Source organism: Pogona vitticeps, chromosome 1 (genome assembly GCF_051106095.1).
Source record: "Pogona vitticeps strain Pit_001003342236 chromosome 1, PviZW2.1, whole genome shotgun sequence".
In the NCBI taxonomy this organism is placed as follows: Eukaryota; Metazoa; Chordata; class Lepidosauria; order Squamata; family Agamidae; genus Pogona; species Pogona vitticeps.
This window is the reverse complement of record NC_135783.1, coordinates 243,483,983-243,536,307: the sequence shown is the minus strand read 5'-3', so window position 1 is coordinate 243,536,307 and position 52,325 is coordinate 243,483,983. Positions and strand designations below refer to the sequence as shown.

The 52,325-nt window shown below is 42.0% G+C and overlaps 1 protein-coding gene across 2 annotated transcripts; it reads left to right on the top strand.

Annotated features, from left to right (window-relative positions):
* Window positions 1-1,159: 1,159 nt before the first annotated feature.
* STK11IP (serine/threonine kinase 11 interacting protein) lies at window positions 1,160-36,435 on the top strand. Of its 2 annotated transcripts, XM_020792096.3 has the most exons (26): window positions 1,186-1,293; window positions 1,748-1,810; window positions 1,912-1,975; window positions 3,377-3,579; window positions 9,573-9,647; window positions 11,101-11,196; window positions 17,138-17,245; window positions 17,522-17,593; window positions 21,564-21,693; window positions 21,813-21,916; window positions 22,410-22,499; window positions 24,072-24,113; window positions 24,420-24,590; window positions 25,409-25,490; window positions 25,581-25,910; window positions 26,423-26,613; window positions 29,375-29,485; window positions 30,078-30,249; window positions 31,144-31,581; window positions 32,766-32,878; window positions 33,028-33,125; window positions 33,891-34,069; window positions 34,631-34,715; window positions 34,886-34,971; window positions 35,062-35,291; window positions 35,608-36,435. In XM_020792096.3, the coding sequence occupies exons 1-26, from the start codon at window positions 1,246-1,248 to the stop codon at window positions 35,746-35,748; spliced, it is 3,522 nt and encodes a 1,173-aa protein (XP_020647755.3). In that variant the 5' UTR covers window positions 1,186-1,245; the 3' UTR covers window positions 35,749-36,435. The 2 variants fall into 2 exon arrangements, with proteins under 2 accessions (XP_020647756.3, XP_020647755.3); XM_020792097.3 differs by lacking the exon at window positions 1,748-1,810 and having other exon boundaries at window positions 1,160-1,293.
* Window positions 36,436-52,325: the final 15,890 nt, after the last annotated feature.

Genomic DNA, 52,325 nt, shown 5'->3' with positions numbered 1-52,325 from the left:
TACTAGCAGATGGCCAAAGCATTCAAGATATCTGGCAGTCCAAGATTTTTCACCCAGACCAATTTTCTCTCGTACTAGGAAAGCAATACTGGGGCTTAGACACTACTGGAAACAAAAGATGATTCTGGACTGCAGCAAGCTGTGGCTCCAGTTAAGACTCTGAACACAGTGATAAAAGGCCAAACCTGGATCACTATGCAAAACCTGTCTAGCATGAAACTTTCCATTGACTTCTGTACATAAAGAACTACCTTCGCCAGAACTAAATTAGCCCATTGGAAGCGTGTTTGCTTCACAGTCGAGATCTGAGATTCAATCCATGGGCATTTGCCACAGAAGGACCTCAAGTCTGACAAAATATGAAACTGTAACCAAAAGGTAAGAGTTATCAGAAGGCCAACACTAGGAACTTCTATGAAAAAGATTCTGCAGGGTTACTTTTAGGAGCTCTGCTTTTATCAAGGCCCATCCGGAAGTGCTCTTACAAGGAATTACTGTACCTAAATAAAAGGGAACTTCAGGTTTCCTGTGAAGCAGCCACTTTATCAAATGAAAGGTAACACTAATCTGTTAGTGCCGCTCTATATTTCTCTGTATGTCAACAGAAAAAAGTTTACAGGATACATATTCTTAAAATTTGGGATGCTGGAGTTTCAAGTCTGCTTATAGAGCAACTGAGGTATTTTCAGCACCTCCACAGGGTATTATTCTCGATACTTCACACATCCCTATGATGTAAAGAGAGCCTGGTTGGAATTCATCTCGAATTACTCCTTAGATTGGAGGCTTTGCTACCTCCTGTGCCTCTTATTACTGGAAGTGACAGGATGAGGGCATTGTCACTTTATGAAGGCTGGGGACTACAGGATTTTCGGGTGCCCTGTCGTGGTGGGGTGCCACTGGGAGGTTGGCATGTCTTCACGTCGCACATAACATTTATTGCAGGTTTGGCTGTTCCGCGAGTATTTCCCCACCACCGCAGGAAAAAGGAGTGGAAAGTTTGGAAATGTGAAGGTACAGACACGCTCTAGACACAAAGGCCAACGAGCCCCGTTTAAAACCTCAAAAAAAAAAAAAAAAAAAAAAGACGACGTTGCGGTAAGATAAAAAGAGGACTACCAAGGACACAAGACTGGGGGCAGCACCGCTTCTCTGCAGTCCTCTACCACAGTATCTCCCTTTCTGGTGGAGACTCTATGGTAACGCGGAAGCGAATAAAGCATTCGTGAGTTGGTGTCTGTGTCTATGGTCGGGAAGCTGTTGCTGGGAGCCGGTTTCTCTTGTTCCAGTCAGGTAAAGGGATTGTCTGGTCTCAGAGACTGAGCGAGTGTCGCCATGGTTACTCCCTTCATATCTTCCCAGCTAACGTTCCCTAGGTCTAGGTCATATGCTTGCCGTCTTTTCTTTCCTGCTTCTCTTTCTTGTAGGAAACAAAAACTGTGTGCTCCGCTAACTTTCCTGAGGCTGGTAGAGCTTCCCTCCTGTTGGGTGGAGTTCCAAGGACCCTTTGCAGGCGGGGGAAAGGGATGTTGGGGGTGGGAGTGGCCGCTCTCTTAAATAAGAGGTATTAGCCAGTCTTACTTAGTCAACATCACGTGCCTGTGTTGTAAGCGTTGTAACAGCTGTAAAGGTGCCTGCCTTGGCCCTGATGCATGGAGCAACACGGCTCCAGAATACTGGTAGTGAAAGTAAATGTCTTTACCTTTAGTAGGTTGGTTAGTATAAAATCTTTGCCCCTTGGGTCCAGGCTCTCTCTCAAACAGGAGCTGTGGTTGACCGGTCTCTGTGCTCGTTAACAAATTTCAGATTGGTGAGTGAGCTACATTTCCTTTTAAGAAATTATATTGATGTACTTAAATTGAGATCTCTAGTTCCTCAGTGATTTTCCCCGTTTGTTTTCTGTCTTTGCAGATGGCACCTGCAGCCCCCAAAGCAATAATGCTTCAGAGCTTAGCAAAATTACTTCAGGATTCAGGTGAGGCTCTGGTGATTTGAAGGACTTCAACCTGAGGTTTATTTGGGTGTGAAATGACATACTTGCTCTGCTCTAAATGGCAGCCAGTATGGCTATACATTGGGCCTGCATATTTGTATGTGCAAGTAGTTTCTCACTGTGCATTGTTCTAATGAGTTGTTACAGCAATGGCAGACCAAGGTCTTTCAGAAGTTAAATATAGGGCTGCACAGTTATGTTCTGATAAATTTTATTTATTTATTTTATATCCTGCCTATCTGGTCTTACGACCACTCTAGGCGGCTTATTTCTTCTGCTGAACAAAGTCTGTCTGTCCCTTAACATGTCTCTCTCTCTCTCTATCTAACCATCAAGAGGCACTCTTCAGAGTAGCCATATTGTTTACTCTTGTACTTGCTCATGAGATTATTGCCAAAAGAGGACAGTACTTCAGCTCAAGAAGGGAAATTACAATTTCATCTCTAGGAAGAAGTTTTTTCATTATATTGTTTCTTGTGTAGAATGATTTCTACTGGAGGATTTGCAAGCTTCTTTAGAGAAAAAAGATGTAGAATAGTTTGAGAAGCCTTCTATATAACTCCACTGAACATAACCCTCAGGACATAGGCAGCAGTTGTGATGCTGCATAGTACAGGTATGAGTGAAGGCTACAGAACTGATATTGGCCAGAATCCTATTGAGATTTTATTCCAAAATGAATGAAGGCATGTAAGTCATGGTAGCAAATAGTGGCTAGTCAATAAAATGTTAGTCATGTGCCTGGTCATATGCCTGTTATCCACCTGTCAGGTGACTGACATCTTGTTAATCAACAGCAGTTTGCTACAGTGACTTAATACAAGTTCACTTATGCTAGAATAGAACCTTAGTAGGAGTCTAGGCTCTGTGTTCTGAATAACCTCGACAGAAATTATGGTGACCTATATTCCTTTGCCTGTAAAGATGGGAATAGGATGAAAACCTATTATTGGAGCATCACAGCGAAACCTGACCAGTTTCAATCAAACAGACTCAATTGGCACAAAAAAACCCTCACAGGCTTAGCTTCCAAGTTAAACTTTTTAAAATAAAAACAATAAAAATCAGACTTTCGACAAGGAAAAAACATCCTGTCATCTTCAAGATTACAAACAGCCATTTGTAATCTTGAAGATGATAGGATGTGTTTTCCTTGTCAAAAGCTTGATTTTTATTGTTTTTGTTTTTAAAAAATTATTTGAAAGCTAAACCTGTTAAATTTTTTTGAGCCAATTCAGTCTGTTTGACTGGGATTGGTCAACTTTTTCCGTCGGAACAGGATGCCATCTTAGCAGGCTTAAACAGTACAATCAGAGCTTTCTTCACAGTGAAAAGTGCATATATTGTAGATCTGCTAATGTTTCTCCTTTTTGTTTTGTTCAGGAGATTTGATTCTAGATGGTACTAGCACCTTGACCTTGTTCACCTCCACACTACAGACTCTCACTCAAATCTTTGAGCAGCATCTGTTGCCACGAAACCAGAATCATGGTTTCATTGCACTCTCGTCACACCCTACTGAAACATCTGCTATCCTTCAAGCCCAGTTCCTTTTTGATGTTTTGCAAAAGACTCTCTCACTGAAGGTGTGTACTGGAGTACAGGGTTCTGAGCAGTGGCTCTCTGGGAAAGCAAGGGGTTTGAGAAAGATAGCTATGCCTTAGGAGTGAGGAAGCTGGGGTCGTGCTGATAAATGAATGAGATGCTGGTTTGTAATCTCTTCCTAGAAGGGTAGAATTTGCTATGTCAAAAATGAATGAGGCTACTTAAAAAAAATTATTTACATTCCTTGTTGAATTTTGAGAAATGTCATTAATTAGAAAATCTGACTAGAAGATGATATTGAGAAGTATCAATGATGCATAGTTAAAGTTGATACAACTGTACACTAAAAATCACTGACAGCTACACTCTTGCTTTGGATTGTAAAAAAACACCCAGTTATAATGTAAAGCTGTCCTTAGAACAGTGATGTCCAGCTACTTATTGCTTTCCAGAGGTTGAGCTTCAGCTGCTATTAACTTGTGGTGAATACTTAAAGGTATTAGAGGCTGCAGTCCAGCAATATATAAAGGATCACAAATTGTTCATTCGTACCGTAACCTAAATTAGACTGTGCATCCTTTTAGTCCCGCCTTAGCTGGCATCAATTCTATAAAACTTTCAGAAAAGGATGCTATGTAATATACTTGCCAGTGGAGGCACTTTGCACTAAATCTGTATTGTAATGTGTGGAAAGTATATGATTGACCACTTATCTACAGCCTCTTTCTGTAGAATCCTATTAACAGTTAATCTTTAGCATTATTACTGTAGTAGAGTTTTTTAATCACAACTTTTTTTCTGGTGGTAAAACCTAATAGACATTACCTGACATTTTTCTCTTTCTGGGTCAGACAACCCTGCAATTTCGTGCAGTAGAAGCATCTACTCTAAATATCAGCCAGTGGTGTGTGTGATGATCTGCTTAATGAATTTAGCAGCATTAAGTACAGCTCTAATCAGGAGTGTATTAGATTGTCTCCGTGGATTTATTTAATGAAAAGTATGCAGGGTACTGACAGTCCCAATGAAAAAACAAAATGTCTTAAGAGTTCTCTACTCTGTTGTGTGGAAACTAGGGTGTAGGCAACAATATATTCAGCCAGGGTTGACTGGCATAAGGCTGAGGGGGTGGTGGAAGATTGGTAAAGGCATTTGCTTCCTCTTGGCTGTAAATGTATATCCATGCCATCTGTCAAAGCAGACAAAAAACAGATTGGGAAATTTAGGATGTGCTGGAGTTGTTATTCATGAATGATCAGTAACTTGGCCGTAAAATAACTGAAGAGAAATGTGGTAGTAGAGAAAGGTAAAGTGAATAATAATTTGGCTGATACCTGAAGTTGATGCAAGAGGATAGAAATCTTGATTTGGCATTCTGCAGATCTGAACCACACATTTTACGGTGGGTGGGGTGTTGGTTTTTTTTTCTTTGTCAGTTATGGGAACTAAGTAGTTAAGTAGTTTAGATTCAGATTTATTCTGACAATTTAACTGTATATTTCCTTCTTCAGTTTGTGTTTTTTGACAGGGAGTAGTAACAGAGCAGAATGAGGGACCATCAGGGAAGGATAGGGAACTCTTCTTTATTAAATATTGGCTCTTGGTAGAGACAGGAATGGGCATTTCTGTCTCTCAATTTCTCTCATTTTGCAAGTCCCATCAAACATTGCAAATAGTCAAGAATTGTGGGAGGGGTGTTTCATATATAAGAATGATCTTAAAACTGCAGAACTGGAAGGGCTCTATAGATTATAAAGCCCTGAACCTGTCGAGGAGGCACAGTGAAGAACATACACCACTGCCACAGCCATTTACCAGTACCAGCAGTTTTTTAGAGTACCAGAATTCTACAACTGCCTTAGCATAACCCTCCTGTTTATTAGGGATTTCCTCCATAATCCCAACACTATTTCTTCTGGAGTGGTGGTAAAATTGGAGGTGTTACCATTCTACATTTTGTGAAATCTGATGATATCTTACCCTACAGTATACATGAGTCACCTGGTCTTGCCTTGGCAGGATGACAAAAGGCTGTCCGTAAGAGGTCTACAGAAATGTACGGTTATTGTGGTTTGGGGTTGTAGGATGTTAGGGGACAGAGTTTTATACTTTGTTCTAAGACGAGAATGTGTGGCATTCAGAAGGACCAAGTTTAGACAAAGACAATAAGTCTGGAAGAGCCCACCCAAAATTAAGCTGGTACCATATTCAGGGACGTGATGTTGCTGCGGTTAAACTGCAGACGCCTCTGTGCTGCAAGGTCGGAAGACCAGGCGTAAGATCAAATTCACGCGATGGAGTGAGCTCCTGTCACCTGTCCCAGCTCCTGCCAGCCTAGCAGTTCGAAAGCATGCAAGTGCGAGTAGATAAATAGGTACCGTCATGATGGGAAGGTAACAGTGTTTCGTGTCTAGTTGCGCTGTCCACGTGACTACAGATGATATCTTACCCTACAGTACAAACTGTACTTTGGACAAATGCTGGCTCTATGGCTTAGAAATGGGGATGAGCATCGCCCCCTAGAGTCGGACACAAGTGGACTAAATGTCAAGGGGAGCCTTTACCTTACCATATTCAACCCTTGAAAAATAGATGTGTGCATTGTAGCTTTCGTTATAATTGCTAAGTAGGCATACCAGGTAGCAAGGTAGATAAATGTTAACCAGCAGAATCTGAGGTGGCAAAGAAGGGCGAAGGATGTAATGGTGTCATATGTGTATTGGTGCCAAACATACTCTGTTCATTGAATGAGTTTGCTATAATTGGCATTAACGGTTGGGCTTAGCCCTTTGGCTTTTCTTTTTCATCATATCTTATCTTTCCTTAGGGACACTGTTCAGAATATTTCTGTTAGTTCTATTTACTCTGCTGGTCATGAGACATTTAGCCAGAGCAGGGATGACACACAGATATGGATTGGAGTGTACTTGCCAATTTTAGTTATCTAAGTTAAAGTAGCTGTGGGCTTTTCTGGTGTTTGCTTTTGGTAGTGCAAAAATCTCTTCACTTGGGAAGGATGTTTGTGCTGAAGTTTGCAGAGCCTCAGTCCTTAGTTAACCTTTAAATGTGGGAGATGAGGGTTTCTTGAAGCCTTTTCACAAAAGCTGCCAGTGCAATCTTATCCCCAAATCATGCTCCGTGAGGACACAGACATCTGCATATTGAACACTGCTTCAGATCTGTGACCAGGTAGATAGTATCTGCATGACATCAGCCAGGAAGGCTGGCTAGATAAGTGTGCTACGGGTGTCTGGAATGTATTTGAAGAGGCTTATTGGTGTGATTGGTTGTCCTGTCAAAACTGGAGGAAGAATGATGGTATCTGTCAGGCATGGAATTCACATTAGGGTCCAGATCTTGTGATTGGTATCTAAAGCCCTCATGCCAGTTTATCATGATGTACTTTCATTGCATGTTTTTTTCCACTTTATTAATCTAGTGTAATCTCTCAGATATTTGTAACTGGAGAACAGTCTACAGTTGAATAACACATCCTCTTCAGATTTTTTTTTTCAAGGAGGTAGCTGTGTTTGTTGTAGCAAAAACAGTAAAGAATCCTACGGCATCTTTACAACTAAGTAGTTGAATTGACCTAAGCTTTTCTGGACTGTATTCCACTTTTTGTTCTACCTCAATCATATCTAATATTTTATGTAGCTCCATAAGTATATCTAGTCATAGATTCTTTACCCTGAGACATGTATAGCCCCACAGTGCAGTCCTGTATATATCTGCTTGGAAGTAAATTTCTTATTTAATTTTTGGCTTGCTTCTCTTCCAGTACAAGGTGACTTACAAAAGAGTTAAAAAGAGGTATAGTTTTAAAAGTCCAGGAAACTATAATACGTATTAAAGTTCAATTCAGATTATCATAGTAAAATAAGATTTGAAACATATTGAAAGTATATTAAAAAACCCTTCTTCATCAGCCTAGCAGTTGCCAAAATCCTCCCTGCATCAGAAAATATTTGCCTTCATTAAATGAATTTTTCAGCAAAGGATGTCTAAGATTGCAACTTAAATTTGTTTCACATTTCAGTGGACATTTCTGTTTTTTTTAGTCTCCACCTAGCCTGCACTGTCATGTGTCAGCTTCTGAATGACTTTGTGCCCTTCTAGTTTTTTGTCTTGTGCCTACCTATACGTAGTTGGTGAGAGTATGTATTTAAACCTGCCACTATGATGTGCTCCACTAGTGCAATCACTTGGTTTGTTCTGTTATGCTTTTTAATGTGGATTTTGGCTAACAATTTGGGCACAAAGCCCACATCAACAGTTAGCTCAGTTCTTGCAATTCACAGTATGTATGGGACTAGATTGCATTCACGTTTGATATAAATTGAATATTCCTGCAGTAAAGCAAACAGTATTGGGTAACTGGTGAGAGAATAAAGAATAATGTTGCTACTCCTTGGTTAGAATCAGTTGTGTGAAGCTTTTACTAGACCAATACAATTGCATTATAAATTTATTTAATTCCATTACTCTGGAGTTCAGGGCACTCTTAGTGACGGCTAGTTCACTATGGCTATTGGACACTGCCTTACCTCAGGCTCAGTCTATACCTAATCAACCCACTTCTGCCTGTCTTATCCCAGGCAGAGGATCAGGGTTCCAACCTCTTTTCCTTCCTACTGAGTTCACAGCCTTAAACTCTGTGTGATTATGGTTGTGAGATAGGCAAAGAAGAAAAAAAAATGAAGCAGCAACAGGTAACATACAGTTTGTTGCTTCTAACTCTGTCCAGTATTGGCTTCAGTAGCTGCCACCTTCCAGGAACAAAGGACACCAACTCCCCCTGAGCATTGTGTATGGTATTTATACTTCTTCCTTTTGAAATGAGATTAGAGAAGAACCAAGTCTAGTGTAGGCATTCTTGATTTCAGCAGTCTCATTTAGAGACTCGTTTAGGTCTATATTTTATTTATTTGTTTGTTTGTTTGTTTGTTACATTTATAGCCCGCCCATCTAGTCGTGCCGACTACTCTGGGCGGGTAACAACATATCAAATCTAAATACAGTTTAAAATCATAACATATTACTAAAATCACAATGATCCAGATGGAAGAAGGCACAAAAAACAAAATCAGACGGTGGATGGAGGAAAGGCTTGCTTGAACAGCCAGGTTTTCAGTTGGCATTTGAAGATGCCCAGGGAAGGGGCCATGCAAATCTCAGGAGGGAGGCTATTCCAAAGACAAGGAGCCACTGCCGAGAAGGCCTGGTTTCTTGTTTTTTCCTTTCAGGCCTCCCTCGGCATTAGGCTATTTGCAATTTAGGCTATATGCTATTTAGGGTTTTTTGTCATTTTTTTTCAGCCATTGGTATTTGAAAACTTTTACTGATGAGCTGAAGTGCCTAGAGATCTACCAGTAAATCCTAGTGTGCCTTCTTCCACTGCTGCCTTAAAACATTGCATCTGAACCTCCTTGAATCATATAGACACATCATGTTAGACTGGGCATGTGTCCATTGTCTGGATAAAAGTAATTGGAACTACAAGGGAATATATTGGGAACAATAATTCACAAATTTGGGACCCTAGATATTCTCGAACAACAGCTGGTAGAATCTCTGGTCATTGGCCGTGCTAGGTAGGATTTCTGCTGGTTGAAGGCCAACTACGTATGTTTGGGGATACTGCACAAGAGTAGCATGTGAGCACAGAATGAGTTGCTTATCTGGGTACTACTCCAGATAGCATAACTTCCATGCAGAAGCAAAGACTTGATGAAACTAGCTTCTGGTATGTGCAACTATTACTTAGCATGAGGCATCTCATTAGTATTGGAACTCTAGAAGTTGTATGAATAGCACATGCTACTAAGTGGAGTACAGGCTTCTTTCATTTGTAGGTTTTGCAGATTGGATGGCTTATCTTGAGGAATACCGTATTTTGCAGCAAATAAAGCACATGGGATTAGCCTGGCTTCATGGATCTTTACCAAAAGATGGGGATAGCATATCAGTGATAGGATGAATTTGTAATGGTGAGTCTTATTGCTAGTGCCTGACTGTCTTCTTCATCTTTTAGCTCATTCATGTTCCTGATTATGCTCTGCCAGCAGATGTGAAGATTTCGCCCTTCAAATCTTTGCGACGTCTAGAGGCAAGTCTGAAGCATTAATGTGGGAGTCCTTAGGAATAGAACAGATAAATGATAGCTTGGTCTGTTGTTAATGATGGCTCCACAAGGAGAAACTGTACTAGTGGATCAAACTAGAGTAGAAATTTGGAAATTCTGTAACTAGGAATTTTCATGCTAATTAACCAATCCTTGCTGCCTACAATCTACTCTAAATCTAATATGCAGAAAAAAAAATCAGTTTCATTGTAGTTGATAAAGGGCAAGCAGCCAGGAACTATGGTTAAAGATCAAAAACGAATATGTTGAGAGTGCTTATAAATGTCAGTACGTGGGAATTTGGTTGAAAGAACAGCAGGAGCATAGCCATATAATAAAAGTCAGATGGCTCACACAAGTTTGCTTAAGATGAAGAATATACAGTAGTATGTTAAATAAACTTAAAATTGTTTTTTGCAAATGCTGATTGTACAATGCAATGTACTCTCTGTTCTGCTACATAGAATTTTGGATTGTAACACAGGCAGCTTGTCAAAGTGGGTTTTATTGCAAGGGTGCTAGGAACTTCTTGAATCAAGAAAGTGATAAGGAAGAAGCACTAAGGGGAATGAGTAAAGACTAAGTAATTTAAAAGGCATAAAATGCAGATGCTAGAATAATTCAGTCATTTAATGAGAAATTCAAAGTACAGAGTATTGTGGTTGATTATGCAGAGTAAAACAAGAAAGGGAAGAACCACATCACTGTTTAGAAATGCCTTATCTGAGGTCAGTATAGACATAAAAATTATGGAGAGGTTCTTATAATTAAAGGATTCCTGGTCCTATGATTTGGTGGGAACCCTTGCCCCCAGCTGGATTATGGGATCTGGAGCCTCAAACTAGGAGGCGGTAGAGCAGCCCCCACCCATGGCCATCCCATGGTGCTTCTTTGAGCCATTACGAAACAACAGAGGCAACCTCCATCAGAACTTGTTCCCCCATGCATCTTTGCTAGTTGAGGGGAATTCTTGCAACTCCCGCAAGTGTAGTGAGGCAATTTTTTAATGGTTTGGAGGAGCAGGGAGGTGAGGGGAATGCTCTACCAGCTGCAGGTTTAAGGACTCCCAATTCCAAATTCAGCCTAGGAGTCCTATTGAATAATGGGATTGGGAGTCTTTTAATTCTGAAAATCCCATCCCTAATTATATGTCCTGGGAGGAGAGTTTTAAACAAAAATGATTGTGTACAGTATAAAATCTTGGATGTGGAAGAAGTTACTGTTACAGTTTTGAGCAAATCTGAAAGATCACAGGACCAAATTTTTATCCCACTGCTGCAAGATAGTGAAGGAAGTTCAGGTAATGATAAAGAATATATGGAATAGTCTCTTGAGGGGACAGTGAGATGTTAGAAAATGTATACTGTCCTCTGGAGAAGAGCATTATCGCTGTGTGAGCATGCTTTTTCTTTTTAACATGTGTTTTTCTTTTCCTTAGCTGAAGTGTGTTCCTTTGCACTGTCTCCGGGGTCTGCGGTTTGTCTATTCCCAGTTGGAGGCTTTGACCTGTTCCAAATGTGTGAACTCCTTGAAGGTGAATTGGGAGATATATTACATTGCTTTCTCTGTTTGCTGAAAGACAGAGTGGTTTAATCTGAATTTTTTATTGTATATCTCATAAATGCAAACTAAACATGATGCTCATCAGTATGATCATTTCCCCAAAGGTTTTGCTTTCTTGCACCAAATAGTTAAGAGATGCTATAGGTGGGAGGGGGCAGAATTTCACATGTGGTGAAGAGGGTACATTTAACTTCCTTCCCCTCTGGCCTTTTTTTTTTCCTTACTAAAAGTATTCAGTTTTTGATAACAAAATGTAGTACTTGAAGAGAAGATTAAGTGATTCATATTACCTGCTCCCTCAGCCCACGTCTTCTTCATAGTGTTGTTTTTTTGGGGGGGGGCATCTGTCTGTCTTCTTGTTTTTAAACACTTTAAAGAGAAGATTCATGCAGTGAATGCCACATGAAAACACAGACTCAGTCCTGCAGGGAGACATGATGGCTTCCAGGTATTCACTGAGGGATATTGTTTTCTGAAGACAGTGGTCTGGCAATTAGAAGTGTGTGCTTTGCCTTGCAACCTGGTTGAGTGGTCAAGCCACCAAGCAGATAGAATGTCATGATTTTGCAGACTGTGTGCTTGGACATGGCAAAGGAAGGCTCCTTTAGAGGAAGAGAAGTCTGAAGAAATGTTTGATGTGAAACTTGTTCTATTTCAAGTGAAAATGCTCATGATCGATTGGTCACTGGTCCTGAGCCAAGAAAGTAATGGTTTAAGAGATACTATGCACTGGTGCTAAACTTGCATTAGTAGTAGTTAAAGCAAAAACTGAGAACTGAAATTTCATATGCAAAATATCAGAGCCATTGTCAGCTGGCTTGCTGTTGTGTCTGTGCTTGATAAGCAAGCATTACCTGTTAAAACAAACTCTGTTTTCAGATCATGGAGATAGGAAGATTGTTGTTGTTGTTTGGTTGTTAAGTTGTGTCCGACTCTTCATGACCCCATGGACCAGAGCACGCCAGGCCCTCCTGTCTTCCACTGCCTCCCAGAGTTGGGTCAAAATCATGTTGGTAGCTTTGATGACACTGTCCAACCATCTCATCCTCTGTCATCCCCTTCTCCTCCTGCCCTCACACTTTCCCAACATCTGGGTCTTTTCCAAGGAGTCTTCTCATGAGATGGCTAAAGTATTGGAGTATCCTCAGCTTCAGGATCTGTCCTTCCAGTGAGCACTCAGGATTGATTTCCTTTAGAATGGATAGGTTTGTTCTCCTTGCAGTCCAAGGGACTCTCCAGCACCACAATTCAAAAGCATCAATTCTTCGGCGGGCAGCCTTCTTTATGATCCAGCTCTCACTTCCATACATCGCTACTGGAAAAACCATAGCTTGGACTATGCGGACCTTTGTCTGCAAGGTGATGTCTCTGCTTTTTAAGATGCTGTCTAGGTTTGTCATCGCTTTCTTCCCAAGAAGCTGACGTCTTTTAATTTCATGGCTGCTGTCACCATCTGCAGTGATAATGGAGCCCAAGAAAGTAAAATCTGTCACTGCCTCCATATCTTCCCCTTCTATTTGCCAGGAGATGATGGGGCCAGTGGCCATGATTTTAGCACTTTTTTTATGTTGAGCTTTGGTCCATTTTTTGCGCTCTCCTCTTTCACCCTCATTAAGAGGTTCTTTAAATCCTCCTCACTTTCTGCCATCAGAATGGTATCATCTGTGTATCGGAGGTTGTTGATATTTTTTCCGGCAGTCTTAATTCTGGTTTGGGATTCTTCTAGTCTGGCCTTTTGCATGATGTATTCTGCGTAGAAGTTAAATAAGCCGGGAGACAATATACAGCCTTGTCGTACTCCTTTCCCAATTTTGAACCAATCAGTTCTTCCATATCCAGTTCTAACTGTTGCTTTCTGTCCCACACATAGATTTCTCAGGGCAGATAAGGTGATCAGTCACTCCCATTTCTTTAAGAACTTGCCATAGTTTGCTGTGGTCCACACAGTCAAAGCTTTTGTGTAGTCAATGAAGCAGAAGTAGATGTTTTTCTGGAACTCTCTGGCTTTCTCCATAATCCAGTGCATGTTAGCAATTTAGTCTCGAGTTCCTCTGCCCCCTCGAAATCCAGCTTGTACTTCTGGGAGTTCTCGGTCCACATACCGCTGAAGCCTACCCTGTACGATTTTGAGCATCACCTTGCTAGCGTGTGAAATGAGTGCAGTTGCATGGTAAGATAGGAAGATAGGCATTACTTAATTGCTGTGGGTCAAACTTCTCTTTTATCAGCTTCAAACTACTTCATGAGTTGGCAACTCTGAAGACAAGATGCTAAGAGGCACATTTAGGACTCCTACTTGTCCACCTTGTATTCAGTTTGATCTTATTCTTTATTGGCTGAAATCCTCTTGCTTAGTATAGTAAGTCACACTGGATCAGTGAGGATTTTGTGAGTCAACACCTCTATGAGTTCAGTTGATTCAAATGGGCCTACTCTAGTTGTGAATTACCATACTAAAGTAAGTTGCAACTAAAGTAGGCCTGTTTGAATCAGTGGAGTTTATGAAGAAGATGACTCACCAAATCTCTACTGATTTACTATTATAAGCAGCAGGATTTCAACTGTTGCCTCACCCAGCCTCATCTACTAGGTTATTCCATGGTACAGCAGGCTGGAGTGCAGAGTGGCTGCAATCTATTAAAACGCAGACTTGTTAACTGGATTCTCTATTCAGTGGTTTCTAGTTTGTATGCTGCTTGCAGCATAGTGACATTTTGTGAGCTGTTCAGGGTGATTACAGTGTTCTTTCCTAAGTGCTTGCAGACTATCTAATTATTCGTTCTGGGACCTTTCCTGGTATCAGTATGGTTGTATAGCTAAATATTTGTCTCTATGTGTCTGCTGAATGAATTCTAAGCCATGAAAACTCAGTCTGAAATAAATCTGCTCATCTTTTATGTGCCACAACTCTTCAAATTTAACAGTTCTTTACTTTGGTGTTGTTAAACATATCAAAACAGACTAATAAAAGTTACTTTTTTGAGAACTGCCATCTGAAAAGGTAGGCTGTAGCAGAAGGGACAGTTAAGAAAGCTTATGTCTCTGCTTTCATCACATGCAAGCAAAGCAGCCCAGTAGTGTTTTTCTGAATTGTGCAAGGAATCTAGCTGCTTTAACTGGGTTCACATCTCCAGGGCCAGATGAGCTGCATCCAGAAGTACTAAAGGAAGCTGTGGGTGTAGTGGCAGAACTTCTGTCCATTATCTTTGAGAACTTTTGGAGAACAGGTAAGGTCCTTGAAGACTGGAAGAGAGCAAATGTAATTTCCCCTTTTTGCGAAAGAGAAGACAGATTATTTGGCCAACTATAGAGTGATCAGTTTGACATCAATACAGTACCAGGAAATATCCTAGAACAGTTAATTAGATAGTCAGTTGAAGACATTTAGAAAAGAACATGGATGCTTAAGACCCAGCATGGTTTTACTAAAAGCAAGTTATGTGATACTAAGCTTCTCCTTTTTTTAGAGGACAAGCATAGTTGGTGAAAGGAATGCTGTAAATACAATGTATCATTATTCCAGCAAGGGTTTTGACAAAGCTTCTTCTGATATTCTTATGGCCAAGTTGGTGAAATGTGGTTTAGGTGATGCTACTGTTTGTAGCTGGTTGACAGGTCATACCTAAAGAGTGCTTTCCTGTAGATACTCATTGTCCTGAAAAGAAGTGCCAAGTGGGGTGTCTTAGGCCCTGTGGTAACATTTTCATAAGTGATTTGCATGGGCATCTGGATGAGATGCTCGTTAAATGTGCACATGATGCTAAATTGGGAGGTGTGGGTAATGTTTCAGAAGATAGAATAAATGATTCAGGAAGATTTTAACAGACTGCAGAAATGGACCAAACAAAATGATTTTCAGTAGGGAAAAAAAGTAAATTTCTGCATTTAGGTAGGAAAAATCAGATGCACAAATATAGGATGAGAAACAGTTGGCTTGAAAAGAGGGCATGTAAAAAAATCTGGGGTGTCTTAGTACTGTAGATCACAAGTAGTGTGATGCAGCAGCAGCAGCAAAGCTAATGTGAAACTCTGCTGTATTAACAGAAGTATAGTCTCCAAATCAAGAGGAGTAATAACATCACCTGCAATACTGTTTCCAGTTCTGGGTAACATAGTCTAAAAAAAGGTTACTGAGAGGTTGGAAAGTGTCTGAAGACGAGTGACCAGGATGATAAAAGTCTTGGAAACCAAGTGCTATGAGGAGCAGTTGAAAAAGTTGGACTGAAAAGTAGTATGATAGCTGTCTTCAAATATTTCAAGAGCTGTCATGTGGAAGATGGAGTGAACTTATTTTTACAGCTCCAGAGGGAAGGACCCCAAGTAATAGATTATAGAACAGAAATTTCAACTTAATATTAGGAAGAACCTCCTAACAATGAGAACTGTTTGACAATAGAATGGACTGCCTCGTAGGGCAGTCCAAACCATGGATGTGCTTAAACAGAATTTGGATGACTCCCTGTCAGGGATGCTGTAAGTAGGGATTACTTGCTTTGACAGGTGACTAGACTTGATGAACCCTGTGGCCGGTTTGATTTAAATCAAATCCACTTTGAAATTCTTCATGAAAACATTAGAGAGGTGTTCTGGAACATTCAGTTGTTCGCTATAAGCATTTTGCAATGTGTTTGTAGGCCAAGCACATTTGATTTGTTCTGATTTGGACTGCAGTATTTGAAGAAATCAAGTTGATTAAACTTTGGCAACTGCTTTTCCCCTTAGCTGACATTTTTTTCAGCTTGTAAGCCCTGAGGATGTGGGCAGGGTGTTTGGAACAGTGAGTGCTGCTCAACACCATCGCCTTTGGCATATGTTGTTCCTCAGAGCTTTGACTTATACCCTGTATTTGATATTTGTATGAAACAACTGATAGAGATCATTCAAAACTTTGGAGTGAGGTGCTACCAATAAGGTGATGATACCCAGCTCTGCTGCTCTTCATCACCTAACACCAAGGAATCAAGCAGGACCCTTGAATGCTGCTTAAGCTTGATAATGGGCTGGATCGGGTTGGGCAAGCTGAAATTAAATATGAGAAGATGAAGGTACTGCTGGTGAGTAGAAAGCTGGACTCGAGAGATTCATATTCAGCCAGTTCTAGAAGAGGTTGTACTTCTCTGACAGGTCGTATTCATAGTCTAGAAATACTCCCTGATCCTGCACTATGCCTGGATTTCCAGTGGCAATAGGAACAAGGAGTACCTTTGCACAATTCCCGCAGCACCGCAGCCGTGACCTTTATTCATTCAACCTGACTAGGCAACGGTCATCCGTGCCTTTAATTACCTTGCATGTTGACTACTGAAATGTGCTATGGATGTCCTTGAAGAGGGTCTGTGATCTTTAGTTGGTATAGTACAAAATAGCTAGACTGGTGACTGGTGTGTGGTACTGAGACCATATTTTCTTGTACTGATAGATTTACTCTGGTGGGTAGCCATTTATAGGGCACAGTACAGAGTGCTGCTTTTAAGCTTCAACACCTTAAACAGCCTTGGGTCTAGCTACGTAAAGTAGCATGAATCTTATTAGGGACCTATCTGGAGACTAGGGTCATCAGGAAAGGCCCTCTTGAGAATACCAAGTGTGCAGGAGCACACTTGACAGGCACTGGGCCTTTCTCTTGCATGGCTCCCACACTGAGGGATGCACTCCCTCCAGAGTTGTGAAAAGTGTCCATTCTTGCTCTTTTTAGGAAGGTTGTGAAGACAAATATTCTAAAGCTGGCAAATAAGAATATTTAATTTATTGGGGGTGATTTTAACTTTTTGTAGACTTTTATTTTAATTGTTTTAATGATTTCATGGCTGAGTCTGTTTTTACTGCTTTTGTTATGTTTTATGGTTGTAAGCCACCTTAGTAGTGGAAAGTCAGAGTATGAATATAATAAATATAAATAATTATTCTTGCAGGAGATCTTCTCTGCATGTGGAGGAGACCTCAGTACTGCACTTCCTTGGCTGGAATTACAGACAGTGAACTTCAGCTATAATTTCATTGCCAGCTTGGATGAATCATTGGTATGTTGGAAGAAGGGAGAGGTGTAGTAGGAAAGGAGAACAGAATTCTTCTTTCTAAAACACTAATAGAGGGTAATTGTATGTTTGTTTTTAGCAAATTGGGTTTTTTTGTGTTGGAACTTAAAGCTGTTCATTTTTGCTCTTCTAATAATTTGAATAAGGACTTGAGCTTCTGGGTTATGCCATAATTCATGAACTGCCCCCGGGGACTGTACATTTTGTGGCTTTGACCCAGTTGTCATTCCTAACCTCTTATCCTTTCTTGTTTCTTATAAGCAATTACTGAATGCCCTGAGGGCTCTGGATCTTAGTCATAATCTCATCCAGGACTGTGAGCACTACCTGACAGTAAGTATCTGGCACAAACCTTAGTGCCACTCTTTTGATTAATTATGGCCCATAAACAAACTGGCTTTTCCTCCCTTCTCCTGTCACTGACCCAGCTCACTGTGCTCAAATCATCTTGTAGACTCCTGTAGGATCCAGTTTGCACGAGAGAAGAATTTCTTTCATTTGGAAACATTTTGTTCCAGTGACGTCATAGACAGGCTGCGATGGGGATCAATGAATGCCACTTCTGATTTGAATCTGTGGCATTTTGCTCTTGCACAGGAATATATCTGCAGTTGGCATTCTAGGGAAAGACTAGCAGTTTCATTGCCAACATGGAATCAGCATTGTATCATCTTCCAGAACAAAAAGCAGAAGAAATAAGAGGTGAAGTGACAAGGATCCTACAAAAAGCAAACCCCCCAAAAAGCAACATAACAGGAAAGGAAAGAAATGCGATCAAGTGCCTAAACTCAGATCCGGACATCATCATTCTGCCAGCAGACAAAGGCAATGCCACAATAATAATGGAAACAGAAGAATACAAGGACAAAATCAGGGAACTTCTAGACCCCACCATCTACAGAAAATTGAAATGGTACCCAACCAACAAAATCGCAAAACAAACAAACGTGCTGATCAGGAGTTCCTCCCTGCGCCCCAATGTCCTTCAACAAAGCTGCAAGACAGAAGCTCTCCCACCAAGATTATATGGACTTCCCAAAATCCACAAAGACTCAATCCCACTCAGGCCCATTGTAAATGCCATCAGCTCCCCGACATACAAATCAGCTAAATATCTAGCCATCCTCCTACAGACCCACATTGGACAAACCTCATCCTACATCAAAGACTCAGGACATTTCATAAGAAAGATCAGCACCCTAAAACTCAAGCCTGGGGACAGACTGATTAGCTTTGATGTAGTATCCCTATTCACCAAGGTACCGATAAAGGACACTCTGACACTCCTCCAGCAGATCTTTCCAGAAGACATGAAGGCCCTTTTCCAACACTGCCTAACGACCAGCTACTTTCAGTGGGATAACGAGTTCTATGAACAGTCAGATGGGGTGGACATTGGGGAGCCCCCTCAGCCCAGAAATAGCCAACTTTTACGTGGAACATTTTCAAAAACAGGCCCTGGCTTCGGCACCCTTCACACCCACAATCTGGTTTTGATACATGGATGACACCTTCGCAATTTGGAACCAAAGTGAAGAAAAACTGGAAGAATTTCTAAACCATCTAAACAGCATCCACCCAAATATTCAATTCACCATGGAAAAAGAAATAGAGGGACAACTCCCGTTCTTAGAAGTCATGGTCATACGCAAAACTGACATCCTATTGGGACACAAGGTCTACAAAAAAACCACCCACACAGACCGGTACCTACACAAAAACTCCAACCACCACCCATGACAGAAAAGAGGCATAATCAAAACACTGGTAGACCGTGCAAATCGGAACTGTGAAGCTCAGTTTCTCAGCACTGAACTCAACCATCTGAATTGGGCCCTACAGGTGAATGGCTATTCCAAGAATGAAATCAAAAGAGCCATCAAACCAAGAAAACAACACCAAACTGAAGAAGAAAAACAGCCACCCACAAATAATTTCTGCCATACATCAAATGGGTCATGGACCACATGGGGAAATTTTTCAAAAAACACAACCTACAAACAGTATTCAGACCCATCACAAAAATACAACAAATGTTAAGGTCAGCAAAGGACAAAAGGGACCCCCTCACCACTGCAGGAGTATACCGGATACCTTGCAGTTGTGGACAGGTATATATTGGAACCACAAAACGCAGCATTCACACCAGAATCAAAGAACATGAGAGACACTGCAGACTAAAACAACCGGAAAATCAGCAGTAGCTGAACATGCCCTAAAACAAGCTAGACATGAAATTCTATTTAAAAATACTGAAGTACTGGACAACACCAGCAATCATTATGTTAGACTGCACAGGGAAGCCATTGAAATCCATAAACATCAACGGAACTTCAACAAAAAAGAAGGCCTAAAACTAAACATGGCCAGGCTCCCAATACTGAAAGACAGCCTGCAAAAGGTCAATGAACTCTACCCAGCCACAAGGACCAGGGATCATTGCACAAAAAAGACCAGCTAACAACACCCATCAATCACAGTGACAGATAATCTCCCCCCCCCCATCACAACAAAAACACGCTGATCACCCTATCTCCTGAAAAGGACAAAAGGTGTTCCCACAGCTATAAATACTCAACTATCCAACAAACAGCAACAGAGCATGGACAGAATTCCTACTCCAGTCCTCTGAAGATGCCGGCCACAGAGATTGGCAAAACGTCAGGAAGAACAACCTTCAGAACATGGCCGAAGAGCCCGAAAAACCCACAACAACTAGCAGTTTTGCTTACTAACATGCTCCTGAAATTATTGCTGCCAAAAACAGATTGCTGATCTTAAAAAATCCATTGATAATTATGCTAGGAAGAGTTTTAACCTTTGTATCAAGTGCAGCTAACGAAACATAATCCTGAAAATAGCTGCCAGCTGATTTTGCAAAAGTGGTAATTGATCGTAGGAAACAAGTCCGTCTCTTAGAGTAGGGTTGACCTTCCAGATGTTGTATTGTAACCTTCATCAGCCCTGGCTAGCATAGCATGTACTCTAAACTTTCTATGATAATACTGATGCTGTATGTGTGTGAGGGTAGAGTTGGGGTGGCTAAGAGCATTTCCCAATAAGTGAAAAGCAAACCAGACTGAGGCTGTGACCACATGATCAAATACCATGGGATTTTGCTGCAGTTATAGTCCAGATCCATTTGAAGATTTTTTTTCCCCCTGGTTACATGATAGAAAGGCTGATTCAAATCAGTCCAGCCCTTTTTGTTCCCAGTGTGGTTTTTTTTCTGTGCCTCTGGGGATTTTCCTCTTTTTAAAAGCCGAAATGATTTAAATGAAGTTTTTACTGTATTATTTATTGGTTAATTTTTGTAGAAACAAGTGATGTTTCTGTGGGTGAGGTTTTAGTGCAGAAGGCAGTTGGGGGAAACTCTTGCCATGTTCTTTCTCCTGGATCATCCTCTGATTTTTTTTCACATATATAGGATTAGCACTAGATCACCATTATCACCTTATCACTAGCACTGCTATACTAATTTAGCACTAGGTCACCTTCAGACAAGAAGACTTTTTTTGAAACAATTATGAACAAAATAGAAACAACTCAGATGAAATAAAATTTCCTATATTAGGTGTTTCTGTACATGATGAGGAACTTTGGAATGCTACCACATTTTCCTGAGCATTCTACAACCCTTTCAAAATGAAGCAGCTTGAACTATAACAAGAGGAATGCTTTGTTTATGCTTAAAATATTCTACCTTTCTATCAGGAACTTCAGATAAAAGTGCAATTACAAGCAGCTAAATTAACCACTGCATTAAATACTTCTCAATTGGGAGGCTCTTCCTTTGTGAAATTAATAGCTAGCCCTCCCTGGGTACTAGCTTTGTCTTGCTGTGACATTACTGCAGTTTTTACTTCCAAATGCCTCATGTGAATGTCATATGCTTGTCTGGGCAAGGACTGAGTTTGTGTCATGTGCAACACTGGCAGATTTTTCTGAACATCTTAAGATAAACTCTATGCAAAGAGCTCTAATCTTTCTGCTGTCATGTACCAGGGTGTTTGTTGCAGACTCTGTTGTTATGGTCTGCTACAATTGTGTTGGAACACGTAGGGTGTTTTTAAGGAGGGGGTGGCATGGGAGAGAGGGCAAGTGTATGAATCAAGAAGACTTTGGAAAAGTTATTTTTGAACTGGGACTCCCAGAATTACCCAGCCAGCCTGGCCATTCTAGGTGGAGGATTCTGGGAGTTGTAATACAAAAATAACTTTCTCAAGCTCTATAATATAGTTCTGCAGTTAGATATGGATACTATGGATGTGCAATGCTGAGGTTTGCTGTTTTCTCTGGACAGGTGCTGACAGAGCTGGAATACTTAAATATGGGCTATAATTTCTTATCTAAAATTCCTAATCTTGGGCTACACAGTCGAGCTAAACTAGTGACTCTGATTCTACGATACAACCAGCTTGATAACATTAATGGTAAGACCGTAATGGAAGATATTCTAGAAACAGAATATCTCGGGATCAGACTGGATTGGAAGCATTATATTGTTGTCTGGGGAAAGGGTCCTGGTCTTATATTGCTTCCTATTCTGTAGGTGTAGAACAGCTTTCCAGCCTTCAGCATTTGGATGTTGCCTATAATTTGCTGCTGGAACATGCCATTTTAGCACCACTGTCCTTGCTACACAACCTGAGAAAAGTGAGTAACCAATCTAATTAGAGTCTGGGCAGATGAATAAGGCAGAGTCTGTGTAAGACTGAATATAGTAAGGAGCTGGGAGGAGGGTTCTGGCCCACAGTTGTTGACTATCTCTATTACAGTGGCACTAAGCGTGGCACCCTAAATGGCATTGAATTCACTATCTTCTAGATGGATGGCATTCAGGCTGAATGTGGTCAGAGTGTTCAACCAAGACATGGGATACCAGTCATCCAGGGAACTTGCTGGATTACCACAGGCCAGTCAGCAGTCCTCTGCCCGCCTTATCTTACTGGGTTATTTGAGGATAATAGGGATGGGGTAGAACTGTGAATGCCATTTGATGGTCTTTAGAGGAAGATAAGAGAGATTTTTAGTTTTGTTTTCCAACATACAATACTGTGGGAGGCTAATGGGAAAAGACAGGCAAGATTTTGTAAATTAGTGATGCTGTTGTTTTATTCTGTGGAATTTATTTGTTCATTTTCTCCAGTTGGATCTGGAGGGTAATCCTTTATGGTTCCATCAGAATCATCGCCCCGATACCATGAAGCACTTGTCTCCCAGGGCTGTTTCCTGCAATGTGAGTATATATATTCTGTTGTATCAATTATCAGAGCTCTAATAGGATGTTATGGTCTCTAACAATCAACATTGTCCAGCAGTATGCTGAGTTTAAATACTCCACATTGGAAGCAAGTCGTGTCTATGTTACAGTGGGTTATTCCACCATATACTTCTGCCAAAATGTTCTTTTCTTCCTTTGAGATGTTGTCCATCTCCATAGGTTACTGTTTATTACTCATAAAAGTCTCATAAAGGCTTTTAAAAATAGTGTCATAAAAGAAAACAGGACTTCATTTTTTCACCATTCAGAAGCAGCAAAATTTTTATAGCTCTGTGGGACATGCATCCATTCCAAAGGGTACAATTGTCTCCTCATCTCCAACATGATGAAAAATGGGCTTATGTTTTTGTGTCAGATAGAATGATCAAAGGACAGAAGTGCAGCAGCAGATTTGGTTTATCAATATAGAGTGGCAAGATTCATAGGAACATAAGAAGCTGCCTTACATTGAGTCAGACCCTTGATCAATCTAGCTCAGTCTTGTCACCACTGACTAGAATCCAGTTTGTTGCCACATAATGTAAAGTTATGCAGACATAACTTTGCCAGACGTTATTCCGAGGTAATGCAGACTGTGCAATTCATTTGTGCACTCTGTCACTTGGTTTCCATTGTGGAAAGTGTTCCTTGGTTAATACTTCTGCCCTGCTGCTGTTGTAGCTTTCACATGTGTAACATTATGCCCACATAGCTATACAACAGGATTTCAACCACTGAGTGTTAGCAGCTGTCCAGGATTTCAAACAAGAGTTCTTCCTTCCCTTATCTGAGAATGCCAAGAATTGAATCTGGGGCCTTCTGAATTCAAAGCTTAGGCTCTGCCACTCATCCATAACACTGTAGATTCTCATGGCTACAGGGTTCTACTTCCCCAACCCAAAGGAAGGGGCTAGGAACATAGGAATTTGCTTTTTGTTGTTAGGTGTCATTACCTGCCTGAATATCTCAGTGAGTTGGAATCTGGCTGCTGGGATAAAGCTCAGTGTTCCCCTGTGCCTCCAGGTGGAAGAACCTGCCTTGGGCAAGCTGCATAGTCCCAGAGCACCCCCAGAAGAAGGGAATAGTAAACCACTTCTGAATACTCTCTACCTAGAAGACCCTGGAAAGGACCACTGTTTGTCATAATCAACTTGATGGCACATGCTTTTATGTGCTGTTAAGTCACACCCAGTGTATAACAACCTTAATAGAGTTTTCATAGTAGGTGGGATATTTAAGGAGTGGTTTTACCTAGGCCAGTGGATTTATCCTCATAGGAGTTTGTCTGTTTCTTGTTGTAGTCAAGAAATGTAGATGATGAGCTCTCACCTGCTTTTGTGCTGAGTATCTCTATGTTATAGGGTCTCATTTACAAGAGTAGAAAAATACTCTATCTGTTGGACAAGCACGAGAGCTTGGTTTTCCAGTTCTGACTAGGAATTCTGTCTTCAATTTTGGTACAGTAAATGGTTTGACAGGCTTTTTGCTGAAATAATATGGAGATGGGAGTAGCAGTGCATTACTAATTATGTTTTGTTCTAACACCAGTTCCTTCTGGATGAAGAGCCACTGTCTGCCTCTGACCTGCGGGTGAGTTAAATAGGAAGTATATATTAGTGCTGATTTTCAGGTATTCTGATGTTAAGAAATAGATTCAGAAGTGGTGGAAATATTCTCATCCTAAATGTGTGCTAGTGTAATCTGACACATTTAGAAAGCTAGCCATACATTTGTTCACTTAGGAAAATGACTAGCTAATTCCCTTGAATTTCCTTCCTCCTTTGTAAAACCGCTGAAATAGCATTGCTAGCTACCTCTTTAAAGGGGTTTTCTGGGAGTGGAGTAAAACCCTCAAATGAGCCACCTTACCTCTTTAAGCCTCATCCTATCTTTCAGCATTATTCAAAACTGGATCACACATTTGCTCAGCCACTCTACACGCCAGCCTCAGAGAGGGCCCTGACAGACCGTAGCGTGTTGGAAAGTTCTTGTGCTGCAGACCAAAGTGAGAGTCAATCCCCTGGAGAGAGCAAATCTGCTAGACTTCCTCCTCGGAAGAGAACTAAGGTAGTCCTGTTCCTGGATGAGTATTCAGGGTTTGGAGCATGCATGGGCAGGAGGAGTGGAAAAGAGGCTATATACTTACATGAGTGACTTGCAGGCCACTTTTTTACATCAATGTGTCAGATTATGTTTTTTCTTTGTACTTCAAGGGGAGTGCTGTGTGACTGAAGTCCTTCTCTGTAGGCTGTGCTGGATCAGGCTGATGATATCACCCACACAGATTTTTCAGAAACATTTCAGATTCCAGCCCCTCCAGAAAAGATCTTGAGGCTCCTGTGGAATCCGTTTGGCTGTCAGGAAGCTGTTGGAGGCCATCTGGATTTGGGGGGGGGGAGTTCTTTCATGACTGAAGACCACTGCCAGTAAAACCATGATTTTCAATCATTAAACATTCCCATCCCTGAAAGTCCTGCATCCCCAACAGCAGCTTGACAACAAAAGCGATTGCACAGGAGCCTTTGGACCTTCAGGGGTTGGGGAGGGAGTCATAAATGTTCTGTTTCCAAAATAATTGATGCAGCCTGATGACATCATCAGCCTTATACAGCGTAACATGTGGAACACAATTTCAGTCAGTGTGGAATAAGATCTCTAATGGTAATCTAGTAAATTATGCAGCATTGCAACAACTTGCTCCATTGTTTTTAAAAGTGATAAAGATGGGGAGAAGATACTGTTTTCTTTCTGGTGACAACCTTGAATGAGTCTTGGCCTGCTTTCCAGAAGTGTGAAGCAATAAGGACACTGTCACTATAACTTGTTTCTGAAGAACCTGGGAGAGTCACCCTCTAGCCTTCACTTACAGCTTGTCTCTGTCTCAGGGAAAAGTCAAAGTGCGCAGAGCTGGCATTTCAGAGCCCAGTGATACAGAACATGAGAACAGAACATTGCCCCTCTCAGCAGGTGAGACTGAAATTACAATCGAATCATTACGTGAGACTGGATGTGTATGAGATTGTTTCCAGACCTTATGGGGGTTTCCTCATTCGATAGGTATAGTTCGGCAGCATCAGGCAGAGATGGAGCGTATGGACAGCTTCCGGGACCGCTTTGGTGCACGTTGGCTCCAGTATACACAACACCTGGAAGCAGATGGAGAGGCAAGGCTCATCACCCGCTCTGGCAGCCCCACAATAGGCAGCTCAGGTGGGTCTTCTGATCATAGCAAGAGCGCAGAGACGGAGCAGGATGTTTCGGATGCTGCAGGAAGAAAAGAGCTGGAACTGCCACAGACTCGGCCAGTGGTGGAAAGTCTCAAGGCAAAAGTAGAAGCAGATGGCTTGGCAGCTAATGAAGACAAAGAGCAGGAAGAAAAACTGGAAGGTAAATGCTGCTGCTCCTAGGCCACTTTCCATTTCTTTAGGTTATTAAAAGGCGATGGGCATGCAGAGCCTACGGGAAGTTAGAACAGAGGGTCTCAAAGATGGTTCCAGTTGTCTCCATTGTGGGAGCTGTTGATAGTACTTTGCATTACGGCTTGCTTTTGGCTTATTTCTATTCTGTCCTGTCTTGTGCTTTTCCTGAGTACCTGCCAAGTACTGTCCGTTCCTCAACCACTTTGTGCTTCAGGGGCTTGAGCTATGCATTGGATAGGGCCACTTTTGGTTCACAGCGGCCTAAGATAGACAGAGAAGTGATGCCAAAACTCAGTGGAGCTTCTTCTCCTTTCATGTGGGTGAGGGTATTGGGCAGGAGCAGCCATGTTTGTAAGCAGCTTCACTAGTTACAAAAGTTGCATATTAATGAAAAAAGGCTTTGCAGGATGAACCATCATAGTTGCCAGAACTCTACAGACAGAAGCCAGCAAAGATTAATACTTGTATTTGTGTTGGCAGTGGACCTCTGCCAGCCAGTGTTGGTAAGCCAGATAGAAGGTGATGGTGACCCAGAACCAGACTGGATCTTCCTGCGGGTCACTGCTCAGCATGTGATGGAGGTAGAGCTGAAAGCAGCCAGGATTCTGCACAGGCTGGAGCTGCAAAGCCTTCAGAAAGTAGAGACCTCAGAGATACCCTGGAAAAGGATGGTGAGTTGCAATTGCTCCGCACGAGGGAATGGATTTTTAGCAATGTGCATACTATGCAATGCAATTCCTCCCTGCGTAATCCAGAAGGGAAGAATCTCTAGCCATCTGGATGTCAGTGAACTACTGTTTCCATCAAGCCTCACCATTGGCGAGGCTAGTGTGAATCCAACAATACTACCCACCCTTCGCCTAACTGTAGTGTAAAGGTTTTAGCAGACTCTGCCCAAAGGGATTTGGCTTACGAAATTCGTGTGTACTTGATTCTATGGGTGACAGGACCATTCAGAGTACTTGATGGTTTTTGGAAATCCTGTCCAGCAAATGAAGTTTTGTGTCAACAGGTCTGCTGCCTGATTCATCCTTCCACTCCTAATATGCAACATGACCTTAGCAATGTATGACCCCTTGGTGCCCATCTTAATGCTGGGGCTTTTCTTGCTTACCTTGAGATTATTCCAAAGTTTGAGCACCTGTACTCTGCAGAAGGTGCAGAGAATACAGTTTTCTGGCTGTGAATATAGTTCTGGGTTCTGCCCAATACTCACTGTTCATCCAGCTGAGGAGAAGACTGGCTCATTTGCAGAAGGGTTGCTTGGAATATAATCACCTTCATAAAAGGGTCTTTAGTATGCATGCATCTGTGCTTTCCTGGTGCTTTTGCATGTTGGGAGGGAGGGTGTAACCCATTGTAGTTTTTTCATAGCAGATGTAGTTGAGGCATGAGACACTGCCTGTTCTCACCTCAGTGCATGTTACTTTAAAATATTAACATCATGATAAAATACAGAAAAGAACACATGGTAAATAGAGATGGGGGTATTCATATATGAATATCAATATCCTCCCCACAGGTGGAAGTAACAAGGGTCAGGCCCCATGGGGCTGGACTGTCCACTCATGATTTCGCTGCTGCTGCTGGCTCCACAGAGCCTTCCGATCGTGCCGTTCTCCGCAGTGGATTGGCCACTCCTGGCAGGAGGTAGGATGACAAGCCTCTCTGCTAGGTCACAGAGTGGCTAATCCATTGTGGAGAACAGCGCAATAGGAAAGGTCTGCAGAGCTGGTGGCAGCGGCGAAATAATGAGTTATTTCCTCCTGTGCAGGAATATTCGTATACGAACACCCCATCTCTAATAGTAAATCAAGGTAAAATACAGTGGTGCCTCGCTGTAGAACGAAAATGTAATGCGAAATAAAAAAGCCCATAGAAACTCATTAAAACCCGATTAATACATTCCTATGGGCTTGAAACTCACCGTCCAGCGAAGATCCTCCATAGCGTGGCCATTTTTGCTGCCCGTGCAGTGAGGAATCCATCCCAGAAAAGAGCGGGGAGCCATTTTTTTTTAACCCGGTGGCCATTTTGAAACCGCTGATCACCTGGCCGAAAATCGTTGTTTTGTGAGAATCGGTTCCCGAAGCAGGGAACTGATCATCACAAAGCAAAATTCCCCCATAGGAAACATCACTTTTGCAATCGCAAAAAGTTCGCCGTAATGCGATTTCGTCGTTAAACGGGGCACTCGTCTTCTGAGGCACCACTGTACAGTGTCTGCATAGTAAGTCTGCTTGCATGTCATTACTGGATTCTGCAGTGCAAGTATTATTGGATATACAGTGGTGCCTTGACTTGTGACCCTTTCGAGTTGTGACCATCTCCGGCTGCAAAATTTTGCTTCGACTTGCGGCTGGAGCTTTGAGTTGTGACTGGAAAAAGGCAGGGAAAAAAGGTGGGGAATTCAAATTTGCTAACTGTTGGTAGGCAAAGAGGCTGCTTCTTTGTAGCTCTTTCACCCCAACGGTTAGTGTGTGTGTCACAGGAGGCTTCGGACAGCCTGGAGCTGCTTCCTCCTCCTGAGTAAGTACATTTACTTTGTTTTGTAGGGTGCGTTTGGGGGGGTATGTTTCTATGCTGTGATGTTTTTTGTGTTTTGGTGTGTTTTTTCCCTCAGCCCCATAGCGTTTGGGCTGGCTGTGGGGGGTTGTTTTTGTGTTGTTTTTCCCAGCCCCATGACATTCCGATGGGGCTGGCTGTGGTTTTTTTGGTTTTGGTAAAAAAAAATTGCCCCAACGCATTCCAACAGGGCTTGCATTGTTGTGGTTTGGGGGAGGGTTGGTAAAAAAAATTTTCCGGGCCCGACGCATTCCTATGAGGCTTGCAGTGTTTTTTGTGTGTTCTGGTGTGTTCTTTTTTCAGTCCCAGTGTGTTCCTATGGAGCTTGGAGAGTTTTATTTTTATTTTATTTTGGTTTTTTTTTCTTCTGGAACGAATTAACTGCATTCCAATGCATTCCTATGGGAAATGGTGCTTTAACTTACGACCATTTCGAGTTACGCCCGTCTTCTGGAAAGGATTATGGTCGTAAGTCGAGGCACCACTGTAGCAACATCTTGAGGAGCTGTTTTTTGTAGGAGTTAAGCAGAATGCCTAGTAGGTGGAGTGAAGATTCAGTGGTCTCTGTAGGTTTAAATATCTTCCTTACCTTGAAAAACCTATTAGGATTGCTCTAAGGCAGGGGTTTCCAAACTATGGTCCATGGGCCACATCTGGCCCACCTTGCTGTTTTATACAGTCCGTTCCCTTCAGCCCATGCTTGCTTGCATGTGCACATTCCTTCAGCCCTCAAAAATGTGGAAAATATACAATGTGGCCCACATGCTCAAAAGTTTGGGGACCCCTGCTCTAAGGTATGAAACCTGATGGCATGTCATACACACACTTGTAACCTGTTCAGACCTGAAGCCTCCTCCTTCCTTATAGGATCTAGAGCGTGTGTTTCCAGTTCTCACACTGCATTTTAGCTATATCTGCAAGGAACGCCAGAAACGTCGCTACGTGGTGTTGGATGACCACCCTGAACTCTGTGTACAGGTGAGTAGATGGACATGCTGGGTAGGAGCAATGGGTGCCTATGCAATACCTTAACTATCCAAATCTGCCGAGAAGAAGAGAGAGTACTTGTCTTCTCTTGAACTTTAAAGACTGACAGAGCAGCCATGCTCAATCAGACTGAAGGCCTATGTAGTCCAGAATCCTTCTTCCTGCTGTGGCCAGTAAGATGACTGAGAAAACTTTAAGCTGGATAAGAGTCCTATTACTTGCCAGGTGTTGGTGTTAGTGGTATGCTAATAGCCACTGAGAGCCCCATCCTTCACTAATTTGTCTAGGGTTTTTTTTTTTTTTGTAAAGTCACTTCAGCTAGTAGTGAGGCAGTATACTCTGTAAATTACACCTTGTGTGAAGATGTACGATACAGTACTGTCTTCTGTCTGCTCTGAATATACTGCTAAGTAGCTCTGAAAGAAGTGCTGCTCTTCTCTTCACTCTGTCTCTTGTACGTACTTAATTCCCTTTAGTGTGATCTTCATACTTCTATGGAAAAAGGGAAGCTTCTGAAAGGAGTGTAGTTGTTGCTTCGTATCCTTGGCTGGCCATTCTGTCCGTGTCTTGCTGCTCTTTTTAGGAGCTGCTCAGAGTCCTGACACCCATCCTGGAGAAAAACAAGAACAGAGGCCACACAAAGGGAGGCCCAAGGTTCCAGTGTCTGAAATGCAAGCAAGAGTTTCCAGGTTGCAGGACACTTGATCGGCAGCATCTAGGCGGTACTAAAGAGGCTACACCTTTCTCTGAAGAAGGTACAGGATGCAGCTTAAAATCTTGCATCTGGTTATATGGGCCAGCTGTTTGCTGCTGGATTCATGGCAGGACTTGTTTGTTACCGAATTATGTAAACCTATAGAGGATTTGAAGCCTTTGAATGTTCAGTTGTTCAGTGCTGCTTCTATCTTGCCCTTACTGGGCTAGATTCATCTCTTGGTGCACTACCATATACTATTTCATGCAATGCCATGAGCAGGTTAGTAGTTTGGGGCTGTATAAATTTGTGAGGTAGACATTAATTATTCCCCCAGCTATATAAGTGAATTCCTTCTGGGAGAGAGAAAGCATAATCATTTTTTTAAAACAGAGAATTTTTCCCCCAGGGTTGCTTATAAAAGGCAGACGTGTGAGATTGCTAGTGTTGTTTACAGTACCTTTAGCAAACTGTTGACTGGAATGGTCAGGACCAAGATGATCATGAGGTGGGCTTGCAAGCTTTCAAAGGAAAACACAAAATGGAATAATTCATGGAATGAGCGTGTATTAGACCTTAGTTCTTGAGAGGAGACCTAGTACTTGATTTGCTGAGGATTGTGTCGTTCAGTTTTAAACCCTATTCAGGTGCTATTCAGCCTGGCACTGTGAACACACTGTTATCTTTGTGATTACAGCACTAGGTTCAAAGAGGAGAGGTTCCTCGTATAGGCTCTATAGGTGAGCAAGAACCTTGGAGAAAGAGGGTTCTTGCCTCATGTGTAAATCTACACATGCACAGGACTATTCTTCTTTTCACACTCAGCGCTATAACCTGTAGAACGTGATGATGGAGTGGGACAGGGCTATGCTATCTGCTCTAAGCATGTTTTTAGGACCCTGTTGAGTAACACCTTTATGAGACTATTTTTGCTACCTTGCCTTTCCTCCTTCAGATACATCAGCTTCTAGTGAGCCCATCATCTGCCCCAGCTGCTCCAGTGACCATGTAGTCATTTTGCCCTGTGAGAGACGTTTCAGCACTTCATTGCCCCCTCCAGATGGCTTTGGTGAAAGCCAGCAAGAAGCAGATTCAGGAAAATTCTACATTGGTGAAGATAATACCTCTGAAACAGGAACCAGCTCAAGCATGCAGATTCAAGAGCTGAGCGGTGACCATAGCAGCACTACGCATTCCAGTTCCCACAGTTCGGAAGGAGGAGAAGCTAGCAGAAGGGATCTGGGCTCTAAGAGTCACCATTCCTCCTTCAGCCGCACAGACACCAATGGAGGGAGCCTGATGGGGAGCTATCACTATAGTACTTCTCGTGGAGCCACTCCTTCCCAGCTGTCCCTGAGCTCAGAGCACGAGGAGCACTGGAACCTGAGCCCCCGTGAGTACCTCCAGCCAGCTGCTGCTGGAGTGGGCCGTGGCATGGGTAGCTCTATGAAGCAGTACAGACTGTGTGCGTAGGTTTTCAGCAATATCCACTAAGTTAATGATCCCTGTTCTAAATGGAGAATTATTTTGCTCCAGCAGTAAAGCTGTAGCTCCACCTGCTGACCAGGAAGGGCACTGTAAGGTTAGCATTTTAAATGCTTGCATCTCTGCACTCTGTGATTCTATACTGGACAACCATCTATCAGGTCTGCTTTGATTTGGATTCCTGCCTTGAGCAGGGAGTTGGACTCAATGGTTTTATAGTCCCCTTCTAATTCAGTTATTCTGTGACTGTATGACCTCCCTGGTGTTCCAAAATGTCTGGTGTTCCTGACCCATTTCCCTGTCTTCGTAGGAGTGTCTGTGGTCCTGCACAAGTACTGTCAGCAGTGGGGGGCTGAGGGCAAGAGAATGCCAACTTTATGTTCCAGATTGTTTCAGTGAATGCAAAGACACATGGTGGAACCTGTTCCATGTCTTCTAGCTGATGGGCATCAATATCAAAGACTCCAACGGCCAAATTCCATATTTACTAAGTGTAGGTTTAAAAAATGTATATATGAATGGGCCCACCAAATTGCTGTACTAATGACATCAGTTTCTGGCATATGGGTGAATAAGTGGGCAGATGTTCTGTGGCACTTCACAGCATAGTTGCAAAGCATAGATAAGTTCTCTGTGTTAAGCTACCTGGGAGGTCCATTACTGGCCTTCTGAATGGAAGTCACTGGCCCCATTTTTCCAGTCTTTTCTCTGACTTGGGCTGAGTCAGCAGGTATGCAAACTGGCCAAGATAATTTTGCCTTCCTTATATCCTTCAGCTGTAAGTGTGATTTGCGTTTACAGTGTAGCTCAGCTTGCTGGGTTGGTGGTTATGATTAACTTATTCAAAAGGAATAGATTAAACAGAAAAGGAGAATGAGTAGCATTGTGTATAAGTCACTGAAGACTTTTGCTATAGATACCTTGCTTCACCAGAGTAGCTCAGTTACTGTTGGAGTCCCTTCCAGCTCTTCATTTTTATAACTTTATGCATATGGGCACCAGTGACTAGTCAAGGCCAGGCATAATAACTGCTGTTGTTGACTCAACCCCACTGTGGCCATTCATTACCTTTGTTGCTTGCTTCCCTCCTAGCTTCCAATAGTATGTTGACCATGCGAGACTTCTTTTCTGTGGATCATCGTCTGAAGCTTTATTTGGATATGGAGGTCTTTGAAAAGGCAGAAGAATTCAGATGCTTTCTCAAGGTATAAAAAGCAGCTTCCCACAGGCTTGGCATTTTTTTAGATATTTATGACAACAGATTCAGAGCTGTTGTGGTCTAATAATACAAACAGTGTTGTTTTTTTAAGGTTCCATGTTTCTCTAACCGTATATTCTGCCATGTTTTTCTTAGGTAGCTATAGTGAAAAATGGCCGGCCTGGGGAGTTCCAGGCACTCCTGGTGGCTTCAGATGCCCAGCTTTATGTGTTAGAGGTAAAGGGAGAGATAAGGTGAGAAATGCTATTTTGGATGTTATTCTTAGTTGTGCTTGGCTTCCTGTTTCGACATGCCTTTGATATGCTGTAAGCCATGAAACAGACACATAGTGTGACACTGTACCAAAACTAGTTCATTTTATAAAGCATTATGTGCTCTGGAGCCTTGGTCGAAGGTCCTTCTCATCACATGCTATCTGAGAATTTTTAGCCAGAGTTGCCATCTCTAGCTAAACTGATCTTTGTGCAAAACATGTATTGTGCCATTTAGTTCTCAGTCCTTCCATTATTTTTATGTAATAAAAATATTTTGTAACTCTGTGCTACTCTTTAGCAGATCTTACAAGTGAGTAGCGTTTTGCTTGCTCCAGTTAGATCAGATCAACTAAGTGGGTTTTATGTAACTGTTGACATACCTCTCAGCAATTGATTCAAATCGGTCTATTCTTTGTTGGGACCAACAGTAGGTTACTGGCTCTAAAATTCCATAAAAACAACATATCTTCGCCTTGTGCAAGTAAAGTTAAGGGACAAACTCTTAGGGGAAGAAATACCACAAATAAGGTGCCACCACTGAGAAAGTTATCTCCCTTTTCATGGCTTTCTATATCTCTGATGGAAGAGAAGACCTAGAATAGACCCTCTAACTATGACCTTAGTGTAATGGTGCTAGTCCCTGCCTGGCAAAGAAATCTGTGTTCCTGATCTCCTGTCTTGGTGGGTGGTGTGGGTCTCGCCTTTCTAGGTGGTGACTGTTCATGTTTGATTCATTTGTATTAGGGGACAGCCATCAGATTGGCTGAAGAAAGTGAACTCCCACTGCCTGTCTGACCTCTGTTGCCTGGAGGTGGGCTTGTGCCACCAGAGCTTGCATATGGAGTTTGTAAATCCCTGTGCTTCCTATACTTTGCTACTTCGCAACCAGAACCGCTGCAGAAGATTTCTCCAGTGCCTGACATGTAAGAGAGGGTATTCACTGTGATTGGCTGTGCACTGTATGTGCATCTTCTATGCACTTGGGGATGGGTTGAAATTTAAGGGTGAACACAGCATCTGATAAATAGCGTCTGTTTTCATGGTAAAATTTCTGGGTTTAAAAACCAAAGGTGCATCTACTGAGACCAGATGGTATATCTCTGTAAATAAAGATAGTCACAAAAGGCAGGCCTTGGAGGAAGGTCATGGAAGAAGTCATAGCTCATGAGGGGCAGCATGCTGGAAGAAATAGTGTAATTGGGCTTGGCACTCTCAAGACTTAGAAGCTGAAAGCCACTGCTCTGCCCAGAAAGAAGAAGGTGTCCATGTTAAGAAGGCTGTGTTATATCACTTTAGCCTCAAGTCTGTTTAGCCTTTTATCTGGCTATTTTTCCAAGGAGGGAAAATAGTCAGATTAAAAGTGGTTTGGGTGGTGATGCCGACCAAATGCAGGTTGCCAGTGCAGCTCTGCTGAGTGTTTGGCTCCCAATGTTGGCTTGAGTCTGTCATGGTCATGTAATAACTTCCTTTGATATCATGTCCAGATCTCTCACAGGAATTGCCAGCCAAAAAAAGGAAAAAAATCCCAGATGTGACTGTGGTAGAAATGAATCCACATCACCCATTATGGTAAGAGACTTCATGTATTTGTACGGTGGAAGTTTTTAGCCTACAGCTGGTGTCGGCATGACTGGAACATGCTTATGGTGTGCAAGAGAGAGATCCTTGCAGGGGGATGGGTGCAATTGAAAGGGAATATGCTGATAGCCACACTCCATTTTTTTATTCCTCTTTCTTAGGCCATTGATTGACAAAGACCTTGCAAAAGAAGCTGTAGGTGGCTCAGCCAGACCCTTCTTCTACCTGTTGGCATATCTCATCCAAGGTATGGAAGTGCCTTCCTTTGAGTTGTTAGTTTTTTATTTCAGTTGTTGCAAGAGATTTTTGCAACAAGACATTGTTCTGTTGTTTTTAGGGACTTCAGCCTTCCCTGTGACTGTGGTCAGCACACGTAGTAGCATCTTCTTAGTAGAAGAGGATCACCAGTGGCCGAAAGCCCCACCTTCCTCAGGCTCTGAGAGTGGTGCTGAGAAGGAGTCCAAGATCTACTTTCACGTGAAAGAGAGTGAGCCAATCAGCAGCATCTGTGGTGTTGTGCTCTACCGGTTCTCCCCCTGTGATGTTCAGTTGCAGCTTTATGATGAGGTAAACAACCACAGACGTAAGAGGCTTGCTTCTGGGATACTGACTGAGCTGAGGGACAAATGCTTTGGGGGGAAATGTGAGTGTTCTTGCACGCCTGTTTCTCTACATTCCTATAACCAAAACAACACATTGTGGGCTGCTGCAAGGGTCTCTGGGTGAAAGTACGGTGGGGGAGAGCGAGTAAAATTCTGAGAATATCACAGAATCTAGGAGTATCCTCAGTGCTGAGAACTGTGAGCCAAATTCTCTATTCAGGGGCTTACCGGAGAATATGTCTAATGCCTGATGATTTGAACTCTGCCTTCTCCCTCTTCAGGTCCTCAAAGTGGAGAGCATGTGGCATTTGCGAACAGAGTGTCCTGATCTGCTGGCTGAACTGGTGGAGTGGCTGCGTGTACCCTGGGAAGAGATGTTCTCAATTGCTCTCCGTAAGACTGTGCTGGAGGTGTTCAAGTAAATGAAGGAACATCTGGCACGTTTCTGTCCTTGTTAGACAGGACAGCTCTTGGAACTCTTCACGTCTTTGCTGCGCAAAACTAATTTGAACTTCTCAGTTGTTGGAAGTTCCAGCAACATCTGGTAACTGCAACAGGATAGTGGCTGTCCATCCATTGTGTTCATAACACAGATTCTAGGCCAGTTGTATGACTGCCTTGGTGTTTGTGTAGGTCACTTCCTGTAGGGCAGGAGGAGGACCAGCCACAGCCAGGCCACAAATGACTTCCTGCAGGATTGGAAGAAGATTCCATAGGGGCTCCGGGGGCTTTCCACAGCAGTTCTATGTGCACTTGCCACTTTTTTCTGGGGAGGTCAGGCAAACTAGTGACGCAATAAAACTGTCATGGGTTCAGGGACTTGACATCTTCAGGGTGGATCCCATGAACCTTCTGACCTTCCTTGTTTGCATTCTAGAATGGTCTAGAATGGATGCTGGGGCCTGTGCGTCTTACAGGCAGAACCTGTACAGAGTCATCATGGCTGCTACTGGGACATGGGGTTGGGAATTCTTGTACACTTTGTGTCTGTGGACGTGGGGATTACTCAGGGTAGAAGTCACTGGAAGCCATGTTCTGTGTGGAAGACAAAGACACATTTTAACTGTGAAACTTTTATTTTTGTTGGTAATAAAAGTGTTTTTATTAGCCTTTTGCCTTTCCTCGGCTGATGTAATTTCCTATATGGTTTAGATTTTTATAAGCAGCTAGTCCTGCTACTCTTCTCCTGATCACGTTAATGTCACGTGGCTTCTGTTTCTAGGTAAAAGTGTAGAGAGAATAAAGTTAGTCTGCATTTTTCCACTTAATGCTGAGTTGAGTACTCAAAAAACACCATAAGGAGCTGGCCAGAAGGAGTATAGCAGCAAGCCGGCTTTGAATCCTCCGTTCCCTAGAATTAATACAGAAAGAGATCAAGTAAAGTAAACACGTTTTATACCAACTTTATGAAACTTGTTCCTTCAGAAATAACAAGAAGTCTTTTGGCACCTTAAAAACTGTCAAGTTTTATTTGGCCTAAGCCTATGTGGCCTATAAACCACTGTGTGAAATATGTCAGATCATCCTAATCTGAATAAATAGGCGAACATGGCTACCCATCTGGGTTTTCTTTGGAGTTGTGCCCTTTGAGGCTTAACAGTCTCCTTGTTTGGCAGCCTCCTTTCATTTTGACTGAGTAGTAGAAATATTAAAAAGAGACAGATGATATTGCGTTGTTTAGTCCTCGATGCTGTATAGAATGATGCAACCTCCACAGTTAATTTCCTGTCCCTTTCTTCTTCTTCTTCTTTTTTTTCTCCTGCGGGATATTCTGTCCTTTCTTTTCTGTTGAGCTGACAACTTGTGTTTCTTTCTTGATCTGACTTGGAAAATTGGTAGCAAAATGCAATCTGTTCTTTCTGAGTACCCTGAAGCATGGAACTCTCATTGCAATATGTTGCACGACCAGTTAGCTGACCTTTGGCATTCTGAAGAGCAAAGTATGCCTTGATCTGCATCACCAGCTAACAAAAGACTGAAGCAGAGGCAATATTGCGAAAACGGAGGTTGTTGAGGATTCTCTGAAGACATTGCAAAGACCAAACAGCCAAGGAGACGGTCTTTGTGGTGTGCCATGGTGCAGATCCGCTTGAGCAAACACATAGTACAGTGAGACTTACATCCTTTTTTTGGTTTGCAGCAAGAATCCCATATAGATTTTCTCAAGGTCCCAGCCCCCTCCTCAAATTACCGTATTTTTTGCTCCATAAGACGCACCTTTCCATAAGACGCACCAATTTTTTAGGAGAAGAAAACAGGAAAATATAATCTGTTTTCTTCGCTCTGTAAAATGCACAGACTTTCCACCCCCCTGTTTTGTGGGAAAAAAGTGCGTCTTATGGTGCGAAAAATACGGTAATCTTGCAAAGTATAAGCATCAGCGTTATTTTGAAGCTAAGGAAAAAATTCCCTACCATGGTTGTTTCCCAGTACTGTAACTCTAGTCATCCTCACTCTCAGTCTTCTTTTGCTCATGGTGAGCAGATGATGCACAGTAACATTACAGAGGAAGTTGACCCATTAGGGCAAACTGGACACTTGCTGGACTTAGGCTCAGGTTACTTCAGCTGATGTGCAGAATGAATGAATGGGATGGGGTGCAGAAGTGGTTGAGTTGAATGCCTGTGTGTGTTTGTGTGAGCAGATACTATCTTGTCTGCCTGTACTTGTGGATATGAATACCGACTTAATAATAATAATAATAATAATAATAATAATAATAATAATAATAATAATAATAATAATAATAATAATAATAATAATAATAATTTATTGTCATTGTAAGTATATACACATACAACGAAATTCACAGACACCCAGAGACCAGACACATGCACACACATAAAATTCCCAAACACTCCCCACCCACTAAAAGTCCCCCACTAAAAATACAAACATCTACACCGCAGGCCAAGTAACACAAGACTTATGCTGCAGGCTACAGATGGGCACGCACTGCTGGTTTGGCACAGTTGCCAGTGGAGGTGGGATGGGGTGCTGTTGAGTGGGCTTCCACTAGAGGGGGCAGGGCACTGAACCACAGATCAGCTGTTTGGCTGGGAAATGAACCTTGACCAAACCAGCAGTTCATGCCATCTCTACCTCAGACTCTTCTTCTCATCCCTGGTTCCACCACCATTGGTTGCTGTATCCTCTTCCTCCTCAATTGGATCTGCAGCAGTGATTTTCAAAGATTAAAGTTTCTTCCTGTCCGAAGAACTCTAAAGGTTTCCCAAGGGTGAAAATTTGATGGCAGAAAGTGAGGAGGAATTAAAGAACCTTGTAATGAGGGTGAAAGAGGAGAGTGCAAAAAACGGCCTGAAACTCAACATTAAAAAAACTAAGATCATGGCCACTGGTCCCATCACCTCCTGGCAAATAGAAGGGCAAGATATGGAGGCAATGACCAATTTTACTTTCTTGGGCTCCATGATGACTGCAGATGGAGACAGCAGCCCCGAAATTAAAAGACACTTGCTTCTCGGGAGGAAAGCGATGAAAAACCTTGACAGCATCTTAAAAAGCAGAGACATCACCTTGCCAACAAAGTCTGAATAATCAAAACTATGGTTTTTCCTGTTGTGATGTACGGAAGTGAGAGCTGGACCATAAAGAGAGCAGACCGCCGAAGAATTGATGCTTTTGAATTGTGGTGTTGGAGGAGACTCTTGAGAGTCCCCTGGACTGCAAGGAGAACAAACCTATCAATTCTAAAGGAAATCAACCCTGAGTGCTCACTGGGAGGACAGATCCTGAAGCTGAGGCTCCAGTACTGTGGCCATCTCATGAGAAGAGAAGACTCCTTGGAAAAGACCTTGATGTTGGGAAAGTGTGAAGGCAAGAGGAGAAGGGGACGGCAGAGGATGAGATGGTTGGACAGTGTCTGCGAAGCAAACAACATGAATTTGACACAACTCCGGGAGACAGTGGAAGATAGGAGGGCCTGGCATGCTCTGGTCCATGGGGTCACAAAGAGTCGGACATGACTAAACAACTAAATGAAGGGTGAAAAAGGATCACTCGGCAGCCTTGGAACCTGAGTGGGACAAATAGGAAACTTTTAATTAAACATTAAATTCTATGGCTGACCACATCATCAGCCTTACATGTGCAGAGCTATGTGAACAGGATTCCAGTTAAGTAGGTACTGCACAATTTAAGATCATTTGCTGTTTTTCTCTGGAGTAAGAGTGTGCAGCTCTTATATGCATCAGAAGCGGTATGGATTGAGAGAATTAAATCTCCCATCTTTTTTTACAATTCACTTTTTAAAATTCAGATGCTTTTAAAAAAATTCTGGGTATAAATGTTAAAACAAAACCAGAATAGGGGTGGGGAGGCTTAAACTCTTACCACGTGCAGCTGGGGTCCAATTCAGATTAGGTATGAGTATTCTTAGGATGTGGTGGCGCTGCGGGTTAAACCGTAAAAGCTTCTGTGCTGCAAGGTCAGAAGACCTGCAGTCGTAAGATTGAATCCATGCAATGGAGTGAGCTCCCATCACTTGTCCCAGCTCCTGCCAACCTAGCAGTTCTAAAGCATGTAAAAATGCAAGTAGATAAATAGGTACCACCACGATGGGAAGGTAACGGCGTTTCGTATCTAATTGTGCTGGCCACGTGACCATGGAAACTGTCTTTGGACAAACGTTGGCTCTATGGCTTGGAAACAGGGATGAGCACCGCGCCCTAGAGTCGGACACGACCGGACTAAATGTCAAGGGGAACCTTTAACTTTATGAGTATCCTTATGCAGGTAGCTTGATCCTCACTCCATTCTTAATATATCTTTCAATCAATTTCTAATCTGGAAGACAAAAATGGTGTTGATTGTCACAGCGCTACTTGCAGCCTATTGCTTTCTTAATCATTATTTGATATTAATGTAAATAAGATGCAGTTTGGGAGGAACCAATGACATCTACTCTTTCCTTCCAAAATAATATTTTTCAGGATTGTTTTTGTTGTGTTTTTTGCCATTTTAGCCAGTTTTTAGTTGAGGAACTAAATAAATATACAATATACATAAAATCGCTAATGTTACCCTGCAAAACCTACACTATTCATCGTGCATTATATAATGTTAAAATAACAGCTATTGCTAGCAGCTATTGGCAATGTTAAAGTAATACTTCCAAGGTCTGTCCAAAGATGTCCCTTATCAGACCATTGTCTTGGTAGAGAACTCTCCCTATGTTGAGAAAACCAAGGTTCTGTTTAAGAAGGGAACGTATAATAAGGTAAGCTATACTGTGCCTTTGTGCCATGGACCCTAGAAGCATGTAATGACTGAATGGGTAGCAGTGGTGCTCTGTCCTGGTGGGCCTGGGGTGGTGAGGAATTGTAGTCTTGTGTTCCTCAGATCCTGGGCACATTTTGATAAAATTAAAAATGTTTCTTTACAACAGTTACCTTGCTGTTGTACTTTAGAGCTAGCAGGGAAGGTGAGACCTAACAGCAAGTGATTCTGATGATGCCGGTTATTCCACTGTTTCTCTTCATTCTGTTATAGCAATTTGTATAAGTGCAGACTTGGTGTTATGCCACTTTAGAGAGTTAGTGACAATTTAAATCTAGTCCAACTAGGGAAACTTTTATCTGTCTCATCTAAGGAACCCACAGTGGACATATGCAGTTTTCCTCCATTTCATCACAGCAAGCATCTGACAAGGAAGGACTTGCTCACAATCACCAAATGAGCTTTTTGGATGAGTAGGGTTCAGATCTATATCTGTTTGGCCCTAGCAAATTCAATCAGCATACAGGATTGGTTCTAGAAAGAAAACAAAATAAACAGATCAATGTCTTTCTTTTAACCAAGTGGAATATGTTCTGCTTCTGCATAACTATGTACATTCCTAGCACAGCTAATGTTGTGCAGTTTGAAACAGGTGAGACTATACCTTAACCATTTTAGCTTTAACTTTCAGATGATTCCATGTATTGCATTTTTAAAACACAGCTGTGTCTTAAGTTTGATACGCATCTCACTCTTTCACAAGTTCTTTGGTGTGGAGGGCACACCATGCTGAAAGTCCCAGAAATGGGTTCTGTTTGTTTGTTACATTTCTATTTCATCTTTCATCCACTGAGCTCAAATCACTATTTGTATAGATGCTTTAAACTATTTTTAGAGTGTGTTTTCACATAAAATGAAAATGAAACACAGATTCTACATTAAAAGAAATATATTTTTGTTTCCTCACAGGAAAAGGAAAAAATTATAGACTTCAGCATGCAGATAGAGCAATAATGATTGGAAGGGAATAGAAACTGCTTTTTTCAGCTATTCCAGGATATCTGCAAAGCTCAAAATCTATTGGCCACAACCAAGCTTGCATCTGCTCAGGCCCACAAGACTCCAAACTCAGAGATCTATAAAAGGCATTTCTCTGACTACAATACACCTCCAATATGTTCAAAGAACAAACTACGACTGGATAAGATGAAGAGCCAAATGCAACCTATTGCAAGAGAAACTCTGAAGAAAAAATGACAGAACATCACTAGTTGTCACTTAATTCAGCCAACAACTGAGACCACTCACCTGCTTCATTCACAATCTTCAACTCATTGTTGACAAGTATACTTCACTTTCCCAAGCCCTTGGTGGCTGTACTTGCTTACAGCCAACCCTCCCCCCCCCATTCTCAAGCAACGATTGACACTCAATAGACTAGACAACACTAACACAGAGAAGGGAACTAAACCCAGCTACAAGCTCAAATGCGAGTTCTGTCCCCCACACTTAGGCCGGCAACACATTTATAGTCCCCAACAACATCATACACAATATCAGAGACCTGTTTAGTTGTTCCTCCATCTTTGGGCAACAACGTGTCTCTACACTCTACATAGTACAAACAGGGCAGTCTCTGTGCAAAAGAATTAATGAATATAAATCGGCCATCAGAAATGGCAACACACAAAAACTCGTTTCAGAACACTTCAGCCTACCTGAATGGTCTTTGGATGTCACTACAAACAAGACTTGAAAGAGAAACAATTGAGATAAGATATATGCAGATGCTGGAGGTCGACTTAAAGGGACTGAATATCAGTAAAGGGTACTTAAGAGAAAATATGTGCTGTCAAGTTGGAATTGACTTATAGTGACCTTAATACTGTTTTAAAGATATGTGAGATGTTTAAGGAGTGGTTTTACAAGTTCCACTCCCTGAGTGAGTTTCCATGGTCAAGTGACGATTTCAATCATGGTCCCCAGAGTCCTAATCCTTCGCTCTGTCCGCTGCATGACAAAGGGTCTCCCCAAGTGTGAAATGCTACATTGATTCTCACAGTTTGCCACTTGTGTCAACCTTTTCTGAGTCATGGTTCCCTTTTATGATAATATCCTATATTAGCATAAAAGGCATTTTAATGGGGAAAAGAAAACACGTTAAAACAGATTTTTCAGAATGTAATTCTAATATATTACTATTAGTGTAATAATTATTTGGGGGGCTCTTAGTCTGACAGAAAAAAATTACAGTACCTACCAGATAAAATTTGAGAAGGAAAAAATAACGGCAATGCACTTTGAGTTTAATTTACTTTTTTGGAGTTGGACGTGACTCTCCCTTTATGTCTCCTTCCCCTAGAAAAGCCCCCTCGGTTAAGAGCCCTTCCATCTCAAACCCCAGTAAACACTGGCTCTTTCGAAGGGGGTTGGGGTGATGCATGTGCATAAAAGGAAAATCCGTCCAAAGGGGTATAGAAATAACTAAGAGCTCCAGGTTGCCTCTGTGGGTCAAAGGGATTAAAACAAAACAGTACTGTGTATGTCATATTTAATATAATGAATATGAAAATAATTGCAACTAAAAACAACCACAGTGACAAACCCTACCCCCACCCTCAGAAAACATTCTGTGACCTTCTTGGCTGGTCGCAATCCCCAGGTTGGGCAGCTGTGCGGTACTGTGTGCCATGAGTCTTAAAAGTATGACCCCTGTCCTAGAGGCTGGATTAGAGATACAGTATTGTGTTTCCGGGCAAGTAGATCACTTATGCCTTGAGGGTTGAACTCATGCTCCCGTTTCTGGGTGGGCGGGAACACGGTATTTACTGAAATATGTATTGATTGCAAATATTTATTTATCTACTTATTGGGGGAGAGGGAATCCATGTATAACCAAAACTACTGCTCAGATCTGTGCAATTCAAGGGGAAAGTGTAATAGGTAGTCTTTAAAGAGCCACAAAATTTTGTCTGGGTTATTGTTGTTGTTCTTTTTACCTCATATTAAAATATAGTAGGTAGTCTTTAAGGTCTCACAGCCTCTCTCTCTCTCTGTTTCTTTGGCCTGATCTATTTGACCCAGTTAACTAATGAAAGAGCAGCTGTCAACTGCTCTTGACTACAGGCATGAATGGTATATACAAGAATTGCTGTTGTGACACAGGGGGTAAGGGAACCACAGTTCTCATGTTGGATTACAGTTCCCATCATCTTTGGCCGCTGGCTATAGTAGCTGACATCAATGGTGTGAAGGTCTTAACATTTTTGTTTCCTCCTTAGGGAAAAAGCAGAAAAGTCTTCCCTTGGGGTGGTTGGGGCTTGTAACACTGGCTAGGACTGGCGGAAAATAAAAGTTTAAAACATGTAGAAGAAATGAGGCAGGGTTAGCCCAAGCTCTGTGATATTCCCAGACTCTTAGTGGTTACAAAATATGCTCTGCATGTTATGTGTTAAGTGCCAGCAAGCTGAAACCAATAGATAAATACCCTAATGGTGCTTTCAAGGTAAGTGAGATATTTAAGAACCAGATTTACTGGTTCCACACGCAGTCTGCCATAATTTGCCATGGCTGAACAGGGATTTCAACCCAGGACTCTCCTGAGTCCGAGTTTGTCACTCTCTCTGTCAAGAAACACTACACCACACTGGGTGAATATGCCCTAGGCACATGTAATCTAAGCACATGTGTGCTGGGTCTTCTGGCCCAGAAGAAATCTGTCAAAACAAAGCACAGAGTCAGGACCACAGACATACGCCTTAAAAAACAATTATTTGCATGTTAGCAAAAAGTTAAGATACATTTAAGTCATACATGTGTGATTAGATTCATACAGCCACATGGCACTAACTATGAAATCTTTGAAAGAGAGCAATCATTTTAAAAATGAGTGGTCTAGCTAAGTACAGATAAAATGCATATTAAATATTCCGCGCGCACCCCCCCAGAGAAGAGAGACAAAGTGGGGCAGGAAGGGGAACAACTCAAATGGAAAAGGGTCCTGGAATGACTCAAATGAAAACCGTGTGGGTGTTGCATAATTGTGAGATCCTGTTTTTTTGGGGGGGGCGGTTGACAGGAGATTGAAATAGGGCAGAAGAGAGGATTTTGGTTTATGGGCCAGGGAGAGGAGACAATAGGAACAATGTGAGAGTCTGGGGTGAGGAGGGAGAAACAGGCATGTGGGGCAGTAGTTCTCCAGACTACCAAATGTGGGTCCTTTCAGACAGAAGGCCTGCAAATCCAAAGCCCCTCCTTATCCATTTTCTTAAGGCTACTTATTAAAATTAAACAAAACCCTGTTAAATAGCTTAAGAGGGTTTATCAGATTTGGGGAGAATAGATGTTAATGGGCCAGTGACAAAAATTATAATGACAATCACTCCTCTTGGTGTTATGAAAGAGGAGGGAAAGCAGCCATTCCTCTGCTTTGACTTTTCTGGCCATAGCCAGGGGCAGAGTTTGCAGATACAGGAAGATTGTTGTGATGGCTTTGAACAATGGTTTCTGATGGGCGATGAAAAGCAGTAAAATGGGCTTCTATTTGTCAGGACTTGTTTGGAAGCTTTCTAACAAATAGTGCTAACATTTTTAAAAACTTACTTGAACAGTGTAAACAAGATTAGCTTGCTTAGCTGAAACTAAGACATTTCCATTATGGATGGCTATTCTAAACACTTTGTAAGTCTAAGAACCAGTCTCTGAGTTTATCTCCCCTCAGCCAGGAATTTTATCAGCTGATATTTATTTCATCAGCCTAATCTTCCTCACAGGATTATTGTGAGAAAACCATGGAGAGAGAGAGCCAGAAGACAAATTTGTAGAACTGCATGCTGATAGTAATTGATCAAAGCTGCATGTTGTTATTTTGTGCTGTAATATATATACATTACAGCACATCTTTTATATACAGTATATATATCCAATGGCAATGGTAAACCACTCCTTCAACATCTCATATACTTCAAAAACTCTGTCAGGATCATTCTGTAAATATATATATATATAAATATATACAGTATATATAGAAAGAATGTCAACTAGAACTCCAGCAACCTGGCTTCAAATCCCCACTTGATCATCCAATCACTCTGTAAATATATATATTCCCAACCTTGCATCCCCAGATGTTCCTGGACTCCAACTCTCTAAAGCCTTCGCCACTAACTGTGCTGGCAAGAGTTTCTGGGAGTTGCATTCCTAGAAGTGGGACCCAAGGTTGGGAACCACTGTGCTATGCCATACTGATGCTCATAAAGCTGCATTAATAGACACCCCCTCACACACACACACCATTCTGTGTGTTTTCTCATCCTATTAATGTTAACTAGGCAATTTGCTAAAAGGTGACAGCCACTGTTGATTAGTCACACGGGCAAACATTCAGGATCTGTTCAGTATGAGGATGCACTTTTGTATCTGTGAATCTGTCATTTTAAAGCCTCAGGTCACTTGTCTGGGAGTTTATATTTAGTTGCTGTGTACACAACTGACAGAAAAACAAAACAGAAGTTACCAAAATCATGAGAGTGGTGGCCATTGACTATGGAATGAATGTGTGTGCTAAGGAACTTCTAATGCATATTATCAATACATTTAATTCATATAAATCAGGAGTGGGCAATATGTGGCTCATTGGCTACATGCAGCTAACCCTTGCACTTATTTCACACCCCTATTATTAATTTTTTTTTTAACGGTTCAAGGATACATGAGGGCTTTTTCAGTAAAACCTTCTCCTATTATATATAAAAAAAGGTTTAGTGATGAGGATCACAGAAGTAGATACATCTCTCCAAGATCCAGGGATAGGTGTGTGGAGGTTCTGGACTTCAAAAGATTGAACAGCCCTGATATAAATGGAATATCTTGGGTTAGTTCAGGGGAGGGCCATATGAGGGCCTCCAGATGTTAAAATGCAACTCCCATCAGCCCTCATCTGTGCTACTAATGGCAAGGAATGATGGGAGTTGCAGTCCTACAGCATCCAGGAAGCCACACCCTAGCCAGGACTTTGCTATCGGATGACTTCATCTTATTTCCTTAGAGAGGATCTTAGAACTTAGCTCACCCAGTCCTCTTGGCCATGTTGTTCACAATAATTATTGTTTCTCAAGAAACATGATGGTGATGATTGAATCTCAAATGATTATGACAAACTAAATCAGTGTCCTGAGACTACATGGATGGCTAACAAAATTTTGGAAATGCCTCAGTAGTTTTCTCTTGCATAACACAGTGATTTACAAGCCACATTTCCCCCTTTTTTGTTTTCTAATACTATTGGTTTCTGTTTCCATGGTAAGGCCAAACTATGTGAGCAATGAGTACATATATAGTTCATCCTTCACTTTCAGAGATCATTCCATGAGATTCATCATACAGATTAAAAAGAAGCGACTAATTAAGGTTTGACAGTATCATAGTGATTGATGTGCATGTGACTAACTAATCTAATCTCAGCTCAGAAAATATAGGAACAGAGGGCAAAGTTAGCTGATCCTGGGCTTGTTGGGCTGTTGAGATGGTACATTTTTGCTGTCTAATTTCTTTCTTCCTGTGTGCAATCCCTATTCCTTTTTATTCCAAAAAAATCAGCCCTTTGTTTGATGATGTTTTTCCAGATCTTTTCATTTTGAGTGATGAGTTTACATAGTCAATATTAAATTCCTTCAGTGCTGTCTTTACCGTATCCTTAAATCACTTCTTTTGCCCACCACATACAAGATCTGTCACAAACATGCATTCAAGGAAGACAAATGAAGTGTAGGATGAGCAGAGCAGGGTGCATGTCTGTGCAAGGCTCATGGACAAAACAGCCTGGGGACCACCTAGGGATCTTTCTCTCTATGGCACCTAATGCTGATACTAAGACACAATCAGAAAGACTCTTCATTTGCTAACTTGCAGGGATGGGCAATGTATACTTCTTCAGATATTGTACTGCAGTTCCTCTTTGCCGTGATTGGAATGGCCAATGAGGAGGGATGCTAGGAGTTGCAAATCTAACAAGATCTACAGGGCTACACATTTCCCACCCAGCTATAGAGCCAGAGCCCCTGGAATTCACTCGCTCTAGAAGTCGTATAGAATTTTAATTGCTTTCTTCTAGTAAAACTAGAAAGTGAGGAAATTTAGAAGCCACTGGGCTGTGGGGAGAAAGGTTGCTGATGGATTGCAGTTGTGGCAGCGTATGGGTTAACATGGCTGACTCAGGATGAGCAAGAGTTCCTTTATTTGTAGTGCCATACACTAGTTCATTCCACCAGAGATGAGCAGTAAGTTGATCAGGATCTTCTGAAATATGCCCTCACTAGGCACAGAGAAGGCATGTTCCATCTTAGAAGATGAAACATCGGCACCAGCTCTCCAGTCAGAAGAGTGAAGCAGTCACCTCAGGCAACAGATGCTGGGCGTACCAGTGGCAGACCTCAGCTGTTCCCTGCAAAGCCCCTCTGGCTATTCTTTCTTGAAGGAGAGACATGTATGCCAGACAGCCTGTCCCACACCACGAGAGGTGGCCTGCTCCTTTCCGTTTGATGGAGGTTGCTGTCTCATTGTCAGTGTTGAAGTGAGGTTTGCCTGCCAGTCCCATCAACGTCTGTACATGGAATGCAGGGGGAGCTGCCATCTTATCCTTTGCCTCAGGCAGTGATGTCTTTTGAACACAGTACCATGCAACTATGAAGCAGGGGAAGGGGTGGGTGACTTTAAAACAGAGAATTTGTAGTAAGCAGGAAAATAGGTGCTTAACAAATCAACTGCATTTTCTCTGTACTGTACTGTACTTCTTTCCCACCAGGTGGATTCTGACTGGAGGTATAGAGTTGAGATAGGAAAAGTAGATGGTACACTCTCCCTTTTGCTGCTACTGATTTTAAATTCTTCCTTTCTTCACAGCTGTATGCCTCACCTTTATTTTTCTAACACATGGAGCTGCCCCCCATTACGTTTAGAACAAGAAAATGTAATTTGTCTGGCCTACAACTTCCAGGATCTTCCAGCAAGCTGCTAGCTGGAGGAGATTGGAAGCTGCAGTCCGAAAATGTTTCAAACTCCAGTTTAAAGGAGGTTTAAATATATGTCTATATATGAGCAAACAATTCAGGAACTGTGAAGATCAGCACTCTAGGAATCACTTCTTCTTTCCATTTTATGGTATCCTTGTCCTTTCCTGCCCTCCCCTTAACTAAGCCTCTCTTCTCTCTCAGAAGAGGTCAGTCATTATTTCCATTCCTGTTTCTCTTTCCACCAGAGGGAAGTCCTGAAAGCCATCGTTGTTTCCTCCTCTTTAGAAAGATTACGTGGGGCTATACAGTATATCACACAAGTGAGTACACCCTCTGATATTTCATAAATATTTTAGTATATCTTTTCATGTGACAACACTGACGAAATGACACTTGGCAGTGAGTATACAGCTTGTATAACAGTAAATGTGCTATCCCCTCAAAATAACACAACACACAGCCATTAATGTCTAAACTGCTGGCAACAAAAGTGAGTATATCCCTAAGTGACAATGTCCAAATTGGGCACAGAGTGTCAATATTTTGTGTGGCCACCATTATTTTCCAGCACTGCCGTAACCCTCTTGGGCACAGAGTTCACCAGAGCTTCACAGGTTGCCACTGGAGTCCTCTTCCACTCCTCCATGATGACATCACAGAGCTGGTGGATGTTAGAGACCTTGCGCACCTCCACCTTCCGTTTCAGGATACCCCACAGATGCTCAATAGGGTTAAGGTCTGGAGACGTGCTTGGCCAGTCCTTCACCTTTATCCTCAGCTTCCTCAGCAAGGCAGTGGTCATTTTGGAGGTGTGTTTGGGGTCATGATCATGTTGGAATACTGCCCTACAGCCCAGTCTCTGAAGGGAGGGACTCATGCTCTGCTTCAGTATGTCACAGTACATGTTGACATTCATGGTTCCCTCAAAGAACTGTAGCTCCCCACTGCCGGCAGTACTCAAGCAGCCCCAGACCATGACACTCCCACCACCATGCTTGACTGTAGGCATGACACATTTACCTTTGTACTCCTCACCTGGCTGCCACCACACACGATTGACACTATCTGAACCAAATAAGTTTACCTTGGTCTCGTCAGACCACAGGACTGGTTCCAAAAATCCATGTCCTTAGTCTGCTTGTCTGCAGCAAACCATATGCGGGCTTTCTTGTGAATCATCTTTAGAAGAGGCTTCCTTCTGGGACTATAGCCCTGGAGACCAATTTGATGCAGTGTGCAGCGTATGGTCTAAGCACTGACAAGCTGATCCCCACCCCTTCAACTTCTGCAGCAATGCTGGCAGCACTCATACGTCTATTTCTCAAAGCCAGCCTCTGGATATGACGCTGAGCATGGGCACTCAATGTCTTTGGTCAACCATGACGAGGCCTATTCTGAGTGGAATCTGTCCTGTTAAACCGGTGTATGGTCTTGGCCACTGTGCTGTAGCTCAGTTTCAGGGTTATGGCAACCTTCTTATAGCCTAGGCCATCTTTATGTAGAACAACAATTCGTTTGTTCAGATCCTCAAATTGTTCATTACCATGAGGTGCCATGTGGAACTTCCAGTGACCAGTCTGAGAGTGATAACGCCTGGTCCCCCTTCATGCCTGAGACTTGTGACGCTAACAGGTCTCATGACACCAGGGAGGGAAATAGGCTCCTTGGGCCCAATTTGGACATTGTCACTTAGGGGTGTAATCACTTTTGTTGCCAGTGGTTTAGACATTAATGGCTGTGTTGCGTTATTTTGACAGCACATTTACACTGTTATACAAGCTATATACTCACTGCTTTACATTGTAGCCAAGTGTCATTTCTTCAGTGTTGTCACATGAAAAGATATACTAAAATATTTATGAAATGTGAGGGAGGTATACTCATTTCTGTGATATACTGTACTTCCTTCCCCTGTGCTTTGCCTACACAGAATAGCACAAGATTTGGTTGATGCTGAGTCACCAATATTACATCACATTTGTGACAGACCACAACTATTGCCAAATTTTGCCAGGAAATGAACATTAATAACTTGTCTTTTGTCTAAAGGATAGGCCCAATTTTATCTAGAAATGCCATCCTGATAAAATGGCATTGGTTTTCCATTATGCAAAGCAAATGGAAAACCAGTACCAGTTTGCCATCTTAGAAATGCACCACTATGGTGGTGGTGGGGAGGCTTCCTTGTAATTCTGTCTGATGGTCTGAAGTACCTATGAATTTTAAGACTACAGTTCTCAGATTCTCCCAGCTGAGGAATCTCAAATGCTGACAAGATGGCTTTAGAAGATGGCTGTCTTTGTGAGCCAACCTCCAAGTAGTAATCTTGTTCCCAGGCGGTTGAGACCTCTGCTTTCAGCTCCGTATTTGGGCTAATGTTAAACGTCTCTTCCAAAGGGGAACCAGGCTTTTAATATATAAGAAGCCAGAGGGCCAAGTTCGCTGTAGATAGAATTGTACCTACAGCATAATTTTGAGGGCTGAGTTTCCCATGCTGAAAAGTTGGTGACAGCTGTTCAACAGCCGAAAAAAATCAATGTTTTGTTGTAAAGAACAGCTAGAGGGTTCAGTTACAGGAAATGAGGAATGGACACGCATCATCATCTGTTGTCTCCTGAGGTCACAGTCCTAATATATTTACACTTGCCAGAATGGCTGGGCAACAAGCCCATGTCTACAAAGCATATATGAGGTGGGTGGGGTTAGGTCTGCTGCAGGATCTCAAATGCTCACTTGGGCCTCCCAAGGAACATTTTTTCCTATGCAGGAAATGTGCCATCATTCTGGCTTTAGAGCTCAAAATGTTTTCCTCTTATTTTGTACAGTTGCTCTAGGGGGATTCAAACAACACCTCTTTTTTGAATACTGTACATCTGATATGGGAATAAAATCCAATTTTCCTATATCTTGGCCAGAAATTTGCACTCTTGTGCTATCTGGAATAAGAGAGCATAGCATGAGTGCCTATGCTGTGGAGGTGCTATTCTCAAGATATCACTGTTGGCAATCAGCACAGTCTTCCTTCTCTCTCTCTCTCTCTGTGTACATATTTATAATAGCAACTAACAAACAGACGTATTTAAGCAAAAAGTTTCAGCTTCTGCTTTCTTCAGCTCTTTTAGCAAAACTGTGCTGTTTCCCAAACACACACACACACAAACCAAGGTCTATAGTTTTTTCTTCTATAGTCCAAAAAACATGTAATGCTAATTTAGCTCATATTAAAAGTATTTGGTAATGACATAGAAGTGTTCTAAGAGAGGAAACAACAGAAAAACACACACAAAAAATTGCAGCAGAATTTTATTTGGGTTAAGTTTTTTTGGACTGCTATCCACTTTATCAGGGTGGGTGAGTGAGTGGGGGATTATAACCATCTGGAAGTGAAATGAAAAGTACAAATAATGATCATTGCCTTAACAGTAGTCCTCAAGAAACAGCTGAATAATAAGAAAGATGCTCTTGCACTGATAACAGAGTCTTATGATACCTTAAGTTTTATTGGGCATAAACTTTCACACAGTGCAACAAACGTCAGATGTAACCAGTCCATCTGGCTGTCCACTAAAGTTTCGGCCTAATAAAACTAGTTTGTCTTTAAGAAGCCACAAACCTTCCTTTTTGTTGTTGTGCTACAGTGGACAACTGCCACGGCTCCCTGACCCATTAGAAATCTCTGCACTGAGGAGCTGATTAACTCACATAGTATGATAGAAATCCTTTGTCCCTATTCAATTCAGAGAAGATACAAA

Bases quoted from the DNA above. Each gene is read 5' to 3' on its own strand.
- STK11IP (XM_020792096.3), top strand. From the start codon at position 1,246: ATGGTCGGGAAGCTGTTGCTGGGAGCCGGTTTCTCTTGTTCCAGTCAG. The intron at 25,491-25,580 runs GTGAGACTGAAA...CTCATTCGATAG, and splicing joins AACATTGCCCCTCTCAGCAG to GTATAGTTCGGCAGCATCAG. The intron at 29,486-30,077 runs GTGAGTAGATGG...TGCTCTTTTTAG, and splicing joins ACCCTGAACTCTGTGTACAG to GAGCTGCTCAGAGTCCTGAC.